The sequence below is a fragment of the Mercenaria mercenaria genome, chromosome 10 (assembly GCF_021730395.1).
Source record: "Mercenaria mercenaria strain notata chromosome 10, MADL_Memer_1, whole genome shotgun sequence".
NCBI classification, from domain to species: Eukaryota; Metazoa; Mollusca; class Bivalvia; order Venerida; family Veneridae; genus Mercenaria; species Mercenaria mercenaria.
This window is the reverse complement of record NC_069370.1, coordinates 74341231-74413319: the sequence shown is the minus strand read 5'-3', so window position 1 is coordinate 74413319 and position 72089 is coordinate 74341231. Positions and strand designations below refer to the sequence as shown.

Here is a 72089-nt window from a genome sequence, read left to right as displayed (position 1 = left end):
GCTTGACCTTACGGTTCAACAAGTTGCGCGATGAGATTTTTAGTAACGTTAACTAAATTTAAAACTTTTAAATCCCCTTTGGCATTCAAACGTTGTTAAAATTTTATATGTTTGTTTTATTATTGTATGTTTGTTATTTTTATTCAATTCTTTTCTTCTTTTCTAAAAGTTTATTTTATTTATATTTCGTTATTTTTTGTATCTTTTAATTTTATTCAATATCGTGTCTTCAATTCGGGTTTACCCTTGTTTTTTTAAAGTCGTTATTCTTATTGTAGTTCGATATTTTTATGGAAAAGCCATTGGTGTTATTTTATTTGTTATTTTATTGTATTTTATATTTTTATTCAATGTCGTGTCATTATTTTAAAAATTCATTTTTATTGTATATTCTTATTCTTTTTGTTGTTCGATTTATTTTGACAAAAATCTCATTGTTGTTCAATATTGACGTTTCTATTTACAAAAGTTATTCTTATTTTTGTTTGTGTGATTTGTATAGGTCGCTGTGCTATTTATATCGCGGGAAATCGCCAACAAAAAAAGAAAATAAACTTTTAAAAACAAAAATGATATACAAAAACAATAAGTCTTTTACAATAAAAAGTAAAAGTTGTTAGTAATTTAATGTTTTCATGTTTTTTGCCTTTTGGCATAATGTTTGCTTCTTTTTTAGTTTTAGTCCCGTTTTTCCCAAGTACAGTGTTTTTTTAAATTTTTCATTACCCTTCCCTTTTTCCAAAATTTTGTATTTTATTTAATTACCCCCTTTTTAAATTTCTAGGATTTGGGAAAGAAGGGGTAAATTTAGGAGTCTGGCGGAACGCCCAAAAGTTACGCACGCAAAGTCGCGACATTTCGCTCTTTTAAAGTGTTGGAAAGAGCATGCGGAGGGCCCGGGAACGGACATTTTGTTTTTTATTCTCGGTGGATATTTTTGGTGTTAAACATTTTAGGTTTTGTATGTCAAGCTTTTTTTTATGACAAAGGGTACTTTAGAATTTTTTAAAGGCATTTTAAAATTTTTATATAAATTTGAAGGGCAGTGATGTGTATAAATTTTATTTTCATTTAGATTTTTTAAAATTTTCTGGTAACATACAACCTTGAAGTTTCAAGGCATTGTCATAAAAAAATGAAAATTATGAAAAATTTGTGTTTTTGTTTGTTTTTTATTGTAGGTAGTAATTATATATGCAATTTTTAATGTTATTTTTTCCCAAGTTCGGAACCCTACCGGGATAAACCCGCTCAAATTTGTTAGGCAAATCTCCAAGTAACAAAGCGGGTACTTCCCGTTGTCCCATGTTCAAAAACAAAAAAACTTTTGTCGGGGGTTGAATCTTTTGTAATCGTTGTTTGTTTGATGCAGTGTTTTTAAAATAAATTATAGCAACAAAATCTTGAAGCTTAAAGAGATCATGTGACACAAAATTTTTTGTATATTTCGACTACGTCAAGGGCCTAAAGGTTGCTGTGTGAGATCAAATTAAACATTTTTTTTACCTTCTTTTGTTACAAATGCTAAAATCCATTACCCCCGGGAAAAAATTTTTGACTACAAAACTTTTACCCCTTCCTTTTTGTATACAATGATAAATCCCATTTTCCCCGGAAAAAAATATTTTGATATCAAAAAAATTTTTAACCTTTTTGATACGTGACCAAGCGAAAGGACTCCAGGTCATTGGACCCCGCTGATATTAACCCCAGGGCAGAAAATATCCGAGGCGAAATTATAATATATCAAATGGAAGTGCTGATAAAAATCTGGGGGTTTGAGATCTTGGTCAATATTTTGGATTGCCGACACTAATTCAAATGACGGCAGACGGAGGGTGGGGTAGGGAACACTAATTGCCCCACCCCAAAAAACTGGATGGAAGGGGGGGGGGGGGGGGTGCACAAAAAAGAAAACATTTCAATTGTAAATTCTTTTTGCAAAAAAATCAGTTACCGCCGTTGACCTTAAATTATATTAATAAACATTTTTTTAAAAAGTCCTAACATTTTATGCGAGAGAAAAAAAATTACGGCTTTCTATTTACGCGGAATAGCCCCAAATTCAAGAAGTAACTTGAAAATTCCAATATATTCCGTGTAAAAACAACTATGAAAAATAAAGATTTGTAAAAACAAGTGAAGTATGTTTCAGAAAGTATTAGATTTTTTAAACGGTTGCTAAAAATCTATTTGCAAAAAGCATTCGCGTTTTATAATAAGACGTTTGCGAAAGTAGAAAAAAGCGGGAAAAAGCGAACGCCAAACGCCCTCCATATCGCCATTTGGCTTTATCATTTTTTTTTTTTTGAGATTGTAGTGCAATAAAATCAGTAGTCAAGGACTTTATTCGTTTTTGCTGAAAAAAAAGCCTTTTAAGTATTGGTATTTTTTTTTAACTTATGGACCTTCAATGATGCTCCCAATTTTAAAAAAGAACTCACTTCCGTCGAGTTAGATTTGGGAAAAAAATGCTAAGATTTTGGTCAACTTTTTTAATCAAAAGGGTCAGACCAAATTATCAGTTAACAAACGTGTGCAATCAAGCCGGGGTATGGGCTAAAATATTTCTGGTAAAAAAGGGATTTTATTGATTTGTCAAAAAGATTTTCTTTGTTTTTTATGTCAGAAAAATGCAAGAAAAAAAGGGGGTAGGGGAAATTTTTTGCAAAATGCAAAAACGAATCGGTGACCCCTATTTTTTGTTTGCTCATTTTACGTAAAAAAATTTGTAGATATTATTTTGTTTTCGACGTCATTTTCGTAAAAAGTGGCTTTGACCTTTTCAATAATATTGTACATCGGGTGAAGACAATTTTGTTTATTTAGTTGTTATCGAACAGATTTTTATTTTTAAACACAGATTACAAAACATACATTTTGTAATAACATGTGAAAAATATACATATATATATACACATAGGTGGATACAGATCAACGTGGATGTGGGGATGGTGATCACACATTTTAAATCAACAGAATGATTTATCTATGTTAATTCAATTTAGAAGTCCTTTAGTAATACATAATTTTCTTAAGATATTAATGGGTCAGTGCACTTACTTTTCAGCTACTATTTATAATTTTTGTTACAGGTAGGCAAAAAGCGAACTTTCCTTGAAACAGATCAGATCAAAATAAATTTCAATTTGTTATTCCTCATCGTCATTAATCAACTAAAAAAACTTTTTGTTTCTTAAGACTATGTACAATATTTTAAATGAGATATGATCTTGGACTGAATAAGTAAATGAATAGTGAATGAAGTACTAGTGTTACATCATAACACTAGGCTACTACTAGAGGACAGCATAATATCTATAGCAAAAAGTAAATACAACAACAAAAAAAGAAATCAACAACAATAACAGCTGTGTTTCGTATTTCAAAATGTTAGTAACATACATTGTCAATTTACCGTATTTGCATAATATTGGTAGCCCGCCTTTCTGATTGATTGACACATCACGTGACCAATTTCGCGGTTTCAGTTGACTGGCTACTCTGACCTAGAGTAACCCGTCAATGAATTTACAAACAAAATACGCGTGGCTTGTTGGAATGAGGTTAATCCGGTTAATTGCAAGGTTAGTTAATACTTTTGCATAATAATATCTAATAATGAATGAGAGAATTTTAATACTTCGAGAACAATAATTGTTAATTCACATTATATTTAGTCTATTTAACTGGACTTCGCCGAATTATTGTAAATCTAATTATTATGTTTGATATGTCAAAATGGTGACGTATTTGTGTAAAGTATCTTGTACTTGCTAGAGTGGTCATTTACATTATATTTTATGTACAGTATTTTATACGTTTATGTAAAATGATTCATCTAATGGATGTGACTCAAATGAAATACAATGTATTAATAATATTACATCCGCCACTTGTGTTTTTCATGGCCATATTTAACCAATTAACTCATTATTTTACATATAAAGTAGAAGCTTACATGACAATAACAGTAAAAACGATTCTGTAAAAATATCAAGTCATAAATAAAATTTAGGTTCTTGAGAACCGGCGAATAATTTTTTTCACAAAAATACTCAATCTGGTCAGGAGCTGCGTTGTCGGTAGTTGACAGTAGTTCTCTAAATTTAATAATATTTGGCCTACGGTAATATTTCAGTGGTATATATTTTTTCTTTCTTCATTAAAGGACGGACATATCAGGAGATAATGCAGCTCATCACCCAGGTCATTCGAGGGGCAGAGCGGGCACTTCTTTCGTTGTGTGGACATGACTTTGCGACATCTTCCAACCTCAATAGGGAACCTATGATTGCCAGTTCGGAAATGGAATAATGATAAGCGCTGGGTAGGTATTAGGATCTTGAGGTAGCTTTCCAGCTAATATTGTCCTTGAAGAGGCTATACATTTGACCTTTAGAGGGAGGAGTCTAGATTTGACCTCCAGTTTTGTATGAATGGTCAATGGGCGTCTGCCTTACAAGTTTATGAACGTTTACATTAAAATATGGCTGGTTTACCATACATACGAATAACCGGTGGAATCCAGTATTGCTTTAATATGTTTTAACCATTTAAAATTTTGATTTGGGACTGATACATGTTTTGATAGCAGAGAAAGGATATTTTTGATGCGTTTGGCGTAAGGGTTAGTTTACTCCAAAATTTGACCATACGTGACTTTATAATGATTTCAAAAGGGGTAGCGACCAGTTCGGCGTATAGCATATAACGTGGGGTACTTTTCTAGATTTTGTTATTATCCTTAAAAAGTCACAGTGTACCTGTTCTATGATATCAGATTTTCATAACCAAATACCTCGGAACCATATGTTAGATGGGTAAGACAGTATTATCAAACAGCTTTAGCTGTAGGTCAATTGGGAGAGCTAGATTACTAATTTTTACCAGGAGCTGGTGCATTGCTTTTCTGGCTTGAGTAACTAAATGCTTTCTACATGAAAGGAAGCTACCTGAAGAAGAGAAATACACTCCAAGGTACTTGTAGGTTTTAACTGTTTCAATTAGTTGGCCGTGTATACTAAACGAATATTTATCTGGTCGATTTGTACAAAAACTATAAACCTTTGTTTTGGAGTAATTAATTTTCAACTTCCAAGTTTCACAGTAGGTATAAAATCATCAAGGCAATTCTGAAAATTGACTTCACTATCTGAAAAAATTAACCGTATCATCAGCATATAGTAACACTAACAATTTTAAATAGATTAAGGTATCTTGATTACTTATATTTAAATGAATACCATTATTGTTTGTCAAGAGGAACTGTTCTAAGTCATTTAAGTACATGGAAAATAAATCGGTGACAAGTTTTCTCTTGTCTAACACCACACCCACTAGAAAAAATGCAGAAGTTTCTCCATTGAGAGAAACACATGACTTTATGTCAGCATACATATTTTTAATAACAGTCAAAATTCTACTTGTATTCCTAAATTAAAAATTTTGCTCCAGAGACCTGCCCGCCATATTGAGTCAAATGCTGCAGAAAAATCTATAATGAGCAAAACACTTTCTTTTTTTCTTTCTTAATTTCTCAATCAAAAATTTAAACTAAAAATATGATCAGTAGTGGAATAATTTGCCTAAAACCGGCCTGATTCTCCTTAAAAAGGGTATTTTCACATAAAAATACATTTATCGATCATTCCAATATAGATGTAAATATTTTACCCAGACAACTTTATATGGTTATTGGTCTGTAATTAGCCGGATCTGTAAGGGAACCTTTGTTTTTGTAAATTGGTTTAATTGTACCTATTAACCAGGCTTCCGGTATCACCCCGTACTCGAGAATATAGTTAAAAAGTGACATATATAGCGGTGACATAACCTGTTTAGTACACTTAAGGTATTCATTTATAATATCATCTGTTCTGAGGGCGCTTTTCCACTGTTCGAGTTGGAAATTGCCTTTTCAATTTCTTGCAGGGCGATTGGCCTATTTAGAGTATCGGTTGTATGTACATGGGGAACAGAATCATTATATTCTGGGGCAATGTTCTCATGGGATTCAGCATTAATTTTTTAAAGTATTCAAAAAAATCGGATAAAGTGGGGGTGACCTTGTTCTTTTTACTACTAGGTGTTTAGATAACGCCAATAATCTTTTGGCCTTTGCGAACTCATGGACCGTAACTTCCTTCAGTATTGAATTTATGCTTATTTAACCAGGTGTTATTGTTGTTTATAGAAGCGACTTGCTCTATTTAACGCTAATCTATTTTGGTCAGTTTTGTGTAATTGATAATTTTTACGAGCGACATTTATATAAGTTTCTTGCTTTTTTACATTGAGGCCCGAACCAGGGTTTTAGAGTTAGTTTGACGTATATTATTAAAGTTTTTTGATAGGTCTAGAGAAAGGTAGTTTCGGCACAAGTAGAAAAGAGAAGGGCAATTTTGCTCGTTATGTCGTTAATATACAGGCTGTTGACTTGATCGGGTGGGTTATGAAGACAAGCTCTAATTTCATTAATCATTTGTGGGTCTAGGTTAGCTACGAATTCAGATTTTCTGTTATCTTTCCACCTAGGGGTACCTTTAGGTGCATTATTACCTGAAAGAATTTGTTCACTATCAGTATATGCAAAATTAATGGAAGTGACAGCAGGCAGTGGCCATCTGAAAAAGCGGATCCAACTCAATTACTTCAAAATTTTCAATTCGTCTTAAACAATTTACAGACGCCAGAGAATAGTCTATAACAGATAGGTTTCGAAATGTCAGTTTTCCTAAAAGCTTATCATCACCAAGTCTGCCATTAACAATAAATAGATTATTAAACTTACATAGCTCTAACAATTTTCGCCCATGGTTATTGACTTTAGTACATTGTGATTTTCTGACAACTGGTATGTTTAGGTGGGGTTACATATTAAAAGAGTTAAGTGAACGTAAAGTATCATCATCCAGATTGAACTCTTTTGACAAAAAGTCATCAAATTCAGCGTAATCAGGTAAACTTGAGGTGTGCCCATTTGCATCACCTGTAATATACACATTTTCAAATTGGTTACATTTAACAGGGTACTTCATTTACAAATTGAAAATATTATCTTCGTTGTAAAAAACGAGATGTTCAGGTGGGATGTACATCCCTCCGATAACAATAATTCTCTGATGACAGTCAACAATTTTTAGCCAATATATGTATTCACAATTTGATTCCAGTATAGAGGTGCTGTCAATTAGCGATTTATGGACAAAAACCCAATGCCTCCCGACTTCCGCTTGAATTTATCACTTCTCGGTTTAGAGAAAAACGTATAGTCCGGTACATTAAGAACGTCGTATTTATCAACTTTGCTTTCAACCACACAAATATGAATACTGTTGAATTAGTGAAGTAAACTCTGGGATATTTAGTCGCGACTTAAGGCCACACACGTTTAAAGCTCCTACTGTTATTTGTTTATTATTACCATCATTTTTATGTAAATTTTTCATAATCGGTATAGATGGTGTTTCATTAACGTTTCTGTCCAAGCTACTTGTAGATAATTCAGATTCCGAACACACAGGTTGAGGAGAATGATCTTTACTGTTAGCATATGTAGGTTGTACGTTTATGACGTCATTTTTAATAGTTTTATTTATATTTTCAGGAACATGAATACAGCGAGTTGTTTTAGATGTACTAGGCAACAGGAAACATTTATCACACAGGAACACTATCCCCGGCTGCTCCTAGCACGAGGATACGTCTGGGGAGATTGGACAGCCAGTTGAGTGCGGGGTACCAGAATTACCTGCGGAGCCAGCGATGCAACTTGTTTTTGAAAATCCCGCTCATTACACCTTCTTCATCTTAATTGAGTCTTTTTGGCAGTATCCAGAATTGATTTTCAAAATCTTAGTAAATGCTTTCAAGTATCCAAATTTTATTTCTTTTATATGTCGAGCAAAACAATATTATCTCCCGCTTTTAAATGGCACGGTATCTGTTTCTGCCTGCTCCAGTTATGTGCGTGTACACAGGGATATTCTTGGGAGGCATTTTACGCGTTCATGTGTTTGCTGCGACGTCTTTTTACGACATTTCCGTATTTTGTTGTTTTGACGTTACATCATTGTATTATTTAAGAAATGGAATGATTTTTTTCGGTGTTCATGCGATATGAACGGCATAATAGGATCGGCAAATCCATGTTTAATTTGCCGATCTTATTCTGTCGTTCATTTCGTATGAACACCGAAAAAAGTAGTTTCATTTCTTATATTTACATTATATTTCATTTCCATTTGTAGACAAGATAATATTATAAATTGCACATATTTTGTGGCATTTAACATTAAAATCAGCTTCCCGGCCATTCTGTTCACCAGACGGAACAACCGCGACGTCATCTATGGAACGTTCTCCCTGACTATACGCGGACTACGATAACGAAAACACGATGATGATAACGCGATACTACGATAACGAAAATGGTGAAAACGCGACGGTACGATGGTGAAAACGCGATATCACCATCGTAGTATCGTATTATCGCGTTATCATCATCGTGTTGTCGCGTTTTCGTTTATCGTAGTTTGGTGATTTCGCGTTTTCAACATCGTTCTACCAAGTATCGCATTTTCAGATCAACAAATTCAAAGGCGATGGCCCTAACGGAATTCCATATTTATTAAGTAAGCGATTCGCGTGGCTTATTGTACGATTTACTAAGGTTCAGAATTCAAATTGCTTGAGCGCTAGGCTTTAAAAGTTTTATTCATTCATACCGATTTGAACATTAATACTGCATTAAACATCGGATATGGCGATTCATTCGATGACAGATTGAGCAACGCTGTGCGATAAACAGCCGTGCAGTCTGATTTAAGTCTATGTTTGCTTATATATCTCTGACGTGCTAATGACTTCAATAAGTGTACAAAATAATGTATAGGCTGCTAGGCCGCCAACTTCACGCTGCTATGCCGCCGGGCTGCTAGACCGCCAACTTCACTAGCAGCTGCTAACTTATTTCCTGTGACCTCATTTTGTGTTATGTTCTTATTTTGTGGCTACGACATTTATCCACATTATGTTGTAATTATAATGATATGTCTGCAGCACTGGACTTAAAAAATATAAAACCCGACCAGAATTTGATTTTTCCCATTGATTTTTGTATATATTCATCAGGTCAAGGTCACTTCGTTGAGGGTCCAAATTTATTCATCACTCATTTGTTTTAAAGTGTGTGCCTACCCATCACTAATAATATTTTTTATTAAAACCAAACATTATTTTTTTCGCATTTTTTCAAAGGTTTTTTTTAAATACCCACCCCAAAAAACATTACCATCCCCCCCACCTCCCCAGAATATTAGTTTAGGGTAAGATATTTTATTTTTGAAGGCAGTTCCGTCGATGAAATAGATTAAACTCGTTTTCTTGCAAGAAAAAAAAGAACAACAACAAAAATCGGAGACAAAAATATTTTTTTCGACAATATTCAACAAGGTACACTTAATATAAAAAAAATTGTCTCCGATTTTTTTGCCAGGAAATCAAGTTTAATCCATTGATTGAGACCATGTTAAAGTACTTGGGTGAGCCATATGTGTCAGGGGAGGTAGTACATGGAGGTACGGTATTGTTATAATGACACTAAGTTAGACTTTGACCGCTGTTCGAGACTCTTAATCCCGGGTATCTACCTATACCTTATATGAATATGTTGGTAGGTATCTAAGCTTTACATTTAAGCTACTTACAAGTCCATATAATGCCATCAGAGCTCAGGACAGGTATCAGTAAATGACCAAACTTGTTATATGCGGTAGGGTGCTGACAAAGACTAAGCTGGTCCAACCGGGAGGCCGTGAGAATTGCTCCAATGCTGTCGTTGGACTCAGAGAAGATAGTGCCTGCCTTGACTGCTCTAAAAAGTTCATATTTTGAGAATATTACCGAACTTTAACCTACGACCTTGACACCTAGCCGACCGGATTTGAACCAAACTTGGTCTGTTTTCTCTAGGTACTGGCTTGCCCTTTGCATTAAGGTATCATTTATTTATTAAAATAGGACAACAGGTTATGAAGATATGACTCCTCTGACAAGGCCAATCCCTATATTTAATATATGAAGAAGTATGCATATTTTCACGAAAAATGGTACATGTTTAGACTGTCCCACGACGAAACCGTAGTTTGTCAAAATATACAAATTACATGTCTGTTTAAACAATATTTACATTTAATTTATAGAAGTTATTTCATAAAAATATCTCGTGTTTGGACTTTTTTAGAATTATTTGAAGTTAACACTTTCCCTGCTAAATTTTATAATGAACTTGTCCATCCTTCAAATTGGACAGTACCATAATGTTACAAAGGGTGCTATTCAAAAAGATACTTACTGAATGGCGAACAGTGCAGATCATGATCAAACTGCACGGATATGCAGGCTGATCATGATCTACACTGATCGTAATGGCAGAATCAATCTTGTTCAGCAGATTAAAGGTTATTGAAAAACACGGACTTTTTCCGCACGGAAAAGTACGGAAATACAGCTGATATCCTAAATTACGTACAGACGAAGGAACAGATAATATTGTCTTTTTGACACAGACTTTCAGATAGTGTCATTTTCTATAAAAAAAGTTTTATTTGCAGTTACTTACCCCAAATAAATATTTCATAAGCACTTTTTCCTTATTGTACGGCTAATATTTTAAGCAAAAATTGCAAAGTTCAGCAAATTTTTCCGATGGCGTATAGAAAATTGTTTTCATACTCGTTTTTAGTCAATATTTCGTCGGCATTCAATGGGACACTAACCGGATTCCGTAGTTTCCCTTTGTCAACGGTGTAGCAGAAAATTTCACCAACGGTGCTGTAGTAAGAAATAATCCCTATCACCGGGCGACAAAGCGACAATGCGACAATGCGAGATTTTACTAATTCTCGCAACTATGTCTGTTGGATTTCAATTTCACGATGCGAGGTTTAAAAAAGACAAGCGACAATTAAGACGATAATTGTCGCCCTCTTAACCTCGCGAGGATTGTTAAATCTCGCATGTAAGTATGTTTTCGGACAAGGCGACAACGCGATAATTATCGCGTTGTCGCGTGTTGGCGAGGCGACAATTTAAGTGGCACGAACAGGATTCCGTACATAATGTATGGCAAATCACGCTACAAGTACAGAGTATAAACATCTCAGCGTTATCCAAAGCAAAACTCGTAAAACACCCACTAGCGTAGACAATGTACGCCAAGTCGCTAGAGGTACTTTTAATTGTATACATACATACGGGGTCAATCCAATCACATCTGCGCGACTGTACACGTCAACAGTTCTTCCGAAAGACCAGCAGAAACTGAATTTCCTCGGATCACTTTGTAGAATGAAATCCACAGGCATTGTATCAAAATTGTTAATAAACAGATTATTTCAATATCGTAATAACTGTTCGTTGAAACATACTGGTTTTGTGCCAGATATCATTCGTATCCTGTCCAAATACAACTTAGAACACTATTTGATTGAATTTGAACATTCAATGTGCTTCCCGTCGAAATTATCTTGGAAAAAAACCTGCTAACATTCACTGATTTCGTATGAACAATCGAAATGGATGGAGCGTATGAGAATATGTTCAGATTTCAGCAGATTCCGAGAAGTGCATTCTGAACTGACACCTTCAAACATTTGGCGGGTCGCGCTTATAAAAACCAGACAGTATCGAACTCATGACATTCCTGGCAAAATTATGTTGTACACCGGTTACAAATATAGAAACTACTTGTTTTGTTTGTGATACAGCATATAAGGACTATATCTCTCATATAGTGTTTCATTGTCAAAGTTCTGGTCTTATAGCAATACGTGATTCATTTTTAAGACAAATTTCAGTTCTTTCTGAAGAATTTCATAAATAGTTCGCAGATAATATAACCAGATCGTTTCAATTACAGCATCTACTTGGATATATCGACAATAGACTGACAAATGTTGTTACTCCTGAGAAATACGCAGATATCATGTGTGCTGTAGCATCATTTTTAACACATTTATTTAATACGTATACTGTTCTACAGTCATGAATCTGTATGACTGACAATATAAGCAAAATAGCTAAAACATGTGAGGTAATAATCCTGTATCATAGCTTCGCTTTCGTCCCTATTTCGCTCTCTTTGAAGCTAATGTCAATGGGTTTATTGCTTTACTGTAGTTAACGAAGAATGTGCAATAGTATTTAGCCTTAAAATGTGTGTATTTTAAGGAGATGCTATGAAACATATATATTTTGGTGTATGATATGATAACCACGTTAAATAATTTTGTAAATAACACAGAGGCTCTTTACTCTGTCTTTATAAATTGATTTGCTCTCCCTTTATACATGCAATAACAGTTCCTCTGTATTTATACTGATATTTGTATATTTGTATTATTATATGTGATTCTTCATTGATTTGGAGGAAATAAAGTTGTATGGCATACAAACAGCCATGGTTTGCAATTGTTAGATCTATGTAAATCAACTGAACTGAGAATTTGTAACTCTCGTCTAGAACCCACGGGAACTTATACCTTTTGTGGGATCAACGGATCATCCGTTATAGTTATTTGTTAGCAGGAGAATGTGATTTTGACTATATATCGTCTTTTGAAATTTTACCGTTAACAGAATTTTTGATCATACTCCTTTATTGTTCATGTTGAAAACTCACACTTTGAATAATAATGTTAATACATATGTTACAGAAAGTGTCTTTGTCCGATAGCATGATGAAAGATGTTACCAGTTTAGAACAAAAATTATCTCATTGTTACCTGATTTAAATGCATTGCTTGTCAAAAAGACAACTTGAGTATAAAGAAAATGTTAAAGGCCTGCTCCAGTCCTACCTTTTAACCTTAAATTGTCACTGAAAAGGCATGAAAATCCTGACTATGAACAGTTACGCCTGTCAAAATAGAGTCTAATTCATATAAAATTCTATATAAAATATCTGTGGTTTTGCGTGCGAAAGTGTGGCACGTGGCCGTTAACTGTTACCTATTTTAACCATGGGTTGCATACACACAATAGAATTTGAATAGCCGCGGAGCAGGGCTTTAACAGGTGTATTGATAATTTTGTATATTTAGTGAATAGCGCTGCAAATAATTTATTTACTAAATCATACAAACAGTATTCAAAAACTTCTTTCAATGTTAAATCTGTTATCAAGAATGCAGAATGGTTTGATCATGATTGCTATAATATGAAAACGTCGTATTTAGATGCATTAGACTCTTACAACAATGTAAAAAAAAAACGCTGCTAATTGGCAGTTTTTGTTTGAAAAGAGAAACTGTGTAAAAAAATTATTCGCAAGAAGAAGCGAAAGTACTATGTTAAGAAAATGAACGATATTGAGAATCTTAAAAAGAAACGACCAAAAGACTTTAGGAAGTTCTTTTCAAGTGCAAAGAGTAAAAAGGGAGACAATGTTAGTGTAGAGCAGTTTTATAATTATTTCAAAAGTCTGTCTGAGGAAATAGGTGCCACAACTAATGATGACGCTGAATCGTTCTGTGAAAGGGATGTTGAATCAGATGATCCTATTTTCCAAGAACTAAACTCTGATATTACTTTGGAAGAAGTCCAGAAGTGCATAAGATCATTAAAGCGAAACAAAGCATGTGGTGCAGATAGTTTATTAAACGAATACTTGATGCACACAAGCGACACATTGACTTATTCAATATGATCTTTAGAAGTGGCTATTTCCCGAATGAATGGGGGGAAGGTATAATTATACCTCGAGACCAGAACGATGAGAACAATTATCGCGGGATAACGCTGATAAGCTGTCTTGCAAAACTTTTTACATCTGTAATAAATGCAAGGTTGTCGAGCTGGAGTGAAAAGTACAATATTATTTCTGTGCTCAGTTTGGATTTCGCAAATGCCTGTCTACAGTGGACGCGATATTTGTGCTGCATTCCTTGATTGAGCATTGTCGTAATAATGGCAAACGATTATACTGTGGTCTAATTGATATGAAAAAATGTTTTGATTCAGTGTATAGAAACGCTATTTGGTACAAAATGTACAATCTTGGTATAAAGGGTAGAATGTTAAAAATAATTCGAGCGATGTATGAACAGGTCAAATGCAAAGTGAGACATTGTCAAAACTATTCAGACTTTATAGAGATCTCGGTCGGTTTGAAGCAAGGTGAGATTTGCTCGCCTCTTCTATACTCCCTGTTCGTCGAGGACCTTGAGCTGTACTTAGAGAACCGTCCGGACAGTGGCTTAACACTCTTATCTTGCTGTTGTATGCCGATGGCATTGCATTATTGGCAGAAACACCAGCCGACTTGCAACGAAGTTTTCACACGCTTAAGTTGTACTGTGATAAACGGGACTTAAGTGTTAACACTGATAAGACAAAAATTATAGTGTTCAAAAAAAGGGGTCAGTTAAAGAGAGATGAACAATGGACTTACGACGGAAAATCTTTTGAAATAGTGACAGAATTCAATTACCTATAGCTGTAGTATTCAGTGCATCAGGGTCATTCAATTATAATCAAATAATGTTGTCTGGTAAAGCATTAAAGGCAATGAATGTGTTGTTAAATAAAATTAAGAATTTTAGTTTCTCACTGAAAAGATATTGTCAATTATTTGATGCTTTTGTGTCGTCGATTTTATCGCATGCAAGCGAAGTTTGGGGGAATAGTAAATCTAAAGAACTAGAACGAATTCACTTAAGGTTTGTAAAAGAATTTTAGGTGTAAAACTGTCTACTAGTAACGCAGGTGTTTATGGTGAACTTGGGCGTTACCCATTGTATATAAACAGATATGTTAAAGTGTTGAACTTTTGGTTTCATGTTTGCATATAACAGTGTATGATGTATCCTTAGATGATTGTACAAATGATAGAACAAATTTGGCACGTGGTGTAAAACTCTTACTGCACAGATATGGTTTGGATATGTGTGGGAAAATCCCAAAAGTGTTAATGACAAGAATGGCATGAAAACCTTCAAATAAATAATTGTTTGACAGTGTACAAAGTTTTGTTCTGTTCTATGTTCATATTTTAACACTTAAGAAGAAACCGACACTTTGAAACCAAGGAAGTTAGCCTTTTCATCTGATATGAAAAGCGTACGATATGAATGGGTCCTTTCAGTGTATATGATTAGCAAACTTGACAAACTGCCATGTAAATATGCGTAAAAATGGATCTTTTCGAAAAAAAGTACGCAGTAATGATCATGTCCAAAATCAGAGGCGATACGAAATGTTCAAATATAGCATATAGAAATTCATTACTTTAAGATTTTATACTGTAAAATCATGCAATTTCGTGGGTACAATACTTTGTGATGTTCCCCATAGCGGCTATTTTCTTTGATCATCAATTAATGGGTTTCCGCTTATCAAGATAAAGGAATTGGAATTCTGCTTTTTTGTGGTGATTTACAAAACTTGAGAAAATTCTTTTATTTTTTTATTTTTTTTATGATATATGAAATATTTATGATTTCATAGTAGAAAGAAAATACTTAGAATATATACTTATGTTCATCTCTAGCATACATTGTATTCATGAATTCATTAAACGTTTTCATGAACTTTTTTTCGTGAGAAAAATTTAGGGATCTGTTTTAAAAATGCTGTCTTAACACTCTTCATAATTTTCTTGTTGTGCAGGAGATTCAAAGAAAAGCATTACAGAACAGAACAGAACAGAACAGAACAGAATTTTATTTCACTTGAACTAAAAGTTCCTCGTGATAAATACATTTACAAGCATATTTGCATGGCATGAAAATACAGATGACATTCAAACAATTATAACGGATTTTGACATTAATCATATACATATATTTATGAATTATTTGTAAGATATTTCAGGATTTGGATGGACGGATTAACATTTAAATAGCATACAAGTACTATACAGTTAATTATATAATATTCAATGTCGCACCTATGCGCCGCAGGTCAATTAATTACGCTACACAAAAAGTAGTTCGGAACTGTTTAACATCAGTTTCTTAACTAAAAAACAACAACAAGAGCTTACAGTGCAGATGAGTAAACGAATTACACTACACAAAAAAGTAGTTCGGGACTGTTTAACATCAGTATTTAACTAAAAACAACAACAACTAGAGTTTACAATGAAATTAGTAAGATACAAGCCGAGTGGCGCATAGGTTCAACAAAACCATACATGTCGGTAAAATGTCCATGTTATGCAACGTTGTAGATAGATGTGACCTCTATGCTTACATAGCATTTATCTCATTTTTGGAATCTTTATGTCTGATTCATGTATAGTTAACTAAGGTACTGACTTTTATAATGTAGCGATACGTAAAATGGACACATTACAAAAACATGTTGCGTTACAATATTACGCAGTTTTGAAACACGATATAATGACGTTTATGCTTTAATAACAACAATAAACGGCTAAAGTCTATAGAACACAAAAAGTAGTTCGGAACAGTTTAACTTCAGTTTGTATGAACATAATTCCACATATACATGTATTACATTTATTGGACTAACTATTCATGATCTGGTATCGCAGTTCCACTGCTTCATAAATAAATTTGCATAACATTTCATTAGAGTTCGACAATCTGTCGGAGAAAAAGTCTGACGGCAGTGCAGTTAAAGAATCTTCTCATGTGACAAACACTTTCGCCAACCAGCCGTTTACATTCAAGTAAGACAACTTTAGATATATATATCCTGTAATCCTTTGCCAATGCTATCCTTTGCCAATGCTAGTTTTTAAATTATTTACAGAAGGAAAGAAACTGAGTCGTTCTATGAATTTCAAAAACAAAATCTCAGAAACAGTTTGACACATCTGATATAATTATGTAGCTTTTGTTTCTACTGTAGAACCTTGGTCAGCGAGTTCCCTGAAAGAGAAACATTGTTTACAATAAAAACTTCGACAATATCTATGTAATAAGAATTTATTGACTTTCGTATTTTTTTGTTTCCAAAATTATGGGACGCCCTGGCAGTACAAAGCGTAAAGCCCCTTCCTCATGTTGAAATTGATGATGAACGCTTCTACTGTGTATTATTTCTTGAACCAAAGAAAAATGTAATATTTTCGATTTAAAGCGATGTAATTAAAGCGATGTAATTCCATGATGAACGGAAATGATACTATCTAAAAAAAGTCATTTCATGTTTTACAGGCCTATAGTAGACGAGGAGTATCCGGGTACCAGCATCGGATTTCAGCGTTTGACATTCGAGTCAGCCTTAAAGAACGGAGCTTCTCTTAAAGTCCACATGTATATATTCAAAGAAAGCGGAGATATTGTACAGGAGAATGAAACAGTTTCTGTGAAAGCTGGTATGTCATTGTATCACTGCACTCAGTACTTTTGTTAAAGCTAGTTTGCTATTAGAATTAAAAGTAACGGTAAGTTAAAAGTGTGAATTAAAAAAGGTAGAAAAAAAGAAGAAAAGCGAAGCTATCAAAATTATCGGTTTAAAAATCTCAGGGTGTCAATAGTCATCGTTTAACTTGATACAAAATAAAGCCCCTTTACCTGACATTTGTTAGACGTCTACGATTTGCACAACAAGTAATAAACAAGCATTCTGTTCTTGCCTAGTTTCGAACTACCTAGTTTCGAATTGCCTAGTCCTCTTTGATATATATAATGATTAATTACATACTCGTTTCTATTCCCCGTTAAGTTACACTGGTACCGGAAACGTCAATATTTTTCCATACACTGACGCCTGAATTTCATATCGGGTGCGTGACGTAATTCAGTGTGTGCTGTTTCACTATTTTTTTCTATTTAGTTTAGTATTGTCAATCCTATTCAGGCTATTGAACAAATTTATGATATTAACATTATATTTATACGTGTAGATGAGTATGTAATAAAAAGGTTATTATCTTTGCATCGGGAAATATGCACTCGTTCTTCAGCGGAAGAATATTGCGCTCCTAAAGTCGCGCAATATTTTCCGATACAAAGCTAATAACCTATAAATGTACCTCAGGACGGTGTGTTTCGAGCGTCACAGTGTTATTTAAATTCTTTTAAACTAATAGTTTTGAGTTAAATCAGCAATGAATTATTAAAACCAAAATACCTGTAATGGCACAGAAACAAAGCTTGATAAAATGATTTATCAGCAAGCACACAGCAACAAGCCTTCTTGGCGCTAACCATAAGAAGTGTATTTCAAGTGCGCATGCGTGCCGGTAAAGCCGGGTAATTTAGAAGGAAAGGGGCCCGTCTTCCAATTATTAGTTGTTAGAAAAAATGAAAATGATATTTATAGGCGAGTTGATTAAATAGGTCTCACCGATATTCAGTATATTGAAATTTCGCCGTGTTGAATGTATTTTTTCTGTTTTTCGTCAAACCATAATATATATGTATGCGTATCTATGTGGTGTTTGTACTAGGAAACAATTATATGGAGGTACCTGCGAACTTATAATAAGGTATACGACATTTATAGATATTTATATACCAAGTGTTGTACCTCAACAATGTTACGTCAGTCATTTCAATTAATTATTGATTTAATCATTTAATGTCAAATGTTACAAGTTATTTGGCAGCCATCCGAAGACTGACCGTGATATCGAAGAAGTTTGAGAGCTGCATAGGAATGTAATCTGTCGGCCGAATTGAATCTCGCACGGGATGATTTAAGACGGTGCAAATAAACTGTTCTGTATATTCTTTAGGAGGGAAGAGGCAAATTGCCGTTTGATTACTTAAGGTTCATTTTATTTAATGGGTAGGCCTATGCTCTTTAGGACATAATGCTAGATTGTTTAGAACAAGAAGGAGAGACTATTTAGAAAGGCTGCTGTGTTTTGGACTATATTTGCCTGACTTATCGTGTACGAAGTATAACATTGCAAAATGAAACGGATTAAACTTCAATGGAAGCAATATAAATAACATCTTGGATTTTGAAGTAGGTGAACGACATGAAATACATGTAGATCAATAACATCCTGTTTTCAAGTTCGTGATAACATTATTGACACAACTTGTTTATTTAAAATTGTTTGAGTTTACATCAATAATAGCACTCTAAAGCCGATGTCATGTTGTATAGAAAAACTCATCATTCTATTATTTGTATCATTATACTATAGATAGATCCATGACCTCCATTTTCTGTATCATCCAGTCCAGATCATCACTCTGTTATCTATACCATCCAGTATAGATAGCCATGGCTCATTGCCTAATTGTTTGCGTCGTCTAGTATATATATATCGTCTTTATCATCAAGTATACATGATATAGATAGATTCGTCGTTCTATATTGTCTGTAAAATGTAATTATCATAGACGTAGCCCCTATTGCTTGTATCATCCAGAATAGATAGAATGATTGTGCTACAGAGTCTGTTTATATACTCATTACTCTATTCTCCCTATCATCCAGTATAGACAGGCACATCTCTCTATTATCTATATCATACAGTATAGGCATACAGACACTAAATAGAAAAATGGCGCGAAAAAAATGGTAGTCGCATAATGGCGGACACAAATAGTCCTCAGTTTTTTTGCTCTGTAGAGCTATTTTCCTTATTTTCTTAGCAACTTTTTTGCTAAAATCACATGACAGATCTATGCTTGACATGTAGGTAGCATTTTCATAATGAAATAACAACATGACAAAATTTTTCATGGAAACTTAGATCATACACCACCAGTATAATTTGGGGTCTCATTTTTTAGCTGATTTTGCAGTTTGTGTGTTTGACTGAAATTATTTTTCTTGCATCAAACATGAGCCCCACTTTTCTTTTGATTTTCAGTTAGCACTGACAATATTCTCGAAGAAAATGTAAGTTACAGAAATTTAAAATGGGTCCTGATGTGTGCTGCGGTCATTGGAAATAGGTCAATTTTATATAGAATAAAGAACAACAACTATTTAGTGTGTTATAACCTATAGACAGACTCATCACTCTATTGTCTATACCATACAGTAGATAGACTCATCATCCTATTGTCTGTACCATACAGAAGTTAGACTCATCACTCTATTGTCTATACCATACAGTAGATAGGCTCATTACTCTATTGTCTATACCATACCATTGCTTTATTGTCAGTATCATCCAGTATAGATAGACCCATCACTCTTTTGTCTATATCATACAGTAGATAGTCTCATCACTCTATTGTCTATACCATACAGTAGATAGACTCATCACTCTATTGTCTATACCATACAGTAGATAGACTCATCACTCTGTTGTCTATACCATACAGCAGATAGACTCTTCACTCTATTATCTAGATCATACAGTAGATAGGCTCATCACTCTATTATCTATACCATACAGCAGATAGGCTCATCACTCTATTATCTATACCGTACAGTAGATAGACGCATCACTCTATTGTCTATACTATACAGTAGATAGACTCATCACTCTATTGTCTATATCATACAGTAGATAGACTCATCACTTTATTATCTATACCATACAGTATAGATAGGTTCATAGCTATTTTGTCGTCGATTTCTGTTTGTTTGTATCAGACTCGTCTCCCTATTGTCTGTATCATCAAGTATATAGACACATTCGTGGCTCATTAATTGCATTATCGGGTATAGATGAACTCGTCGCTGTAATATCCGTTTCATCTAGTAAAGGTTGACTCGTCGCCCTATTGTCTGTATTATACTGTATAGACAGACGCATTGCCCTATTGTCTGTATTATACTGTATAGACAGACGCAATGCCCTATTGTCTGTGTGTCTGTATCATACTGTATAGACAGACGCATTGCCCTATTGTCTGTATTATACTGTATAGACAGACGCAATGCCCTATTGTCTGTGTGTCTGTATCATACTGTATAGACGTGTACTAGTTCAATAGTATGATATAGATATGAACTTTCATACATCCTTTCAAAACTCGACACCATTTTATTGATACATATTGCGTTTCAAAGGAACAATTCCCAATTACATGCAAAATATGTAGCCCATAAAAGATTTAATGTGACGTATGTATGCAGGTGCCTTTCACATTTCATCTTGCCTCCGCTTCATTTTGTGAATTCTTTTTCTGATACAAATAATCCCTCTTGAAGTTGTTATATATGTAGTTTTAATAAACAACATTTCCTCATTAATTAGTGGATCGCCATGGCCGAGTGGTTAAGGTCGCTGACTTTGAATGATTTGCCACCATCTGAAAACCATCTGTTAACAACCTACTTATCCGTAGGTCGTTTCTAACTACATTTTGTACTTAATTTGCTTCAATTCGTCTGCTTCTATACAGATAATAAGACCCAGATTCAATGACTAAAGCTGAAATTCCAGATCTGCACACCAGTACATTTCTAGCTATACTGCAAAATCTTTTGAAAAGAAAAAAAAATCTATATAAGTGAATATCAAGGTGGTTGGTCCTGTCAATTTTATTTCACTTTTTTAATTTTTAAGCTTTTTGGAATTTTTACTACACGAAACCTGGCTTTGACTTGCACTCATTCAGTAAACAATGATAAAATTTACATTAAGGAAAATAAACAAGTTTAAAGTCACAATGCAGCAAAATCCTTAGTCAGCTTTCAACATTATCAGAAAAGAGACACGACTACGACAGGCTGGGTTTTGTTAAATTCCAAAGATGTTAGACATCTATATTTATGAGCCTCACCGTGTAGAACTGGTGTCACAAGGGTCCGGTTATATACACCACTTGGTATATTGCACCGCCACGATAAAAAATCTTTCTATAGTGGACAATGGTTTTTATTAAAGTTCAATAACCTCCGGACCTCATCGTCAGCAGTGCTGAAGACAATTACTGTATTCGAGGTTGACGTAGCCTTAAATAGTAGACATTTTAGCTCGTCTGGATATTGAAAAAAACTTTGCACACTTGTTATTATCATTAGATGAGTAAGTAGACCAAGAACCATAACTCTAAACTGCATTTTGTTAGAATTATGGCCCTTTTTGTACTTAGAAAATCAGTATTTCTTAGTTGTTTTTTTTTTTAGTTCACTTTCCTTGAATACTTACTATAGCTTTGAGTAGGAAGGCCAATAACGAAAACTCTTTTATTACATATTGTCCAGCACTTGCAGACAAGCGATGGCACCCGCAGACGGTGCTCTTGTTTAAGTTTATTGCTACATTTAGGACAGATGTTAGGGTTGAAACATTTACCAATCTTTAATCGTAGTATTCACTTTTGCCATTCGCTGTTAGTTACGACTAAACATTTACGGCAAGAATGTAACTAATACCATTTTGTTGTTAAGGTTTGGATTAAATGTGTAGCATTTACGGAAAGGCTTCAATTATTGTCCGGTAATTCTGTAACTTTTACCAGTTACTGTTACATCTTAAACTGTAACATTTACAGTCAGCTGATAAAAATAGTTGCGGTGTAACAGATAGCGTTGTCACAAACGTTTACCTTGTGAGATCATACAGAACTGTTGCTACGATCAAATGAACACATCCACATCACTTTAAGTTCTTGAAGTCAAAATGGAAACAGAAATAATACTTTGAGAATCCATTGTCTGATATTATTACATAAACTCTTATACATTATGTATATATTGTGCAAGGGGACGCGGGAAAATCCTGTTAAGTATTTCATAGTTAGGTAGATTTTTCTGAAACTGCTGCCAGGAAAAAAGTAAAAAAGACACTGTAAATTAAATAACTTAATCGTATTGTTAGAACGCATTAAAGAAAAGAAATATTTATAAATGGTACAGTTGATTTTCAGAAGAAAATGCAACCGCTGCTAACTTACCGGGTATGGTCTGCGAAAGACGACAATGACCACAAACATAATCCACATGATATCTGTCTTCGAATACTGACACAAAAGCTACTGACACAAAAGCTAAAAACATGACAGTGGATTCTGAAGAACCTATTCGATGAACAGAAGAGAACTCGCGTTCGTGCCGTGAAACACTTGAGCAATTTGGATCCAAAGGTAACCGCTTCAAACGAAACCGAGTCTTCTACAGTGTAAAAAAATGACATCACCATCCTCTCCACAAAGGACAGAGATGTGCCGATCACATAAAAGTAGATGTTTATCGTGTTTTATGACATAGAGAAACAACAAGAAATGGCGTCGCATAGTGAAATCTGGTGTTACTCACCTTGTTACTACGGTTAAACAAATATCCTTATTTTTATAATGCATTTATATTAACTTTAAATTTAACATTAGGTAATTACATATGCCAATGTAGGTATAACGCATGTTTTTCGTGCTATAGCATCTTCAGACTCCCGGAGGATTGGTTGGTGCCCGAGCTCTGTAGGGCGAGGGTACCTATGTATTCCGAGGGATTCTGCTGATGTAACAAAATGAAACAAACGTTTGCTAATCCGTACATCTGCGCTCACCCTAATTGAGGTTATCGAGCAGGTTAGAGGTGGGGAGAGGGAGAGGATATATACTAAGCATAAAAGGTGTGAAAAGCTAAAAAAGGAATAAAGTGTCCATCAATTTCATAAAATGTTCTTGTATTTCTTTTTGAATAATTCGTTATATGGCTGTAATACGTTTACCCATGGCCACGAAACGCGCATACGTAAAAAGGTGTGTTAACAGCACGTGAGCGCGAGATTATCACTGTTATACATGTTTACTCAATTGTTAAAACACTCTCTTAATACGAGCGTTTTCCACGTAACTTTGGATCACCTCTCGTATATGCATACGTCCTCAATACAGCTGACAATCATTAAAATGAAACAAACAGAATTAGCCATTTTTTGTTGTTGTTTTTTCCGAACTGATCTTAAAAAATTGGACCTCGAAGAATTTCGCCTTAGGAGTCTAAGGGGAAATCACAGATGACACATTCGCGTACAAAAATACTACAGGATTCCTTATTAAGATTCACGTTTTCACATAACTAATACGTTATCAGTTATTATTTATTAAGCTATTTAATGATCGGAATACTCTGTTAAATAACTTGCAATATATCATTTATTGGACAATGACATATAAGCTTTTTAGGTCCAACACGCCTATATTTTCTGTATAAAATGGACAATATTCACAGACCTGCCACACATAGCTAGACCCATTGCAGAGTACAAATCATTACCTCCTTGTGAAGAATTATCCTAAAACTGACATAAAATGAACAGAAGAGTACGGATCATATATCTTCTAAGGGATATTTTTCCCTGTCACATTATCAAAACCAAAAACCTTGTATTACTATTCGCACTAAAACTGAGTTTTACTTCACCCGATTCAACCTTCTCTCTCATTTTTTCTACTTAAATGTCGAAAATACATCCACAATTAAATTTAAGCAAAGCAAGCCTTAATTATACCGTTGGGGCCAGCCCAAGTGAAAATTTAGTGTTACAATAAACTGTCCATCATTATGCCAGACCAGACTCAGTTGACATTTGGATACCGTACACACGGAAAAAACGTCCCGATTAGGTAAAAAATTGCCTGTATTTTCCTTCTAGCTTGACGGATTTGCATAAGATAAGGTGAGTCGAGGACAGCAGATTGTGTGCTTTCTTCCGCACAAAGCGTCTGCCATCAGTTCTCAGTATTTTTCTCAAACATTTCGCCAAATCTGGTGTACGGCAGACCCTGGCCACCCTGCAGATGGCTCATGCGCTTGTTCCCTTAGTGTAGTTAGGCCTTTTAAAAATGAATGGTTTTCGCGCGCAGCGTTTGACTGAGTGCACTTATATTACAACGAGTGAGGATCAGTGGAAAGTCAATACTTCTAAACATCTTCAAAGTCAATGTAGTTCAACTTGAAATGCACCTTGACTTAAAGCTATCGGATGTTTGTTTATCTCAAACTGAACGCTTTATTTATGTCACGATTTCGTTTATCCTATCCCACACAGTGAAAAGGTGACCTTGCACAGGTTAGATAACAGTAGCAGTATTACAGTATAAATACACCTGAAACCAAAACTTAACAATAATTTACCCGAGGAAATTTAGTTTACAATAATTGAAAACAAAAATGTTGAAATTAGCGGCGTTTTTGGCGTTTGTTGTCTGCAGCCGGGCAATGATTCAGTGCCCACACAACGCCTGTGATGCCATAGACTGTGCCCCTATGGACGACTGTAATGGAAGAGTAAATGAAAAAGGAGGTTGGTGCGGTTGCTGCGATATTTGTCTGACACAACTAGGTAAGAATTCAAACTGTACCAATAATTTTTCATCACTAATAACTACGTCTTTTAATTATCATATCCATTTTGTTTTTTTCTTGACCTCCCGTGTGTATGTGTGGTCGATGTAAATAAATATATGACAAATATTAAATACATAATGGTGTTTATCTCATTCTTGTTAAAACATGGTACAATTGAAATACTTAATTCTGCGTATCCGCATTACTTTTATTTCTAAAATCCCTGTCAGTTTTTTTTTTCTTTTATGACTATAAGCCCAATTATCATATTGGATCAGGAGACAATACTGCTGAGTTGTAATTTTCTGTTCCCCTTGGTTAATATCGTCCCGCTAATTCTTATCATCCTCACCAACAGGACCATCATTATCATTATCTGTATCCATACTAATGTCATCTTCCTCAACAGCAACAATTACAGCATCAACAGCAATAATAAAATCCTCTGAACCATAAACATTTATTTTCATTAACATTGTATCAACACCGCTCAAATCAAAATGTCATAACATTTGTTTCATCGTCATCGTCATCATCATCATCATCATCATCATCAACAACAACAACAACATCATCATCCTTGTCAATCAACCGACCAATCGATGTATATTACAGCTGAGGGTGACAACTGCATGGGAACGATGCTGCTTGGCGTTCCCTCGACGGTAGAATGTGCCGGCGGACTGGAATGTAACGTACATACAATGACGTGTACCAAAGTTGGTGAGTTGTCGAATCTACGAATCTTTCAGAATTCAGAGAAAAATGAGTGAATGAAATAACTAATATGTGTTTATGTAAAATTACATGTATACACTTCGCGTACATCCAAGCTTTAAGCGAATGTTAGTAAGGCAAACACATTGCCTCATTTTGAAAATGATGATGTCAAATTAAAAACGGGCTACGAAACATTAATGCTATGTCTTGTTTGGATCTTTTTAACAGTAGTTTATTCAAAAATGATAGTGTGTATCCCACTTTCTTTACATAAAAACTTTAAAGTTTGCGAAATTGCAAAAAAAAAGGAATAGTGAAGCATTAAATGTTTATTGAAGTTGTATTGATTATTGCAGGTGTCCAGCAAGCAGCGGATACCGCAGGTAAAACATGTTATATTTCTACATCAGTTTTGTCGGACCAAAAATAATTTTTAGTGAAGCAGAACTGCAAAATGATGTACTTAATTTGGCGCCAAAATATGCGTCGTAATTATTCAATGAGGAATTTCCACCCCACTCCCATCTCGCACACCCATACGAAAAAGTGTGTCTACACATTGATTAAGACGAAGCTGTTCCCCAGGTTCCGAGTCTCTAGAGTCTGTTCAAAACTACCAATTACTGTATGTAGTTTTTACCTAGTTAGTTGGTTTTTGTTTCTTTGGTAATGTTAATTCCTCGGTTTCATTGAGTATTTTTATTAGAGTAGCCATAAAAACAATGCAGTCTGTTTAATTTTATTTTCAGCCAATACTCCTTGCTTGAGGAAAAAAGAAGAGATTAGAAAATCACAAGAAAATGGGCTTCCCCTGATCGGTGTTACCGAGCCTCAATGTGATGAGAACGGAGAGTACGCCCCTGTTCAGTGCGAGGGATCCGTGTAAGTGCCTTACTGTATGATTGCTCTGTTTTATAACACAATATGGTACATTACCGAAAGCATCTTAACAGTGTTTAGTTAGTTCAGTTTCTTGCTTTAATTTAACCTGTAACTTGAACATTACAGCTGCTTCTGTGTGGATGATATGGGAACTGCCATTGAGGGTTACAAAGCTGGCATTGGTGAACTAGCCAATATGAATTGTCGTAAGTGAAAATAGTTTCTGTTAAAAAATATAATGGTTTTCTGATGCCTTTACTGGACACAGTTATTTACTTGCAAACCTTTTTTGTTGTTGTGTCAATTAGAGCAGTAAATGACTCAACATTCCTTTTTATCATAGCTGTAAACTTGTTGATGAATTAATTTCTTAATTTATGTGAAAGAAGCACATCGGTAGGCATCCATTGAAATATCTGAAATGTTCTGCACAAGACAAAAGTTTACATCCAAATATTTACATGCAATACGAGACTGTTGTTATGGTGCACTTACACATATTTTATGGACAGAATGTGCGAGGGATTTGGCTGCTTACATGAAAACTGGATTGATTGGCAAACTGTTCTTCTGTGACGATAATGGCAACTACAAGGCTGGCCAGGGCCCAGCTGCTACTACAACACAAAAGCCAATGATGTCCGGGGCTCAGACCGGAAGCGGAAGTGGAAGTCTACTAGCCGGTGTATTGTCAGGAACTAACGTTACAATGCCATCAGGTAAGTCTCAAAGAGTACGCAGATTTGCAAAAAATACAAGCACCTGTTACATGAATATGAAAAAGACAAAACCTCAAAGCGAGCTCCAGTTTACTATAAATAAGCTTCTGTTTTTCTTTCGAATTTAAGTTAGAGCAATCACATTTCACTTCCGCATAAAGCATAACGTGAAACGAACGAAATAACTATACTTCGCCAAGATTACGAATGTTCATCATATCTTGAAATACACATGTTACCGTAAAGCTCGCCTCTCGGCCTAGCTAATATCATATATTTTTAAAAAGTTTGACAATTTTCAAAGTTGTATATCTGAATAGTCACGATGCGCACAAAGACTGAAAGGCCGATATCACAAGAAACTGTTGATCTAACTGTGCTTGAAACCCTATTTAGACCAGATACCGGTATTTATTTTGCAGGCCAATGAAAATGCATTTGGATGTAAAATCTACACCCGCGTATAACCTTACATAAACGAAGAACGACAAGCAACGACTCTTTAGAGCAAGACCCTCCTTATTTCAACTTGATGACTTAGTTTTATGAAAATAAAAGATGTAAAATTTTATCTTAGAAACCAGAAGAAGGACCAGAAGCAGACGATTTGTTTGTTATTTATTGTCGGAAACGTAATCAGAATTTTTATGACTAAATACAAAAGTACAACCGTATAAACAACAATGTACATCAAAGTGAACATTTCCTATGGTTAACAAAACTGAGTTAGTTTGTAGATCCATGTCAAAACTCTAGCTACTGATTTGCTGACAAGGCCGACCAGTATCTATTTCAATAACGTTATATATTGTTTGTAGGCGCATGCTCAAAGGAATTGTTGTCAGCCCAGGGCAGTAACTTGTTAGGCACATTTGTACCAGAATGTGACGCAGACGGCAAATATATTCCAAGACAGTGTCAGGGTTCAGAGTAAGTAATTTGTCTACATTGATCTGCCAGTGTAGTGAAGTTTATTTTCCCAAGTTCAATTCAAGGTTACAAAACTGAGTTTGGAGAAAAGTATGATAATGCATATTTGCCATCGGTCTAATTCATTCAAGATTATTCAAGAGAGATGACTAATAAAATCCTCCAATTCTAGACTGGTCTCCAAATTTAATCTTATAAATATAAAACTCAGTACTCGAGACCAGTTTAGAATCGAATTTTGGTGAATTTCAAAAATTGTGCTCAGAAAGTCCTTAGAACAAATCAGATCCTTATAAAAATTGTGCTCAGAAAGAACAAATCAGATCCTCGTATTTTGACTGGTGTTCAAACAAAGCTTTATAGTCTCCTGTCTATGGTATGCCATGTTGTGAAATGTAACTTGACTGCCAAGCTGTGTACAAAACCTCGGCTTCTTTTGAAGATGTCGTGCGTAGTTGTAGGTTGTAAGATAATATATTAAGTGGTAATGAAGGGCAATGTAAGGGAATGCTGGACACTATGAAGAGCAATTTACGATAATTTATCATTTTATTCTTTCTCGTTCAAATGTACATGTAAATGTGTTATCGAATTTCGTTTTGATAGCGTTCAATGTTAGGTAATGGACACGTAAAGGCAATCGGCAAAGACCGTTTTCTTCATATGCGATTTCGGCTTTCTCCGTTCTTTTACGGAAAGTCATGTGATCTACGTCCAAAGAATGCCGAACTGCCGAACAAGAATACGTAAATATCGTGCACGTAATCACAGTCATTGCCCTACATTATTATATCTTTAATCGTTTGCTTACAGATGTTACTGTGTCAGAAAGGATGGTACCAAAATTGAAGGTTACTCCTCACCTATTGCCATGAAGGATCACGTGACATGTCGTAAGTTTATTTAGTTAAATAAATATTTCCGATATCTTCGAGCAAAGGAATTTTATATGCAGTATTTATGTATTATAAAAACACTTTCTCAACTGGCGCAACTGTTTGGAGATGTGTTTCATATACGGTCAACTTAATGTCGTTGCCCACAAAAGTGGGGCTGAACATTTCTATAATGGTTTCTCTTGTCACAGTGTTGAATAATAGAAATCCAATTTTACATACGCATATGGTCATTTTATGTTATTCAATGCAAATTCAATTTATTAGACGTCGATGAAATATCTTTTATAATATTCAAACAAGGAAGCTCTTTGGTATCAATACCTTATCAAATTGCTTCAAGATCAGTCTATGTGGAAACATTTGTGGAAACGTAGACTGATATATTTAACAAACGTGTATATATTTTATAGAATGCGCACGTGATAAGGATATGTATGCGACTATGGGAATTTTGGGTCGTATTCACACTTGCAGAGCAAATGGCAACTACCAGCAATACCAGTGTCTGGGCTCAGTCTGCTACTGCACTGATGATACAGGAACCAGACTAGGGGACCAGTCCGTATCCATTGGAAACATAAATGATCTGAAGTGTTAGGTAGGGACTAGTCCAGCCCGTATCCACTGGAATCAAGTTATTTAAAATGTTAGGCAAGGACAAGTCCAAATGCATTGAAAAGAAATGATCTGAAATGTTAAGTTGGGGCCAGTCCAGCCCGTGTCCATAGGAAACATAAATTATTTGAAATGTTAGATAGGGACCAGTCCAGCCCGTATCCATCGGAAACATAAGTTATTTGAATTGTTAGGTGGGGACCATGGAAACATACGTTATTTGAAATGTTAGGTGGGGACCGGTCCAGCCCGTATCCATCGGAAACATAAGTTATCTGAATTGTTAGGTAGGGACCAGTCCAGCCCGTATCCATCGGAAACATAAATTATTTGAAATGTTAGGTAGGGACCAGTCTAGCGAGTATCCATCGGAGGCATAAGTTATTTGAATTGTTAGGTAGGGACCAGTCCAGTCCGTATACACCTGAAACATAAATTATTTGAAATGTCAGATAGGGATCAGTCCAGCAAGTATCCATCGGAAACATAAATTATTTGAAATGTTAGGTAGGGACCAGTCCAGTCCGTATCCATCTGAAACATGAATTATTTGAAATGTCAGGTAGGGACCAGTCCAGCCCGTATCCTTTTGAAACAAAGTTTTTGAAATGTCAGGTAGGGACCATTCCGTGTCTTCGAAACAAATGATCTGAATTGGAAACATAAATATGCTTACATAAATGATGTGCTTTGTTAAACAGGGACAAAGCCTTATCTATTGGAAGCATATGTGATCTAAATTTTTGAATGACCTCAAAATGTCAACGTTAGGACAGTTCACTATCTTGTCGTCGCTTGATCAAGAACCATTTCAAGTGACAGCAGAAACAAGTTTTTAAAATATAGAAGATTAAACAACTATCAATTAAGCTACATGTTCATGTATACTAATGACTTTGAAATTCACATTATTTCCTCTTTTGAAGCTCGCGTTTAATTTTGTTGAACAGCTACACTAATTTTTTCTTGGGTAGTATGGTACGAGAAGAAAATCAATAAGTACTTTTTGTCAACAACATAAAAGAAAACATGTGAAATATACATGATATTTGTAATCATTCGAAACTTATGTTGTATAATTGTTTCCATTCCAGTCACTACTAAAGGGACGGCAACCATACAACAACGTTCAGATCTCCAGTTCATTGTTATCTGTTTTTGTACCTATTTTATACTAGACGTTTTTGTATTGTAATATATAGATTAAACAACTTACGGGTTATACAGTTTTTTCTTCTGTAATAAATGCCAGCCAGTTACATGCGGAGAGCTCTATGTTTATACAACGGTAGAAGATCAAACATCAATTCATTGATCGATCCGGGCTTGCAGAATACATAAAACAATCAGGGCAACGATATAAACTTCAAAGACCCGTTAAAAGGTTTGTCTAAGTGCATTCACACAAAATGCAAATGTATCAAGTATTGTCTTCAGTTTACGATGCTGGTATCCTTATCTTACACTATGTTCGTTGGAAGCTTCCTAAGTGGTTAGGGCCGCTGATTAGGAATAACTTGCCTCTACAACATCGTAGGTTCTAGTTTTACTATTTTCTTAGAGCATCAAGGTAATAAGCCATCCAGTTGACTAACGGAAGATCGATTGTTTTATCCGGTCCTTGGGCAAACATCCTTTTTTTCGATGTTATAAAACGTCCTGGTTCCGATGTTATAAAACGTTGTGGTTCTCAGGTAATAAAACTGAGATTTGAAGCCAGTTTCATGTTGGTTGTTTATGAGGGCAATTTCGAAATCGACTGGTCACATGACTGCATACTGAGACAGGTCTCCCAACCTAACCGTTGTTAGTTTGAAATTTAAACTTCTTTTTGAATGCTTGAAATATTTATATCTAATTGTATAAAAGCAAATCGGCAAAATTACATCAGTCTAGACGCATTATAAACTCAATTACAGCAAACTGATAAATTTCTCATTTGGATCAGGACGCCGCCATTCAGTACTGTAGACTGGTAGTTTTTGCTCAGACTTTGTCTGTTTAACGACTCATGGTTAACAGCCTTATTTACGGTACGTGTTATTTCCAAAACGTGAGTGTTTTAGTTTTACATGGTGTGGATTAATATGATCAAATATTTCTGAAGTCATGAGAGGTATTATTCACGAATATCAACATAAATAAAACCAACGCCAATATTACCATGTCTACAGTGGTGTATCAATAGTAAGGTTGTGCCTTACTTTCACCATGACCGTTATAGCCGGTTTCTTTACGAAATATAACTACTGGTCATCAAATTATCTTGTTGAACAACCTCTAAGAAATTCTGTCAAGATCTTGAATAAACAATAAAAAGCTTTATTTTTTATTATAATTGCAAACAATGAATTGCATGTATCCCTGTAGAAAACAAAGTATCGCTCACCCGACTCTGTCCTTACCCTAGATAACCTTGTTTCTACCTTGGCTAATTTCCACTGAAACAAACATTCTGACTACGTTTTTTTGAAATCAGGTATATCGAATTTCAATGATCTGACCAAGTAACCTAGTTTTTACCCAAGTGACCCAGTTACAAATTTAAACAAACACATATTCTGACCAAGTGTCACGAAAATAAGATAGAAAATGTGTCATCTCGAGTGTTAACAGCAGTTTTCTGTTATTTGACCTAGTGACTTAGCTTTTGACCTTGGATAATCTAGTTTCACTGATTTGGATTTCACAGAGGCAAACATTTTGACAAAGTTTTACGAAGATCAGTTATAAAATTAGGTCTCTATGGTATTAACAAGAATTTTCAATGATTTGACACAGTGGCCTAGTTTAAGGTATCCGATACACAAATAGGTAAAATTTCGATGTCTGGTAACCCCAAGTTTTTTTTGTGGGGGAGGGGGGTGGGGTTTGGTATCATTTGAAAGAGCTGTGTCTGCTGAACAAGAATTGATAAATAAGATGACCATATATAATATGCAAGAATCATTAAAGTCATGTTTTTGACTTCGAAATGATAAATTTTACACTGTTTTTACACTGTAATAACTGGATTTCTATTGAAGTATCATTGGAGACTGTAAAGTAAAAAATAATTCTATATCATATTTTATCATGTAATTTATATTTTCTTTTTCAGCAGACAATACACATTCTTATGATACCAAAATTATATGAGCTTACCAGGCAGCAGAATTTTATATATTTCAATAGTACTGTTATACAGAACTTGCCTATTTGTGGATCGGATACGTGAAGTCTCGGGTAACCCAGTCTTAAACCTTACGTAGATTTCATTTGAGAAAAACAGTTTGGTAAAGCTTATAAAGATCGAACAGATATTATGGACACGAATTTGTAGACACACATCCTGATGCAGTTTTATAAATATCGGATAGAAAGTCTAGCACCTAGAGTGTTATCTACAGTTTTTTCTATCATAAAACCTTGTGACCTAACTTTTGACCTTAGATGACCCACTTTCATCATACCTGATGTAGATTTCACATAGATACCTATTCTGACAAAGTTTTATAAATGTCAGACAGAAAATGTGGCATTTATTGTGTTACCAAGGCTTTTCTATTAATTGACCTATTAACCTAGATTTTGACCAGGTTAAAGTCAGACGGCATAGATTTCACAGAGGCACACCTTCTGACAAAGTTTTATAAAGATCGAGAAGGAAATCCGGCCTCTACTGTGTTCCTATGGTTTTTCTATTAATATGACCTAGTAACCAAGATTTTGACATTCGTTTCAAGCTTGAACTCGTATTCAAAGAGAAAAACATTCTGACAAAGTCTTATAAACATCAGGTAGAAAATGTGGTCTCTACAGTGTTATCAAGGATTTTCTATGACTTGAACTAATGACCTAGTTTTGACCCCAGATAACGCAACAATGACCTCACCCGGAACTGTATTGAGGGTAACATTCTGACAATAACTCTAGAGTGTTAATTGTCAAATCGCTGACGACGGCGACGGACGACGGTGGATCACAAAAGCATACATAGAGCATTTTGTGCTAAGGTGTGCTAAACATCCGTCTAAAATGCATTACCTACAACAGAAACAACAAATACAGTTTGTTTGTTTTTTAACATAAATACCGGCACTTTAAAACGAAAAGGTACGTATGTATATATCACAGCTATCTTTAAGTGAACACATTTTTCATATATTAATTTCCCCCTCTTATTATTCACTGTAATTAACTTCCATATCCTAAACTTAAACGCCGCTCGTGTCGAATTTAATCTTCCGTTCCTCTGGCATGACCCAAAGTGTTTCGATTCCTTTATCACACATGCTTCGAATAGCCGACAGTGTTTATCTACTTCTACATCTAAATAGAAAGCACTAGCAGTTTCTATATGAAACTGTCGTAATCTTGTATCTGTTTAATTTGGAACCATTGATGAGAATTTTACTTTTTCTTCTTTTTGCCGGACTTCTTTCCAGATTTTGCTCGTGAACTTTTTGCACTCTTTGATCTGCTAGATTTAGCGGATGACTTTGCACTGCGCGTTCTAGATGACGACGATCCGCGTGTCTTAGCAGCCTTTGGATCCACCTCATCCTTTGGTCGAGGAACATACTCTACTCGGTTTCCTTGACACTTTTTCTGAAGAAAAAAACACCTTAGTAATTAGAATGCCACAAGATAGTGGTGAACCTCACAGAACTTGAAAATATTTTGTGGATGTCGTCAAGGATGTAATCCTTTATAACGTGTTAGGATTGAATTAATGATTTTCTCTTGAATAAAATCATTTTCTTTTATCTTTCAGGCGCGTGTTAATATAACGCAAGGACCGCATTTGAATGCCAAACAACGACTTCATTCAACGGTTAAATCAGTTTGGGATATTTTGCATGAATAAGTTCGGAAACAGCATTCTAATATGCTTTTCTCTGTTAAAACAATCTTATGTTAGAATGACGTCACGTTAACGTGCGGTGACGTCAATGTTTTTGTTGCGACCAAGAAAGAGCGCTAAGCCTACTATATTCTGTCTACTGTTTTAGATTAAGGGCATATTAGAATCGAGATAATTTATACCAAAACCGTATTTTAACACTATTTATACACTCGGACGGTAATACGTCGTACAAATGATTTCACTCGGGCTGCGCCCTCGTGAAATTATTACGCCCGACGTATAACCGCCCATCGTGCATAAACAGTGTTAAAACACCCTTCTGTTATAAATTATTTCTTAAATTAATCTATTTGCTGACGACTCTCGTTTGTCGCGGCCTGAGAATTTAACATGTTTATAAAAGCTAGTACATATTTTGTATAGGTTGTCCGTGTAATGCACATGCATTTAAACGAATGTCATTAAATTATGTGAAATCTATAATGGTTATGTTTTCCAACTATTCTTCCGTGTCAGAAAAAGTAATTTTCCCAAACAAAGGGACAAGTACCGCTGAATCAACAAACAAATCGGAAACAGAAAATCAAGTTATTTTGAAGTACTGTGAAGAATACCAACTTATTTTGAACGTTTTGCTGATCATTGATTTTAGCAGGTTTATGACATCTGATTTTATCTTTGAAAGGACCTAGTTCGTCCATATACTAGATAACCTTCTCATTATTGTACGATTAAGCAAAGAGAATTGTTAACAGTCTGAAAACAATACACACACTATCGTCTGATTTGGGTTAGCGGGTTATCATCGATATGTTCAAGTAATTCTGCCAGTTCGGATAATTTTTTTCTACAATGTAGAATTTGATTAAACCTGTTGGGGTTTTTTTGTTTGTTTTTCTTTCGAAACCTAAAAGTCAAAAAGATATGGTCGCTTAATTGCTTGATGTTTTGTAAGACTGATTTGAAGAATTTGAATTTTTCCACAATGCAGATTTTACTGAAACCTTTTACAGTTTTAAATCAACATGGTTGTCTATTAGAGCTATATGGTGAAATAAAATGTAAAAGTACGTTTGCTTATAAATTATTTTTGAGATATTTGTCCATGACGTCAGAGATCCGCGCTGGTTTTAAGGCATCATTTGGAATACATTGTTGTTATCGTTTTTTGATACCTAGAAAGAAATACAGATGCCGTATTTATTTATGTACTCCTGGGATGACATTAAAGAGTTTGAGATTTCAACCTTCGACTTCCCCTTCAACGTCTCTTGCGAAGTTAACGTATGAAGTTGAAGTTCGATTAAAATTCCTTGAGATTTCAAACATTAGAATGAACCTTACTTCTTTTAATCCGCCCATTCAATTCATCCGTAATTATGATCGTTTTTTTCGTGCATTTTGATACTAATTGTCCGAAAGGGCAGGAATTTTACAAGAGGTTTTAAAAATGAAAAGAATGAAAATTAAATGAAAAAAAAAACATTTCAATTAATATAATCATCGCATGGATATTAGAGCGATTACCTAAAAAAAAAAAAAAAAAAAAAAAAAAAAAAAAAAAAAAAAAAAAAAAAAAAACAAAAAAAAAAAACACACGATAAAACAATGTGAACAATGTAAAAACTCGTTAGTGTTGCTCCAAACATTTAGGTTTTATATAAAATTATGTCAGTATAGTCAGTATACAATGCACGATTGTAAATCATACACGAGAGGAAATAAAAATGATTATTACATACCTAAAATTATTTTCCATTGGGTTTCAATGGACCGCGATCGTGCAATATTTTTCCATATCATGACGTTGAACGCTTTCATATCGGACTAGTCCCAATCCGTGACTCTAGTTACCTCCCCTGACGGTCCGTCCATTGCGAATCTCGTTTCTTTAGATTTTTGTTGCTATTGTGTATTTGTTTAATTTGTAATTTATGCAACATTTTGTTTACTTTTACACTTTGATAGGGTAGGGGTAGGGTAGCGTCACACCGAGTTTCAAGACTGACGTTCTTTGTAAAATGTAAGAATCAAAGGGGGAATTAACCCACAATGTCTCTCTGCCAGGCTCTGGTTCCATGCATTTAAAAAATGGAGTTATCCCATACGGCTAACAGGAAAAGTCTCTCATCATGATATCATAAATCTGAAATTGTCTGATACTTCAAAAGAATTTTCCGTCTTACTAGTACCATTTTATGTTTATAATTAAAACGCAATTGTCGTATTAAGTGTCCGACAGAAACAGATTGATTTTATTTGGATGTGAAAATAAAATGTTCCACCAAATGATAATCGCGCGTAATTATTTATTTTTCAAGTAAAATGACTGTCATGCCATGTGCCTCCATCCAGATTTCAGTCTTTGATGCCGAGTATGTGGATAGAGTAGATGTAAAAAGAATGAAGTTTCGACTTTCGTGATATCACATCTTCGGACGTTCAAAACTTCACTTCATACGACAAAAAGGCCCATCTGGTATAATCGATACCGCCTGGGGACACAAATATGCCGTAGAAGTTAAAGTTTGAACAAAATCTCAAAGTTTCTCAAAATCAGTTGATAACTTTATACTTCCAGGTTCAATTCAATGTGTTTAGTTAAAATCATTAGCCATACAAAACTTCATTATTCTTATACCTATTGATAGTGTTTCGCATCAAATTTAGTCTAATTATAAATATGGATAATCAAATAACTTAATAAGCAGAAATCCTGAAACTAAGCTTTTTATTTCGCATAGTAATAAAGCGAAGTCTTAGGCTTACGTGATATTACATGGAAAACTTTAGTAGCAACGTGTGATTTAAATAAAATACACGCATATCGGTGACGTTTTACCCAAAATATATATGAGAGACGTTGAAGGGGAAGGCGAAGTTTGAAATCTCAAACTCTCTATTCATAAGCAACACGTTTCTTCCGTATGCCATCTTTATTTTATGTTATCCGGATAAATTACGTAACGTAAGGAAATGTGCACAATTACGTTAAACATGCGTCAAATAAAACATTTCATTGAAACATGGTTAGTGTTGTGTTATTTCAATAATGACTTACATAAAATTGTATGTCGCAATTACCTGTAGTTGTATGGGTACGCGTACGACTATGAATTTTATTAAATATTTCAATAAACGCATACGATGTCTAAATCCAGAACCAAACGTGCACTTGCACAAAAAAAAACTAATTTTAATCTATTTGTGAGACAAATTTTAAAAATGCATCAAAAGTAACGTTACTCGTGCTCTGTTGATGAAAACAGATACTAGTTGCTACTGCTAAAATGCTTTTGCAAATGACTCAATATTTATAATACCTGATTGCAGATCCGACACTGTGTTGCTTCGGTCATTAATCCGACAAAGTCTCCGTGCAAACACTCCCGACAATATCGTGTCCCACACCATTTACACATGTATGTCTGAAACGAGAGTATAAGAGTATGTATAATAAGCAGTTGTTTGAAATATACTAGAGAGAAACCGAATTCAATTATTATCTGAACGTTATTTTTTCAGTTTACTTTCGTTTCTTTAGAGGATGGGTTGCGGGGTGGGAATGGTTATAGTAACTGTACATCTATTTGTAAGTTACTAGGGTCTTACTCTGACCATGTCAGACAATGAATTTTTGCATTATACCCCAGCTGTATATAATACTGTAACAGTACTTGATTCATTGTGCCATGCTGTGTTTCCCATTATAGCATATTCACCAGAAAACAGTTTATATACAGTGCTACATTGACATTACCAGGCTTTAACTTATAATAATTCATTTTATGAAAGATTGAAGCTTATCGAGTTCGCTCCTGGCAAAACCAGCACTGGTGTGATAGAAGGCATGGTCGCGAGTCCAGGGGGACTAGTACCCACGACCTACGGGTTGAGTGGCTAACACTTTAATCAGGCTTTAATGATGCTAGAAGATACCATGTACGTTCCTCTATAAATTATTTCATGCAAGAGCCAGGACCTGTGTAGAACATCCGGCATTCCGCCTCTGAGGATTATCACACCTACAGCAACGTTTTATTATACCCAGAGGGCATTTGGTACATGGGCCATGCCCTACACAAGGGTAATATCAAAACTTCTTATATGGAAAAGAACTTGAGAAGCAGATCACATTCAGACAGTCGCCTGTTTTCTCTTATAAGTATATATTACGGTTTAATTAAATACCGAGTGGAAGATTTAATTGAATGACATTGCGCAGTTTTACCTTGGTTTATTTAGTAACGCCGCATTAATTAACAATAAGGCTAGTTTCGTTCACAAAAGTATCATGTAGCTTAAAACAAAAGAAAATTTAAATCACTAACCGTATTAGTTGTAGTACAGCCCCACCTACACATCTTGTTTCAATCCGTTTCAGTACGATACACATAAATCACAAGTTGTTAAACTTTCATATAAACCATTTAATTTATTGAATTCATTCATATTCCAAAAGTTTATTTGCATTCATATTTAATATTATGTACACAATATTTGTCAAACAAATACTAATGCAATACGGTCGATCTTATTGTTAAAGGTTTAAGATCGACGAGAGCTGACATATTTCACTTAACAACGACATGTAAACAATCGTTTCCAACTAACTTCAACTGACGAGCGTATTACTGTCTTCTGTTACATTGATTTTCGATTTTTCAAGTGTAGAGTGTCATCAACGTTCTTTAATAAAACCGAAAATAAGATAAACGACTTAACAAGTGAAGTGAAATTCAATGGATTTTTAATAATAAATAATTTAACAGATATACAGCAACAATAGGAAGATGAGAAATACAATCATTGTCGATCGGATAGAAAGCTTAAACGTGTGCGCGGATTATTGATTTTAATAGAATTTAATAATATTTTGGGTTTGAAAGTCTTATCAAAATGGTAATCATGTATACATTTCAAATATATTCTTAATTTCATCAAATATATTAAGGTTTGTTAACTGGGTACATGTAAAAAAGTAATTCGAATATAAAATTTGTTAATTTCATTTAGAACACAAAAGCTGCTTATTCCGACATAAATCAAACTTGTACTAAAGACCAAAGCTGAAAACACTACTGTGAATAGTAATTTATATTAAGTAAAAAAAGACTCAACTTTCGTCTTGTCAGTATTTCACTACATAAAAAAACTTTCAAAACATGTTGGATAACAAACAGTGCAGCGAAAATTCCTTTGTATAAATCTGTTGAAAGCAACGGATTGACTTTTTGCTAATTGTATTGCATCCATTAAAACTTATGTTAATCCCTAATGTAGAAAAATGTTTGACATGTGAGCTTAACTTCGACACGTTTAACTTGCATAAGCCAGCGAACCTCAATTTAAAAGATTTAGTTTTAAGGCACAACGACAAAATAAAGGTCGTGTCTTTTCAAAGGCCGTAACACATTAAAGAAATATAAAGATGTTGATACTTCCGTGCTACCGTATATAATACAGTTAGATATTAGACTTAGTCTAAGGCACTAACGCACATACACAGAACAGCCATTTTGACGCCCGCAAGCGGGCTCGACAAAGTAGCTTTAGCACGAAACTAAACGTAAATGACAGTTTAGCGTAATTGCCCGACGGTCCACCAGTATCTGCACTTTGATGATCTTTCAGTCCTGTTATGTTGGTCATTAGCGTAATGAACGGGCCGCTGGCTTTTACAAAAAGCTAACCTTGTGATATATATACGGCTACAAGACCTCCGCAATATATGCCTGAAGTTCTAGATCAGAGGAGGAAGTAAACTTTAAAATTTGTTTGGAGTATGTGTGTTGCAGTTGGGAGTGTAATGTGGCGGTGTGTGGGATTGAGGGTGCTTTTTGCGGCGATGGTGACGGAACACTAAGGCCCAAGAAACTAACTGAAATGAGGGTAATGTGGATTGTTTCACTGCTAAAAATGTCTAATCACCACGCTCCTGTATTCAAAGTTAGAAGTCATATTTATTCGAGAGTAGGTGTCGGAGGTGGGGTTCAATGTGGCAGTGCGTGGGGATTGGGGTGATGATAATGTGGCCGCGGTGCTGGAATACTAAGGCATAATAAACCATTGGGGGTGGGGGGAGCAGTTTATGTGGTTGTTTGGGAAGGTTAAACTGTCATCCTACCATCACAATTCTACTACCCTACAATATCGTCATACGACTATCGCCGTTCTAATATCCAACCATCCTACTGCTGTGCTACATAATCGGGCGATTGGCGATGGTAGGAGAATCCGAAGATAGCAGATAATATTATGTATATGCACATTCTTTATTTACTAAGGTTATCATCAGGTGCGCGAGACAAGTTACTTTTTAACTGAAATTTATATCTGTGTCCTGTATTTTCTTATTTTAAAAACTTTCCTTCATTTGAAATATTTTATTTGGTAAAACAATTATGCATATCCCTATATTTCATTCTACAGCTCCACAAGTGCAATTCATTGCCGTTCTCGACCACAGTCTAATCAACGTCGGCATTGGACAGACAATCATTTACAACAAAGTACTGCATAACGATGGCAATGCCTACAGACTTCATACAGGTGTGTTCACTGTTCCGTACAATGGGGTTTACATATTTACAAATTTTGTTAGTGAAAGTTTACTTCAAAGTTGTGGTAAACGGGCAAAATGAAGAGGACACAGAAGGAGAATCCCTAGCGATAATGATCAAGGCATTAATTCAAAAAGCAGGCAATGCTGAGTTATGGTTCTTGTACACCTGCCCTTTTTCAACTGTTTTGGAGCTATGACGCGGGAAAATATGTTAAGAGCTCACGGACGGACAAATTAACACACAGAGGCACGCACGAACGGAGACCATTACTACATCCGCTTCGCCTTTCGGCAGGGGAAAGTTAGCATAATGTTAGGAATATTAAACACAACTGATATAACATAAATAAATTTTCACAACAAGGCCCAGTTGGTGCAGGTGAAAACTGGAAACTAATGAACAGGTACGATAACTACTTAATATAAATCTCACATATTCTTTTATGTATCATCGTCAAGATTTATGTTACTCTTGAAACTAACAGAAAAGTTATGTGAATAATACAGTTTAAAAGAAAAAGCGAGTTCCTACAAGCAAATGTACGAATATTGAACTTTCAACCTCTCCAAACAGCAAATCTAAGTTCACTTAGTAGAAGTACTAGTATTAACCGTTAACACTACTTATAAAGATAGCAAGAGTCCGGTATTAGTCTAAGTAGCTCATTCGCATACTAAAAATAGCATTCGTATAAATTCCTTTTCTCGCAAACTTTTTTTTAAAGTAATGTTATCTTCTAACAACTTATGTACCAATGACAGTCCAAAGTCTGGCCGCAACGTGACACTGGTGTGAACAGCTTGACACAGAAGCTCAGGAAACAATATGATTGTGTAGAATATTTTGTGTCGTAGTCTTTCACGTGTTAAGCAGCATTTTTCAAAACTATCAAAATAAGACCTGATTTATAAGCACCTTGGGTGGCGATGACAGAATTTTAGATCTAGCGTTTTATTAAGATATTTCATGTAAAATATGATGATTTTCAGGGACGTCATCTGAATCTTAAATCTGAGGAAGGATGGACGACGGGTACACCTTGTCCACACTTTAGCTCAAGTGAAAAGCGCCAATACAAAGCCTACACAAGATGCATCTCCCATTTTTACCGAATTTCTAAGCATAATATTACTACCATTGGTTTTGATAGAACAAGTATGTTGTCAAAACTCTCGGGAGTGCAACAGGTGATACAAACCGAACAATTACAAGTACGATTGTCGAAACAAAAACTTCTCTTCTTGCTGAAAAAACTCACAGTCTATAATGATAAAATGACTAACCATCGCTTACTTAAAATAATCAGATTTACAAGATTTCAAATAAAAGATTGATATTTTAAATGCTTATTTACCCTTGACAATGTCTACAGAAAGAATTCCAGACAGTCGAATTAAAGAAGCTAAGGAGACTTTTTAAGGCGACATAATTGTACGCAGTTAAATACAACAATGTGTTTACAGGTTTGGGTCTTTAGTCATCCAAAATTAAATGTAATTAATCTGAAAATAGCGAACACTATGGTATTCTTATTGAATGCTTTTCGGTTAATAGTCAAAATTATTGACCGAGACCATGCAACGTTTCTTTACGTGACAGAACAAAAGAAAATTTTAACATTTTGCAGTTTAAGTCTAGATTGCATAATTATGTGGACTGTATGTATATAGACTGTATGTATACAGTATAGTAACAAAAAACAAAGTCCCATAACTATGCAGAATATTTATCTAAAAGAATGCAACATGCACCATGCACAACTAGGGTTGGTACTGATCACTTGTGTGAAGTTTCATTAAATTGTGTGTAAGGGTTTGGTAGATTAGGCACGCACAAGATTGCATATGCAGACTGTATGTACATAGTATGTTAACAAGAAACAAAGTCCCATAACTCTGCAATTTTTGTCGCTGAAAGAACCTAACATGCCCCATGCACAACTACTGTTGTTACTGATCACTTGTGTGAAGTTTCATTAAACTGTGTCAAGGGGATGAGGAGAGATGGTGCGCACAAGATTGTGTCTATGTATACAGTATAGTAACAAAAAAACAAAGTCCCATAACTCTGCAAATTTTTTTCTGAAAGAACCTAACATGCCCCATGCACAACTACTGTTGTTACTGATCACTTGTGTGAAGTTCCATTAAATTGTGTCAAGGGGATGAGGAGAGATGGTGCGCACAAGATTGTGTCTATGTATATAGTATAGTAACGAAATAACAAAGTCCCATAACTCTGCAAAAAAAATTTCTAAAAGAACCTAGCATGCCCCATGCACAACTACTGTTGCTACTGATCACTTGTGTGAAGTTTCATTAAATTGTGTCAAGGGGATGAGGAGAGATGGTGCGCACAAGATTGTGTCTATGTATATAGTATAGTAACAAAAAACAAAGTCCCATAACTCTGCAAATTTTCTTTCTAAAAGAACCTAACATGCCCCATGCACAACTACTGTTGGTACTGATCACTTGTGTGAAGTTTCATTAAATTCTGTCAAGAGGATAAGGAGAGATGGTGCGCACAAGATTGCGTCTACGGACAGACGGCCAGACGGACAGACAGACAACCTGAAACCAGTATACCCACCCTTACAACTTTGTTGTCGGTGGTACAATAACATTCAAATCATCGTATATGATAGAAGAATTATCTTGTTAAAACATACTCGAGTTGGTACAAGAGGTGATAACAAGCGAACAGCTATAAGCACGACTGTCGCAGCAGAAACAAATACATTTGTCGTTTTCGGGTTTACATGACAACTTACAACACTTCGAATGACAAATGTATGTTTGCCCTTTGTGGTGTCTGCACAACTGTCGCTACTGAACATTGAAGTACACTTTTTCAGGCATCATAATTGTACGCTGTGATATAGAACATTATTACGTGTTTTTCAATGAATTATCTAACTGTTTGAGAGAAATATATCTGATATTTTCACAGTGAAAAATATCAAATATATTTTTCACTGGTGAGAAACTACGAAATGGGTAAATTTAGTCAAAATGTGAGATAAAAAGAAAATAAGTTTGCTTAATATGTAACATCAAAATCTCCTTCACTCATGAACATCATATCTTACATTACTCGTGGCTATGCCACTCGTGAAAATATTGCATCTAATGTTCACTCGTGTACTGACACATATTGCACATGCAACTTGCCCTATGTAAAATAGGCGTCATGTTTGAATCAGTACAAGCCTGAATTTTCGAAACAAGTTTGATCACAAACGCGTGTGAGTAAATCTGTTTGTTAACCACAATATGGCGAGTATTGAATACTCTCACAACGTAAAAATGCAAAGTTTATATATTAAGACACCAAAACAAAAAAGAAATAATTGAAACATACACAATTTGCTTTCACTGCATACACTTCTTTGTCCACGCCAATAAATCCTCTTTGTCCAAGTCGATTAATCAAGTTAACCCTCCCTTGCCCACGGCAATTACTCAAGTGACCTTTCCTTGCCTTGGCCTATAAATCGAGCATTTTTAGAGATTTAAGGCGATAAAATGAAAGAAAATCGAAAATTATGTTCGATTTCTTTCAACAGTTATATGTTTTTATGGACTAGGGGTATTTTATGACAAAGTGCTAAGGAATATAATCACTGCTGGCAGTTTGCCCTTGTTCGCACCCCGCTGTCCATGCTAATTAATCAAGTTACACCGGTAAATGAAGTAGCATTCCCTTATCCACGCTGATTAATACAGTAATCCTTCCTTGTTCACGACAATTAATCAAGTACCCATCTCTTCTCATCGCTGATTAACTTCAAGTTTACCCTCCCTTGTCAAACTTAACATCGCTTAAAACAAATATCTTGACAACAACTTAATTGCATGCTATGCTCGTGCATTATATAAATTAAATGTATATGTTTGATTCTACAAAAAAAAAACCGATGGAGACGAAAGCTTTAATAGTAACTAACATGCGTCTTTGTTGTCGCTTCATCACATCACATCTGTGAAGGTTACTCGAAGCCTAAAATCAAACAAGACAGAAGAACATGCATTTTCGAAAGTTTTGTGTAGTTTTTGTGTCTGTGATTTACTGTGTGTCTGCGAAACCACCGAGGAATCTTAGCCAGCAACTTGAGGCGTTCGAAAAGCGGCTTTCAAGACTTGAAAATAAGTGGGAACAACTGAAAAAGTTCCAAAGTAGTTTTGAAGTTTCAAGAGCGAAGCGTTTGGCAATGGGTATGATTTTTTCTCGTTTTTTAAAATTATATTCGAACCTACAAACTATTAGCTTATAGTATTTAATTATCTATTTATTTCTCAATGATTCCTTTTTGAAAATAAACAAAATTAGAGCTACCAAATACCCCTAGACGCTATTTCTATACAGAGAAAGTAAATTGGTAAAATCAAGATCAAACTTCAATCTTCAAATGAGACTAAGTTCCAAGGCAGGTCAGAAGTTTGGAAAGCAAAAAGTTAAGAAGTTTGTATGTGCTTTAATTACAAATGAATATCAAAGTAAACTACAACTGGAATATTTGTCTACTTAGAGAAACTCATGTATTTTATCAAAATCGTGAACTGATTGGTTTTATCAGAAATGATGCACTACTATTAACAACATTGTGAAAGTACTTAAAGATATCGTTAGACACTCACAAATACGTAAATATTTCTTGCTACTTTAGAATCTTCCATACTTCAGCTTTGAAAATACTGATCTAAAAGACTCAAACGTTTCTTTCGTATATTTCTTTCATATGTAAAAGGGAAAATGTATCATTCCTTCTTTACAACATACAAATGGGACAAATCATCATTTATAACAAAGTACTTCATAACGATGGCAACGCCTACAACAATCATACCGGTGTGTTCACTGTTCCGTACAATGGAGTCTATATATTTACAAATTTTGTTGGCGAACTTCACGAAAAGGAAGTTTATCTCAAACTGGTGGTAAACGGACAAAATGAAGTGGATTCAGTTGCAGAAGGAGTAACTCCCAGCCATAATGATCAAGGCGGTAATGCGGTCATTCTGAAATTAATAGCATGGATGTCAGTTTGGATTAAAACCTACGATGTTGGCAATACAGAAATAGATGGTGGAGCTAATTTTCTCTATAATTCTTTTTCAGGAGCTTTACTTTACGGCGAGTAAGACTGGACCTTGCAGAAACTAACATTTACAAATTTAGCAGTTATCTTTAGGACAACTAAATAAACAAATTTATCGGTGACAACTTTATGCATGCACAAGACTTTATGTAACTTTACCGCCTTCGAAATAGCTGATAAAGGTGTATTTATGTTCATTATGTTGCTTGTCTTTGCTATCATTTTAATGCAGCTTTGCTTACTGAATGACACTCTGTGTACGTTACCGAGCGAGCAAACAGAGCGAACCGAGCGCAGAAAATGAACTGTTAGGATATGCCATTCTTTAGCGTGGGTAACTTTCATCACAAAAAAAAATGTCTTTGGCAACTATACATGCAACAAAATATACACCTGGCATAGGGCAAATTTACTACTGGGTTTTTAAGTTAAACACAGCAATTTCTACAAACGGTTTATGCAACTATTAGTAGCCTCTATGACTTTTACATTTTGTCCATCAAATTATGACAGTGTGCTATATGCACAAGGAAGGCTAGTATCTAAAAGGTCATCAGCACACTCAGCCGTCAAGTTGTCAACATTACCTGCATATACTTCAAATAATTAATCTGAATAACTTTACACTTGCTTAATTTAGGTTATCAGTAGTGGAAAGTTTTACGATCATGCAAGAGTAAGACAGTGGTTTCCAAAAGATGTCGTCCAAGGAATTAGTATAATTAATATTTTAAAAGACCCTTGACAGACGGCAGTATTATAGGGACTAGATCCTTTAAAACTTTAATCACACAGACCTTGAAGCAAGGAAGCTAGCGCGAGTCACATGGTATTGTGTTATGGTGACCTTTACCCGACCTTCCTGCCCCTCGAGTAATTCAAAAATCTTTCGATGAAAAGGCAGTCTTATTCTACAAGCTAAGCATAGCTGGACCCCTATGAACCACTGATGCCCGCGGTTCCACACTGACACTTGAGCTAATGGGTCAGGATCTTACGTGCGACATATCGTCTTCTTATGATGAACAGTAATGCCATTTTGCTTCAAATTCGCTTAAGGAGCAACCGTGGTTAAAGTCACAGACTTCAAATTAATTGATCCTCATCGCCGTCGGTTCGAACTTCCTCACGGGATATAAAAATCTTTCACGTGAGAAAGCAATCTAGTTCAGGTTTACGGAAGGCCGATGGTTCTATCCAGGTGCCGACCAATGCCTGGAATAAAAGACGTTTTTAACTTAAAAGATCTATATCACAAGCGGGTTTTCGGACCCAGGTGATGGAGGGCAAGTAATTCGAAATCAGCGACCTAAACCACTCAGCCACAGAGGCTCCTTCAACCGGTTTTGTTTTTGTTTGGTTTAACGTCACACCGACACAGGTATAGGTCATATGGCGGCTTACCAGCTGATGGTAGAGGAAGACCTCAGGTGCCCCTCCATGCATTATTCAATCAAAAGCGGGCACCTGGGTAGAACCACCAACCTTCCATAAGCCAGCTGCATGGCTTCCTCACATGAAGAATTCAACGCCCCGATTAAGACTCAAACTTACATTGGTGAGGGGCAAGTGATTCTAAGTCAGCGGCCATAACCACTTGGCCACGGAAGCCCCCACACTTCAACCAGTAGGGGACTAGAAAATGACAAGAAACAGTCAGAATAAGCTTGAGAGTCTGTGTATCATCTACAGTTGGTAGCAGAATTCCTGTTTCCGTGATACAATATCGTAGGTTTAGCATTATCAAATGTAACTATCAACCTATGCCATGTAGAGTTTTTTATTACTTTTAATTATGTCCTGCAGAAACTTAGATTTATCTAACTTATCTTGCTCAACTCAACTCAAATAGTTTATTGCATTAAACATACAATTATATGCTTATAGCAAAAACATATATATAGACTGAATTGAATTCAGTTCACCTCATAAATTTTACTACCTTGTGATCAAATCATCAAAATGGCATGAATTATCCACAACTGTTTAGTTGAAAAATCAATACCAGGGAAAATATTTTAACATATTTGGTGAAATAAATATATAACGAACGATTCTATATTAGCAAAATCTATGTTAATCTCAAAACCAGGTGTGTAGTGAACTGGATCCATTGTGCAAAACTGTACATTTTGTTATTAAAACAGCAGTATGTCGAGGTAAAACAATGAAACAAACTTTGTATGCAAATATTATTTTGTATTAATTTTTATCAATACAAATGTACTTTATTGTTGGAAATATACTGCTAAACCAAGCTTCAAGTATTCTATCACTGTGTTTGAGATACTGACAATACAAACTCTGAAAATATTACAATTATATTCTCCAAAATAAATGCATACCATTAAGGAGTTCTAAATAAACGTGTTGTGCTTTTACGTGTACTTATCATACATTTAGCAAACTTTTCAAGACCTTCATAAATACTATTAAATATCTTACATTATAATGTGCTTCCCTCCTATTTTCTCTTTTTAATAAAGACAATAAACATCATATAAGAAAGTATACTTCTATTACGTACCAAAATAGTTTAAAGGTATGTTAGAACATTTAAAAATCACAGTATCTATAGCAGAACCGTCCATTTAATACTGCAATATGCTGACCACTGGTGTACTAAAGTCCATAAAGTAACGCCCCGGAGAACGAGGTATACCAATAACTTGCTCCACCATCAATGTGAACGTTTGACGTGTCATATGCCTCAATCAAAACCCTATCCCCTGCAGTAAGTTTCAATATAACTACATTTCCACCTTGATCATTGTGTCGGTCCTGCAAACCTTCAGCCACAGCATCCACTTTGTTTTGGCCATTAACTACAAGTCGTAATACAATTTGATCGTTATTTATTTCCGCGACGAAGTATGAAAACAGGTAAACGCCATCCACTGGTACAGTAAAAACCCCAGTGTTTTCGTTGTATGCACTTCCGTCATTTAGGAACACTTTATTGAAAAGAATGGTTTGTCCAATAACAATGTTATATAATGCGTCATCAAGAACTGCAGAAAACGATAAAGCTGGATCAACAGATGCTGAAAAGAACAAAATGCATTACAATATGACACATTTGGTTCGAGGAATATTAGAAAACAAGTACAAATTTTTGATGCAGAGCATCATGTCGCCGGAGAACTTAAGTGTTTTGATGGATCCCATAATTTGCCCTCCTTTCTTCACAGCTACCCTTCATTTGTCTTTTAATGTCTTGTCCTTTGGAAAATGGAATCCTCCAAACCCATTACAAAGTGGTACACAACATTAATTAACCATATTGTTTCTTGGAAATAAATGTAAAAATGTTACTGATACTTGATCTATAAACTGTTAACCTAATTACTTCTAAACAAAGATAAGGTCAGTTTATTCAATACACACTTCACATAATCTTCCATTGAAAGTGCACTGTAAATGATTTCTCAGGGGCAGTGAAGAGATAACTCTATCTGGATTAAGTTGAAACTGACCCATTTAATGATAATCATACAGAGAAACGTTCTTTATACAGTTTTCCTATTTTCCTAAAAAGTTATCTTTTGAAATAATAAAAATCGTATGCAATTTTCAGCCCCTTATTACTTTATGTACGCCTTCATTAACTGCCATATTTTTCTTTTATTTACAATATCATTTTTGATTGTCACATATTAATAACTTCTCCTACCAGCTGAAGAATCCTAAAGTGTATCAAATATAGTCGCCGGTTTCTACCGGCGACTAATCATTCGAAAGCATAACGCATAACAAAGCAAAACAACAGGACACTCAAACACATTCTATTACACATGAACAAAGAATGAGGAAACGTTTAACAAAACCTGAAAACCTCAGATCCCTTTTCTAAATTCCAGTTTGTTTATTTCTGCTTACGCCGCTTTTCATGGAATTATAAATTAGTGTAATTCAATGAATGTTCCTTGTGCTCCGTCATCCGTTCAACACGACAAAAAAGAAAATGTTGCAGGCTCGGTTTGATTGAGCCTGTTCATGGACAGTAGTGGAAATGCATGCTGGAGCCTGCATATCACAGGAACTTTCAAAAGACAAAATTAAAAAGCAGGCACCATTTCCAAGGGGTGATTATACAATACCCAAGGCTGTGAAAGCGGGAGTATTGGAACCACCCAGGCCGAAACAGTCGTGCCGAGAAACTAAACAGTACCAATAACACGACATAAAAGTCGTGCTGAACGATCTGAGAAGATCGAAATATAACAGCCCTTATTGAACACCTCAGCGGAAGTCTCTTAATTGTTTTTGGTACTTGTAACATGTGATAATGTTGTCTGCTAAACAACCTTTTAGATTTAATGTATGAGAAACATAAATGTTTGTGTAACTTGAAAGATGTTGCCAAAAATATCGAGGAGCATTACAAGTTTAGTTTAGTTTCATAAAAACACTGAATTCGAAGCAATTCATCCATACCTCGCTTACTTTTTGCCACTAAAGTAATTTCCTGTACTGTTTTCGTCAGCTTTTCTACTGTTAATTCAAGTTCCTTCAAACGTTCAGACTGTAGTTTAGGTGAATTTTGAATTGGAATCGAATATACAGCACAAACAGCTACTATCGAAAGTACCACAATGCGGTTCATAATGAATATTCTATAATATGTACTTGCAGTCCAAAATAATACACGTAAATGTGACTTCACTTTAATGTATCATTATATCATAAGCCAAATTTATGTGTAATCAAGCAACATTATTTATCTTTCATTTGATTTATGACGTCATGCATTTTTCTGATGCCCCAGTTCTTAGCTACTCAAAACCGTAACTTCTTTAAATAGAATACAGATAAGTTATGTTAATTTTCATCAACATTTAATTAAGTTCAGTTTTACAATGGCATGTATTGCATTTATATCATGATAGATTACAGTATGCATCCGAGGTGCAAGGATGATAAAAAATATATAAAATATTAAGCTCGAATCCTGGCTTTATTGAATTAGTCAGCTAGTCCAAAGAAGAGTGCTAAAATAAGCAGGCACTATGGTATACAATGTATCTATCTTTTACTGTGTTACTGTACTTTGCAAAATCACGGTAGCAATCATTGGTATTTAATCATGTTTTCACACTCAAGTAACCTGGAATATATGGCTATTGCTAGATTTCAGTCATAAAAAGTCAAAAGAAAACTAACATTTCTTGTACAAAAGTTTTTTAACAAGAGCTATCTCATGACAGCATGCTTGACAATTCGAAAGTTTGTCAGTAAAATAGATTTTCTATCGAAGAGTAGGTATAGTGTCCAAATTCATATGGATTATGGGCCTTGATGAAATCATCTTACACCAAACATCTGTGTGAGGGTTTAGCCAAATAGTTGCATTAGTTTTTGAGAGAGTAATGTCCATGCAAAACTTAAATCTGCATTTCCCCAAGTCCAAAATGGGGCATAATATGCAAAAATACAATTCACACTCATGGGACATGCACCTTTCATTATTATCCATCTCAATAACTTGTATAAATTATTTTCAATATCAGCATTGACTCCGGGGAAAGCAATCTGCATGCAAAACTTCAACCTATTTTCCAAGTCAAAGAACCTAGTGATAACAAACATATGAACAAGTTTTAAAACTATAGCTCTTCTATTCCAATTTTCTAAGTACATAGTAGGTCATACTTCTAAACAAATGCATGTCAGAGTTATGGTTCTTTTTCCACTGCTCTAAGTACTGGCCTAATGATGATTCACACTTGTACAAAGTTTTAAAGGTAACACACTAATTATTGCAATTATAAGGAGAAAATATTGCCTCTACCAGTTTGCAAAATCTTTTTATTATATGATATTTAGCGACCTAGTTTCTAGTATTTTCAGATAACCAAATTTGAAGTTGTCCTAAATGTCACTGTGATAAATATTCTGACAATTTGTTTTACCAAGATCGAGTAGAAAATGTGGTGTGTAGAGAATTAACAAGGTGTTTCTTTGGTTTGAACTAATGACCTTGTTTTTTAACTTTATCTTCCAGTTTCAAACTTGATCTACCATAGATAGATTACACTAAAATAAAAACATTGTAGCAAAGTTTTGTGTCGATCAAACAGAAAATGTGGCCTAGTTCCCTACTTTTTTACCAAAGGTTATCAAGTTTCAGAATCCCCCTGCATTTAATTCAGGAACACATTCTGCATGCTGAACAGGTACAAAACGTGTCCTCTAAGTGTTTATAAAGTTTTTCTATGATCTGACTTAATGACCTAGCTTTTGACCTCAGAAAATCTACTCTAGACCCTCACCATAATTTGCTACATATAAACAATCTAACAAATTATGATAATCAAGCAGAAAATGGGGTATACGGTATGTGAACATTGTTTTTTTCCATGATCTGGCCTAGTGCTATAGCTTTTTAATCTTACAAATCAGAATTTGGAACCTTTCCTAAATTTCATATAAACAAACATTACCGCAACTATTACGAAGATCAATGTGAAAATGTGACCACCATTGTTACATTTAAAATTAAATGACCTAGTGACCTAATCAGTAATATTTAACCCCCAGTGACCCAGTTTCGAAGGGTATCATCCTCAAGATTCTTAAGGATTTAGCTAAAATTATGACCTCTAGAATATTAACCGTATGCATTGTATCTGCTGAAGACAGACAACAACCAACAATAACAACAGAAAGAGAAAGATCACAATAGCATATAGTCATATACTGAGGTAAGCTAAAAGCTTAACCAAAATTTTCTAAGTTGAAAAAGGGGCATAACTCTGTAAAAAAGACAAGTATAGTTATGTAATCTGTGCAATGCACTTAAGTTAACAGGTGTGTGAAGTTTCAATCCATTTCCACCATGTGTAATGTAGATACAAGCTTACATATAGAAATCTTGCAAGTGTTATTTTGCAAGTTTGTATCAAATCAAACCATAAATGAAGTCTCTATATGGCTGCAAAAGCCAAAATAGCAAATTTTGGCCCTTTAAGGGGCCATAACTCTGCAACCCATGATGGGATCTGGCCAGTTTTCGAAAGGAACTGAGATATTATGCCAATACAAATTGTGTGCAAGCTTGATTAAAGTTTATTGCAAAATGTTGTCTCTATCTTGTTCACAAGCCAAAAATAGCAAATTTGGCCCTTTAAGGAGCCATAACTCTGCAACCCATGATGGGATCTGGCCAGTTTTGGAAAAGAACTGAGATATTATGCCAATACAAGTTGTGTGCAAGTTTGATTAAAGTTGATTGCAAAATGTAGTCTCTTTCGTGTTCACAATCAAAAATAGCAAATTTTGGCCCTTTAAGGGGCCATAACTCTGCAACCCATGATGGGATCTGGCCAGTTTTCGAAAGGAACCGAGATATTGTGCCCATACAAGTTGTGTGCATGTTTGATTAAAGTTGATTGCAAAATGTGGTCTCTATCGTGTTCACAAGCCAAAAATGGCAAATTTTGACCCTTTAAGGGGCCATAACCCTGGACTCATGATGGGATCTGGCCAGTTTTCGAAAGGAACTGAAATATTATGCCCATAGAAGTTGTGTGCAAGTTTGATTGAAATCAAATACCAAAATGTGGTCTATATCATGTTCACAAGGAAATTATGGAAGGACGGACGATGGACGAAGGGCGATCACAAAAGCTCACCGTGTCACTATGTGACAGGTGAGATAAAAATGCAAAACAGAGTTATTGAACCTGTGCACTGCATATAAGATCATCAAAGTAAACAAGTGTGGAAAGTTTCAACCATTCCCATTGGTGGGTACTGAGATATTAGCTTACATAAATTTGAGTGACTGTTTAACCACTCAGGAAAATAGCATTTGATGTCCACTCTGTGAAAGGCATTACTATAAACATTTTCTATATTACCCACTACAGCTTTGTAGATATTCTTCTCAGTCCTCTTCATACAATTCCTCCACAGAAGCAATCAAATTAATCAAAACTGTTGGGTTATACTTCATCAGGTGAGAGTCTGTCAATTTTTCCAGTTTCATCCTTGTCCTTATCAGCATACCCATAACTGTGTCAAGTACACTTTCACCTGCAACACTATCGGCTGCATCCATGTCTAGATCTCCTACTTTTTTATCATCAATTGTATGTCTTTCCTTAAAATGACACAGGATTTTATCATTGTTTTCTGAAGACCCTGTGTTATACTCTCTGCTCCTTTTGGTATTATCAGAAATGTTATCATTCTCTTCACAAGAAATATCTATATCCTGTTCAATTAATGCTCTTTTTCCTAGGTCTGATTCAATAACTGGTTTACTTTTGCCAGAATATGGTTTTATGTTATCTGCATTAATTTCATTGCCAATAACTGTATTCATCTCCATCTTCAATCCTCCTTCTTCAACAGTTTCATAATCATTGTCATCATCATCCTCATCATATGCATCAGATATCAACATTAAACTTGAAGAAGCCAGTAATTGCTTTCTGTAGACATTATCGCTGACTAAATTCCCTTTACCTAAACGACTGCATGACATCCCATTTGTAACTGTTACATTTTGGTATTCACTTTCACAAGATTTAGCACTGGTAATATTTTCTTGTATTACATCTGACTTCTCATTTAAACTGCTTTTTTGAGAGGAATCTTTATCACTAACTTGTATGTCTTTTGTCCTATCAGTTACAGTATCTTTATCAGCTGTTGCAACATCTGTACAGTCACCAAGTACAAGATTTTGTTTCAAATATTTGCTGGCTATAGTTTTAAAATATTCCCAGGTTGCAAGTAAATACTTGAAGTATTTTAGCAGGTACATCAAACAGTTGGTTTCAGGTGATGTTAAAAGGTCAATAAGCACAAGATGATCATATCCCAACATTTCCACAAACTGCAGGAAGTGCAAGTGATGCTGGCTCCACACATCCTCTCTGAGCATACTAAATGGAAAGAACAATAATTAATATAGAAGTTATTGCAAGAAAAAGATATATGGATTGGAAAAGGGAAATCTATATGCCTGATCCCTTTATGAGGCACTTATAGAGGATAATTTGGAGAACAGTAAAATGATACTAATAATACATGTACTTTTAACATAATGATAATACTTGAATATATTAACGAACACTTCAACATAATAATGAGAAAAAAAGTTTGCTTTTTTATTCCAACAGTTTTTAAGCATGGGAAACAAAAGGGCTATGGTGGCCACTAGACCACTCATCTGAGTTTCACAGCTGGACAGAACATTTGTGTGAAATTATTTCTAACTCAGGCCAGAAGTTTGAAATTTTCCATAACTAGGCAGCCAAATTTTAAGACAAATCACTATAACTTGAGAGAACATTCAAGGACCATTGCTGCAAAAACATTGTGAAATCAAGCCAGTGGTTTCAGAATAGAATATTTTCAGTTTTCAATATAGCCATATAGGGAGAAGAAGTGAATGAAGTATCGCCATGCAATAAAACGTCCCCTATTTGAAGGCGACTAGTCTAAATATCTCAACTGCAGTATAAACTACTGATCTGATATCTGTCAAAGATGTATATACAGCATGTTATAACACACAACATTTGGATTAAACTTTAGTATATATAAAAATCTAGTTGTTTATTAGTTACAACATCTTTAAAAGTTAGTTAATTTTAATAGCATTTTATTTTTGAATTGCAGGGAAAATGTGAGAAAGAAGATAATACGCCAACAAGATAATACACCAACATTTTTTTTGAATTGGTCAATATGACACATGAGCTTTATCTTAAATTAGTTTACTGACTGGACAGGTAAAGATCAATGTTGCCCTCCCACTTTGCTGCAGGTTAGTTTTCATGGCTCCCTTTATTTTGACTGCCAGAATCCTAAGCGGTACATGATTGTGTTTTCCTGCTTATAGGGGTGCGTTTGTGACCTTGTGAGTCTAAAGTGGTGCCCTACTGTGTTCTTTATCTTACATGTTTGTTTTTCTATGTTAGTCAGTTGGGTGTGTTTGTGTATTTACGTTGTAGTGTAACTGTGATTAAGGAACGTAGCATTCCCTTTGTATATTCATCCTTGTTCTACTTTCCCCTTCAACTTCCTCCCCCACCCCCACTCCTGCATTTTACCCCTTACCACTCCCCAACCCTCTCTATCTATATTTGGCATAAATTTATATATACTTGTAAGATTTTTGAAGCAACTCGTCTGTAACGTTTTTCCATTACAGCTTCTTTTTGTTGTGGGCCTACTTTGCAAATGCGTGGCTCAGAGGCTGTGTTTTTGGTGCTCTGTGCTTCCGAGAAATCTACCCTTATCTTCTGATCTTCAACTGAGACCTTGACCTTTAAACTATTGCGCACAAGTTACCGTATAAGTACTTTTTTCTGCAGGAACTTTTTTTCTGCATTTTCTGCGGAAGACAATAAGACCGCAGATTTAAAATCCGCATAAAATTTTGTCCTGACATGCCGAGATATGACAATATAAGCTGCCATTATAGTCGGGTTATGTATAAGACAATGTCCGATAGCGTTATAGGCATGCTGCCAAAGGCTGACGAAGCAAGTTGAAAATTTAGTTGTAACGGTTATATAATAGAACCATTTTATTATTGTTTTGCTGCTGAATAAACCATAATAAAAAACATTGAATTTGTTTTGATTTTTGTTCACCATTGAGCAGTCAGCTGTCAGTTTTCCTACATTATGTGTACAATCCATTGTATTCTTTGTGTCAATTGTTAAACGATCCGTCTGGCAATGGTCATATTTACTGTTATTTGTATAGGGCTTTAAAAAGGCGTGATTAACAAAAATTATCATACCATTACAATGCACAGATGAGCATTTTTCGTGTCTGTTTGGAATGACCGTATTAATAAAACAAGAGCTGTCCGTAAGACAGCCAAGCTCGACTATTCAAAATATTGTCCCAGAAGCAGGAAAATATTACCCAAAATGTTAAAATATCAACAAGAGTTTTTTAAGTTCAAAAGAGGACATAATTTGACCAAAATGCATATCAGAGTTATGGGACTTGATGCTATCAACTAGTTTTATAACCCCAAAGACACACGTGAAGTTTCAATTCAATATCTGCATTAATTCTGAAGATAGTAACTTGCATGTAAAACTTTAACCAGAATTTTCTAAGTCCAAAAGAGGGCATAATTTGCCCAAAATACATGTCAGAGTTATGGGACTTGACCCAGTGAGGTTGGTAATTGATCTAGAAAAAGAAAAAATAAGTTTCAAATCTATACGCCTTTTAGTAATAGGTGTATGTACTTGCACTCAAAACTTTAACCAGGATTTTCTAAGTCCAGAAGGGGGCATAATTTGGCTAAAATGCAGGTCAGAGTTATGGGACTTGATGCTATCAACTAGTTTTATAACCCCGAAGACACGTGTGAAGTTTCAATTCAATATCTGCATTAGTTTTGGAGATAGTATCTTGCATGTAAAACTTTAACCAGGATTTTCTAAGTCCAAAAAGGGGCATAATTTGCTAAAAATACATGTCAGAGTTATAGAACTTGACCCAGTGAAGTTGGTAATTGACCTAAAAAAAGAAAAAATAAGTTTCAAAGCTATATGCCTTTAAATGATAGCTGTATGTACTTGTATGCAAAACTTTAACCAAGGTGTGACGCCGACGCCAGGGTGAGTAGAAAAGCTAGACTATTCTTCGAATAGTCGAGCTAATGACTGCTTCACCTTGCTTTTAACACTCAATATTATGTGGTGATGACGATGTTACATCAGCATTCGTCAACTTCTATTTTCAAACTGGAAGCCAATATAACTGTCAAAATAACAACAAAATATGTACCTGTATATTTGAAATTAATGAAACAACCAGTGATTACAGACCCGCAGAAATAAATCCCATCAATGTGAGAAGGAAGTCACCGCAGAAATAAGGTACGCAGAAATTTAATACCACCTTAGTTTTGAAAAACTTGCAGAACATTAAGCCCGCAGAAATAAGTAATTATACGGTATCTAATTATGGAGGAATGCTTTGTCAAGCTATATTAAAATCCCTTGATGGATGACAGAGTTATAGACTGGACAGGAAAAAAATCTCTATTGACCTTTGACTTCACCTTTGAGCTAGGGATCTAAGTCACAGTTGTGTATGACATATTGTCTCATTATGGAGAACTTCTGTGTCAAGTAATATGAAAAGAACCTATTGTCCTTTTACCTCCAAGTGGTGACAATGACCTATGAGCTAGGGGTACGGTTTTTCATGTGATATGTCATCTGATTATGGGTAACATTGTGCCAAGTATATTGTAATCCCTTAATGGATGGCAGAGTTGTGGACTGGACTCCAAGTCGCAGAAAGACAAACTGAATGACTGTATGACAGGTCTAAAGGCGTAATCTTTTAGTGCCAAAAAAACAGTTTTCAACCAGTACAGGACTAACAAGCAAATTCGATGAATTGGAATCCCCCGCCGAAAGGGTCAGAGTTGAGGAACGGCAAAAAAATATATCCAGCAAAAAGTTAAGAATGTTACCAAGAAGCAAATAATTTCATTAGTCAAAATCAAATTAAAAGAAAATGAATGGTTTGTTTGGGTGGGGTGAGGATACAACAGTTTACATGTTGATTACAAATATTGATAGAAAACGAAAAATGAAAAAAAAAAAAAAAAAAAAATTGGAGGGGGGGGGGGGGGGGGGGGGGGGGGGGGGAGGGTGAGGGGTAACCAAGGTAAGGTGGTGATCAGGTGTAGGTACACAACATCACATGTTTATAATAAATGTTCATGGAAAAGAATGAAAGAAGTTTAATGAAATTCTTCCAATTGGTTGGTTTGTTATGTACAGATCTGTGGATTTTTAAACAATTAAAGGGCAATAACTCTATGGAAAATTGACCAATCGACAAAAAACTTGAAGGGCATCGTCGCAATATCTTGGTTCATGTCTATTTCAAGTTTGATGAAATTCTACCTGCTAGTTACTGAGAAATGGCTGCAGATGGACATTTTTCATTAAATCAAGGGCAATAACTCTGAGGGAAATTGACCAATCAAAAAAAAAACTTGACGGGCATCATCGCAGTATGTTGGTTCATGTTTATTTCAAGTTTCATGAAATTCTACCAAGTAGTTACTGAGAAATGGCTGCGGACGGACGGATGGACGGATGGACTGACAACGCCATTTCAATACCCACCTCCCGATTTCATCGGCGGGGGATAACTAGCACATTCATGAAGTAACTTGTATAACTATAAACTGATCAATCATTAAAATATCTTTTATACCTTTCTTTTATAAGTTGTTCTTTCCTTAGGGGAAATATTTCCATTAACAGTATCATAGCGTCAATCCACATATCATCTTGGTCTCCAAATATATCTGGTAACCATAGAAACAGTGACGATGTCTGTTTGTCTAATAACTCCTTCGCACAATCATCCAACCTCAATAGAAATACCACTGCTTTGTCTCTGTAATCTAAATGATAATTAAATGAATACCTAAATAACACCTATGGTACATTACAAAACCAAACAACGGTCAGAATAAATAATATTTCTAATTGAAATTGTTAATACAACTCAATCATTCTTATCCCTCAGAGACTTGCCATAGTTCCAGAGACTAAAATAAATATTATTTTTTAACTAGAGATTGTTTTTCATGAAAAAGTATGTCTCCCACCACTTACCACACAGACACTGTAAAATTCTACAAATTAAGGGCCGGAACTTCAATGAAAACCACTAAACCATAACATTCCAATGATACACAACAAGGCTTGGTACTGATCACTCCTGTAAAGTTTGGTGTAATTCCAACCAGTGGTATAGAAGAAGTAGCACAGACATCATAGAATTTGACAAATCATTATTCATAACTCTGCTGAAAATCATTGAACTGTTACATGTTGATGATATGCACAACTACACTTCACACTGATCAATTAGTGATGGCAAGTAGTGTAAACACTGTAAAATATGAAAAATCCAGGGCCATAACTCCACTGAAAATCACTGAGCTGGAACATGCTGAAGACATGCATAACTACATGTAGGCTTGGCACTGATAATCTGTAAGTTTTGGGGTAAGAGAAGTAATCAAAACAACATAAAATTTGACAAATAAAGGGCCATAACTCCACTGAAATTCAATGAACCACAATATGCCCATAATATGCTCATGACATTAATAACTAAACTTGGCAATGATTACTTTTGTGAAGTTTGATGTAATTCCTCCAGGTGGTATTGGAGCAGTTGCGCCAACAAGGTAAACTACGACAAATCAAGGGCCATAACTCCACTGAAAATCATCGAACTGGAGCATGCCAATTATATGCACTATTAGACTAGGCAATGACCACTTTTGTAAAGTTTGGTGTGTACCTGCGCTATGGTGTCAGAGAAATTGCGTGGACAAACTTTGTGACATACAGACTGACAGCACTGAATCAGTATGTCTCCCCCACCACATGTCGGAGACATAATTATTTTTTATTTAATTCCCTATTTAAATCACAATATTTTATGTTCTTTAGGGGTTGTATCTCACACCAACATAATTATCATATGGAAACTTTGCAGCTTTTTGTGGTGGAGGAAGCCCCAAAGTGAATATCTGGCCATTATTTTAGGTACAGGCAGGCATGTGGCTAGAACCACCAATCTTCAGTAAGCCAGCTTCGTACAGGCAGGCACGTGGCTAGAACCACCAACCTTCAGTAAGCCAGCTTGGTACAGGCAGATACGTGGCTGGAACTGCCAACCTTCAGTAAGCCAGCTTGGTACAGGCAGGCACGTGGCTAGAACCGCCAACCTGCAGTAAGCCAACTTGGTACAGGCAGCATGTGGCTAGAACCGCCAACCTGCAGTAAGCCAGCTTGGTACAGGCAGGCACATGGCTGGAACCACCAACCTTCAGTAAGCCAACTTGGTACAGGCAGGCACGTGGCTAGAACCGCCAACCTGCAGTAAGCCAACTTGGTACAGGCAGGCACGTGGCTAGAACCGCCAACCTTCAGTAAGCCAACTTGGTACAGGCAGCACATGGCTAGAACCACCAACCATCAGTAAGCCAGCTTGGTACAGACAGGCATGTGGCTAGAACCACCAACCTTCAGTAAGCCAGCTTGGTACAGGCAGACACGTGGCTAGAACCACCGACCTTCAGTAAGCCATCTTGGTACAGGCAGGCACGTGGCTAGAACCACCAACCTTCAGTAAGCCATCTTGGTACAGGCAGGCACTTGTCTAGAACCATCAACCTTCAGTAAGCCAACTTGGTAACTACCTTACACAAAGGAATTCTATATCCCAAGCGGTTTCGAACCCACAGTGGTGATGGTTAATGTTGCATGTGATTCAAATTCTTTAACCACTTGACTACCAAGAACTCTAATTTAATACTGTTTGTGATTGTAACCTTTACCATCAGTGGATTGTAGCTTTCCAAAGGAGACAGTTTTTTTCCAAAAATAGATAAAAGTTGTTACATAAAATTTGATGACACATACCTTGCTGCAAAACCAAACAGGAGGATATACAAAGACACAGGAAGGTCCAGCCTCTCATGTGGATAGTATCATAGGATAAACTGTCATCTGATACACCTAAATCACTTGAAGAATTCCCTATAAATGTGGTCTTTCCATTCCTTCTCAAGATACTTATAATATCACTTGACCAAAGTCTGTTAAATATAGAAACTGAAACTCCGAAAATTTCGGAATGTAACACTTTAATATCTGACAAATTACACGGTCTAAGAATAAAACACAAGAAGAATTTTAATTTCTTTTTCACATATTGCTTAATAGAACTGTCAAATAAAATTTTGTTAAGATTTTCACCATGGTTCAGTATCTGTTGTAAAATGATCACAGATTCTCCAGCCTCAGCATTAGACCAAACAATTTTAGCAAGTTTGATACATACAGAAAAATATTCCAACAGGCACTGATTATAAGTCACACTGGTTCTACTCTCTTTAGACAGTATTTGCCAAGCTTTGGTAACAGAACTCCCTAGTTGCGAAACCATAAACTCATGATCCAAATTTTTTCTTGAGAATAATTCCTTACATATTTGTAGTCCAGTACATATCAATTCTAAATGGTCATCCCAATTAAGAATATTCTGCAGTAATGTAATTCCATCCTGAAAAAGAATGGAAACAAGTACTGCAATGCATTTACAAACTATCAATGTAAAGAGCAGAAACAAGACTTCTATGCTAATTATATCAAGATATTACAAATAAAATTTAAAAAATAGGCCAAACAGTCAATTCACATTTCCTGAAAACTCTGGAGTGAAAAATATGAATATTTATCTAAGATCATGCCATATGTTACATTTGGTTTTGGTTTAGCGCCATTTTCAACATTTTTTCAGTAATGTAACAGTGGGCTGTTAACCGAACCAGTGTAAATATCAGTACTAACCTATTCCCCACAAACGACTGTCAACTTCTCCACATCAATCAGAGGAGTAGTAAACAATTTCAGACAAAATGTCTTATCAAATTGTCACAGACAACATACACTTTGTCCAAGTGCCGAACTCACAACCATGTGATTCCTAGATCTATGTTCAACCTGTTGAATTAAGCAGACGGGCTTGCTCATAAGTGGGTTTAAAATAACTTAAAATGCTATTCTGCCCAATAAGCTCCAGTTAACAGTTTAGAATCTAAATGTATAAATTAACAAGAGCTGTGTCATGACAGCATTCCCAACTGTTTGAAGGCTTGTCAGTACAATGAATTTCTAGATCTAAAAATAGGTTTACTTTCCAAATTCATCTAAGAGTTATGGGACTTGATGCTGTGACCTTGCTTAATTGCACCCAGCATCTGTGTGAAGTTTCAACCAAGTATCTGCATTAGTTTTGGGTATAACATCAACTTAGATTTTCAAAGTCCAAGAACAGGGATAATTTTGTTAAAATTCTTGTAAGACTACTGAGACTTGATGCAGTAACTTGTATCTGCAATGGTTAAAAACATGACATCGTACTCTGACAAACTTTAACCACAATTTCTAAGTTACAAAGGGGCATAACTCTATAAAGAGTGCCAGTAGAGATACACATCTTGTCACACTAGTGTACACTGTCATTATAAGCACGTATAGCAAGTTTAAATTGACTGTCTTACGTCATGAAGAAGATAATGGACTTAATATTAAAAACATTAAACAAAATGGGGCATAATTCTTGAAATATTGCAGGTAGAGTTACACAACCTTTCACAATAATGAGCAATTTGTCACAATGAGCAAATTCAGCATAAATGACAAATTTCCTTGACAGATTTTTTCTTTTTGTTGGTTTTCATCAGATTTGCATATTTGTGAAATTCTCTTTAAAAATTTCAAAGAATTGGAAAGTTAATTTCAAAAACTACTGATACCCTATCAATTTTCAAGGTTGTTCTGTTTTAGGCTGAACATTTTGGGATGTATGTTTGCTTTTTAGCATGACCAGGGATTTTTTTACCGTTTCAAACCTGGGGCCCGGGGCCCATTCAATTGGGAATCAAAGTACTGAAAGTACAGAAAGGCTGGCTACCACAAAACACTGGTACATTATTACGGGTACGTCAATTCTCCTAACCATCGTATAGGGAAGGAACGTGACTAAACAATACTCATTAACAGTCCGGTTTATAGCCGGGTTCGAGCCCAAAATTTCCCTCATACCAACAAGAAAATCGCCGCATCTGATCAGTGTTCATACATTCATACATAATGTGTGTGTGTGTGTGTGGGATTGCCTATCGAAATATAGATGCGGAGTTTGTTACCTTTATATTTGATCTGATATAATGTCCCTCAATGTTTATTATCGCTTCTTTAGAAACATATATAAACGGTTATGGCACGCCAATTGTTCAATAATAACGTGAACCCAGGTTCACGGTCAAAAAACTAGGATTAACAATAGATAAACTAGGGTTTTCGAATGTAAAACCAGGTTTTTCTAACACATACCAATATTTTCGAGCAAAAACACGCCCGTGAACCCATGTTTCAACTAGGTTTTTCAATTGAACTTTGAATTTCGGCCGTTATTCTAAGTTCACGAGCGTTGACCTATGTTTACGGGAGTAAACCAGGGTTCACGAGTGTAAACCATAGTTTACGAACGTGAACATATGTTAACGATCGAGAACTTACGTTTACGACCGTGAACATGGGTTTACAACTGTAAACATAGGTTTACGCTCGTGAACATAGAATAATGACCAAAAATCATAGTTTTGTTCGAGAAACCAAGTTTTTCGAACGTAAACCTAGGTTCAAGTTCGTAACCTATGGTTCACGCTCGTAAACCCAAGTTCATGGCCGTAAACATAGGTTCACATCCGTAAACAATGGTTCTCGGCAATCAAATTATCAAATAATTACATTCTTGGTCGAAAAACTAGAATTATCGAATACTAACATAAATTTTCGAGCGAACACACAGGATAACGGGCGTAAACTATAGTTTACTCTCTTGAACCCATGTTTACGTCTGATAAACTAGGTTTCTCGATTGAACTTCTACTTTGATGCACAAGTTAATCAAGATGGTTCATCACAACAATACTCTATGCTCGCCTTAGTTTGATATGGAAAACCTATAATATCTAAGATTTTGCAAACATCTTTCCCGCACAATTTTCATTCAGTGTTTTGTGGTAGCCAGCCTTGCTGTACTTTCAGTACAAAGATTCGATCATGAATCTGGGTTCACGTTATAATTGGGCAATTGGCGTGCCATAACCGTTTATATATGTTTATAAAGAAGCAATAATAAACATTGAGGGACATAATATCAGATAAAGTATAAAGGTAGCAAACACAACATCTATACTTCGATATACAACCCCCTCCCCACCCACACACATACACAAACACATTTATGAAAGTATGAGCATTGATCAGATGGGGTGATTTTCTTGTCGGTATGAGGGAATACCACTATAAACCGGACTTTTAATGATTATGGTCTAGTCCTGTTCCTTCCCTAATACGATAATTGGGAAAATTGCCGGACCCGTAATAGTGTACCTCCTTTTTGGTTGCGGGTTTATCCCGCTACCAAAGTTAAGTGTATTTCTGGCAATCATGTAGCATCTTTATTTGATTCCAAATCACATCCAAAGGAATTTGTTCATGTGCTACACAAAGTAGTCCCATTCATGAACAATGCAGATGAATTATCAATGATCAAGCAGTTCTTATTCATCCTCTGTCCATTCACACTGGCCATTTAGATTATATAAGATCTGTCAATGATTAGGTATTCCAGCCCATGGTTACATCACTGACTTCCAGCTGTTCATGTAAGGTCAGGCAGAGTTTATCTTAGATATGAGGCACATTAGTATTTTTTTGAAAAGTATTCCATTCCTACCATAGGCTGCTTTGACTAATTTTTCAGGAAGGCATAGGTTCAAGCCCCACTAGGACCAATCTTTGTTCATTATATTTCTTCTTTCTAGTAAGAAAAAATGTTGTTTTTTTACAATACTTATTATCATTGATTTGTCGTACAAAAGCAGACATTTTTCATTTGATTAGCCATTTCTTGCTGTTTAAATTGAATTTAACCTGAAGGGTGAATGTTTAGACATCTTTGAAAATACATTGTTACATTTTGCATAAGTTCTTGATTTTGCATCTATTCTTTAGTTTACAAAGTTTGGAAGAAATGTAGGTAGGTCTTACTTCTGCCCTATGGTTCTTTTTGAATGCAGAAAGCAAGGCTATAATTCTTAAGAGTTGCAGCTTAATTTCTGTCAGATTAAATTCTCTTACTCGAGGCTCCCAAGAAAAATTGTTATCGACAATTTTATTTTGTGTTTTATAATTGTAACGCAATACTTTGAGGTTTCATTTAGAAAAATATGAGGTAAAATGACGTCTCTGCGATCGTTTTGCGCAATGCCTATCACTCTGAAACTTGTCTCTGTTTCAGCTGGAGGAAAAAACATAATTTATACAAGATTTACAAATAAAAAAAAAACAATCAAACAACAACGACACAGTAAAAGTCGTTTAAAGATGCAACACAGTGCGAAACAGTGTTAACTTCAGGACTGTATCAATTAATTCATTTGTTACACATTACCGTTACGGGTCCACTATCTTAAAATAACCTGAAATACAGCTGAAAACGTGTGTTTAAACAAAAATCGCTTACATCTACGCCCTTTAAACAAAATGGTGACGAGGCACTTTTTGCAATATATCTTTCAGCATTCGCCAGAATGTTTCTAAAATGAATTTAGTATAGAAATAGCAAAAAAGAAAAAAAGAAAGAAAGAAAAAAAGAATATATAGCATGGTCACTCTTTAGACATACAACTCGTAGAAAGTGGTCATTTGTTTCTTCTCACGTTACTGTGGCGATTCCACGCAGCGATTACGTCCCTTAGTACCTATAGCAAATGATCTGAAAGAATAGATTCTTACAACTTTAGCCCTAAATATAAGACCTGACATAACTCGTATCACTATAAGTTCGTTTTAATTGATATTTCATATTTCTCATTTTCCATGTTATGTCAGGTCGTCGAATAATGCGCAGTGTAACTCAAATCGACAATTGTTTCTCGGAACCAGCGTTTATTTAATTAGCTATTTACAGACCGGGGTCATAATCTATAACGAAACGGTCAACAGTGTTGAGTTATGAAAAAGTTCCATTCATACAGACATTTCATTCATAGGGGCGAATTAATTTACCATCATTATGTAATATTTTCTAATACTATCTTCCTAGTATTTACCGTTAGAAAAATAAAACATTAATATAACATGTTAAAGCAAATAGATTTACTGAAACAGGTAAGTTTAACAATCTTTATACAACTCTGTGGCAAAACTGATAAACGTGGCGAACTATTTGAATTGCGCATGAAATGGTTTTGTGTTGTCAGTCTCAGCACCTTTGAACTTTTGTTGAACTTTGCAGAATTTCGATTTATGGTTATAATAGTCTGGCGAATAAATTCGCCAGCCTAAAAATGACGCGTAAAACCTGAAAATTGGGAAATTCAAAAAATAACATTTAGCATCATACAACCTTTATTTCAGCATTGTTATGGTTATATGTCACATTACAAATTTTTGTTTGAGTTTTTTTGTCTTTTGAAAGTGTCTACTAAATTTTCTAGTATCTCTTCAGTCAGAGACTCTCAGACACTCAACGGTCAGTAAAACCTTCACTTATGTACAGTGTTTTATCAAAAGTTTTATCACAGGTATGATCCGAGGATGTGTTTAATTCGTCATCAGCGTTCGCTGATCTTACCAAATCCTGAGACGCTATCGTGGTAGCCTGTTTCTCTGCACTTGTTTTATTGAAAAGCCAAAGCTAGACAGCTTTTGGTTGTCAGCAGCATACTTTTCAGTGATTTTCTTTGTATAATATTTATTTATAATTTTTCAGCATATTTTAATTTCCGAAGAAAATTGGCGAGCTTGATTAAATGTGATCTATACAGGCATGGTTATTCAATTAACACAGGAACAGCGTTAACTCGTTTAAATATAAGGAATAAGAATCAAAACAGAAACTTATCAAGCTAGTATTGGAAACCTGAAAATTGAGACTATCACAAAATTGTTATTTTTTGGCAGATTGTTCGGAAATTTAAACCTCAGAATTGGGAAAATAAGCAAATTTTTGCAATTGGGATGTGGCCCAAATTCGGCCCTAAAATCAGCCTTAAAAAATCCATGATGACTGTTTGTAAAAATATTAAAGATGTTACAGCTGTTTGTGATATAAAGTTTGTACAAGGGGCAGTTATTTAAATTCAATTCCCAGACTCTTGTCTTTCAAACAAAACTATTAAGCATATGTTAAAGAACCTTTGCATGTATACTTAGCTTCATCTGCATACTGTAAAAGCACATATTTTCGCTGGGTCAAATTTTAGCAAATTTTAGCTATTGAGTATGTTTGTGAGGATTTATATTCACGAGATCTCAAAACAAGAGGGCCTAGATGGCCCTAGTTCGCTCACCTGAGAAACAAACCATAACAGTGTAAACATGTTTTACCTAGTGATTTCATGGAAACAAATATTCTGACCAATTTTCATTAAGATTGGACCAAAAATGTGGTCTCTTAAGTGTAAACAAGTATTTTCTTCAACTTGACCTAGTGACCTAGTTTTTGAGCCAAGATGACCTACATTCGAACCTGACCTAGATTTGATCAAGGCAATCATTCTGACCAAATTTCATCAACCTCAATTGAAAAATACAGCCTCTATCGTGTATAAAACGTTTTTTCTTTGATTTGTCCTAGCGACCTAGTTTTTGACCCCAGATGATCCATATTCAAACTTGACCTTAATTTCATCAACGCTATCATTCTGACCAAATTTCATGAAGATCAATTGAAAAATACAGCCTCTATGACATACACAAGGTTTCTCTTTGATTTGACCTAGTGGCCCCAGATCACCCATTTTCAAACTCGACCTATACTTCATCAAGGTAATCATTCTGACCAAATTTCATGAAATCAGCTAAAAAATACAGCCTCTATCGCATACACAAGGTTTTTCTTTGATTTGACCTTGTGACCTAGTTTTTGCCCCAGATGACCCAGTTTCAAACTCGGCTTAGATTTCATCAAGGTAATCATTCTGACCAAAATTCATGAAGATCAATTGAAAAATACAGCCTCTATCGCATACACAAGGTTTTTCTTTGATTTGACCTAGTGACCTAGTTTTTTACCCCAGATGACCCATTTTCGAACTCTGCCTAGATTTTATCAAGGTGAAATTTCATGAAGATCAGTTAAAAAATACAGCCTCTATCGCATACACAAGCTAAATGTTGACAGACAGACAGACAGACGCCGGACAAGATTATCCTGCTTGTTTGGACTGAATCCGTAAAGGATACACATCATAAAGCATTACTTATAGTCTTATAGACAGGTATGTTTTAAATGTGTACCATAAAGATTGATGGCTATGTTTTAACACCTCTAATAGCCTGTAAACCTTGGCAACTTTATACCTGTGATAAACACGGCTTTACCTGTAAATTACATCCAGCGGCAGAGATCTAATTTAAAATATTTGTTTAACTGAACAAACTGGTAACATAAAAGTTATTGTATCAGTTCTAACTTTAAATTAAACATTAATGTGGTTTGTTCTATTTATCTTAAAGTTATACTATCCTATAGTAGTCAAGAAAACACAGAACATACTCTATTTTTGTCAATGTGGCCATTTTGATTAGATATGCTGAGGAAGGTTTGTGTAAGAAAGAGATTTTGTTGATTTGCATTATACTAATGGTTAAATTTACACAAGAATCAAAATTTGCGAGGTGACATCCCATCATATGTTGAAGCGTAAAGTTCTTGAACTTACTGACTGCCCCTGGTATGAAGATAAAAGATGTAAATATATCACTAACCTCAGACTTGTACACCTTGATAAGAGATGTGATCACTTTTCTGGCTGTATATATTACATATCTATTCTGGTCAACTGTTAAGCAGGATTTCTGCAAAATATATAAAACAAGCGAAAATTTAAAGATACACAGTACCACCTCTGTTTAGTAACACCACTAAAAGGACTCAAAATTGTTTTTTAAACTTAGGTTATTGTTCTGGAGAGGTTAATTTACTTTGAGGTTAAATTTACTTTGAAACATTCCAAATGGTTTACTTTTCAAACTAAAATAAAAATCACTCAGAAAGTGACTAAAATTATTCCCAATAATTTGATTCTCAAGAGTCCTGTTACAGAGTTATCTTTATAGATGCATCATGAAAATTCTAGATCTACAGGCAATGTCTAATATCCACGTCCAGTTACATTTTTATGCTAGGACATGCGCCATGAAAAGTTGTTGGGAATAGATTATTACAATGTACCAGTTTAATGGGAGATAGCGCAAACTGTCATGTACTGATGTTAAGTCTGTCACTTTTTTAAAGTCGTTTTAGCACAAGAAAATCCACAAAAACTGGCTGTTTTACAAGCAGTTAACTTTATGAATTTATTCATTTGAAATGTTTTATGATGAGGTTCTTCAAATTTACTTCAGAAAAAAAGAAGAAAATGTCAACAATGTATTTTACACAGCGAGTACTGAGATACCAGCTTACATATAAAACCTTAACCCAAAATTTCTAAGTCCAAAAAGGGGCATAATTTTGTAAAAAAAGCAAAATATAGCTATGGAACCTCATGTGCAATGTAAGTCACTTTATCACAGTAAATGAGTGTATGAAGTTTGAATCAATTCCCACAAGTGGTTACTGAGATACCAGCTTACTAGTCTAAATAATGATACCTCGGGTAGACCGATTTTACATTCTAATATTTCACGTTGCCTACCTAGGGGGGTGGGGGGGGGTAGGGGGATATCAACCAGTCAAAAAATATAACGATATTTAACTCTTGAGTACAATTATTTTGACTACCAGCTTACATAAACAAGAGGGCCATGAAGGCCCTGTATCGCTCACCTGACCTATTGACCTAAAGATCATCAAGATTAGCATTCTGACCAAGTTTCATTAAGATATGGTCATAAATGTGGCCTCTAGAGTGTTAACTAGTTTTTCCTTTAATTTATAATTTACTGATGAAATTCTAGAGCAAATAGCATCTAACTCAGTGGATAAGTTCTTTTGTTCATAGGTGGAGCACCTGAAGGACATATTCAAAGATATGAGGGTATAAATTATTTTCAGTTTGGATACATATCTTTTCCGCAAAATGCGCACAAAAATTGACTAGTTTTCATGGTGAGTTTCAGAATATTTGATTTTATAATTAAATGCATTTTTACAATTGTTTATGTGTGTTTTAAATGATTAAAATGCATTTTTAGACCTCTGTAGCAGCAAATCGTCAATACGAGTAAATAATGTGACCAACCCTAATTTCGTGACGCCATTTTGGTTGTCCCCGAGTCCCTGTCAAGTTACCTTAATCTAAAAATAAAGTTACCCCTTCTAACTTTCAATTTTGAAGACATTTTTAAACTACTCTTGTTATACGGACCGCTAAAGCGCTAGTGCTCCTACCATTCTCACCAGAAAGTTGAACACACAGCTCCTCCAAGTTTCCTTTTTCAATACTCCAAAAGAACTTGCACAGGAATCAAACGCAGACATCCATCCAGACAGGACTTTTAATTTAGCATCGGATTCGGTAGACTCACTGAGTGACATTAATTGTTCATTCGACAAACTAATACAAAAATTATCTAAAAGTGATTTCGACTCCTGTAAATCATTCATCACTTTGATATTGCAGATTTACTGCACAAATTGCCAAAATCTTGTCTCCTGTTTGTTTTTGTTGCAAGAGTGATTTCCCTTGGAATATACTTGATTCTTTATTAAAATAAATCTACAGAAACTCAATCGAATATTTTTACACAAGGACAAAAGTTGGACAATTATTTTACAAACTTGTGAATAAACAAAGAAAAACAGTTAATGACAATGTGCAAATGCTAAATGTGGATGGTAAAGAAATCATTGGAACTGAAAATATCCTGGAAGAGTGGAAAAATCATTTTGAAAAGTTGGCGACCCCAGATTCAGAACAATATAACAAAAATGACAAAGTACGACTAGCAGAAGAACAAAACATTATTATTGAAAGAAATATTAGAGACAATT

General features: G+C 35.1%; 4 protein-coding genes across 8 annotated transcripts; 1 reads left to right on the top strand and 3 right to left on the bottom strand.

Annotated features, from left to right (window-relative positions):
- The first annotated feature begins 24934 nt into the window (after nucleotides 1-24934).
- Nucleotides 24935-32284, top strand: LOC123561273 (thyroglobulin-like). The gene is made up of 10 exons (XM_045353522.2): nucleotides 24935-25189; nucleotides 25810-25917; nucleotides 26271-26297; nucleotides 26664-26796; nucleotides 26923-27002; nucleotides 27309-27515; nucleotides 28334-28445; nucleotides 29259-29338; nucleotides 29755-29942; nucleotides 31054-32284. Exons 1-9 carry the CDS (start codon nucleotides 25018-25020, stop codon nucleotides 29940-29942), a joined length of 1107 nt encoding a protein of 368 aa, XP_045209457.2. The 5' UTR covers nucleotides 24935-25017; the 3' UTR covers nucleotides 31054-32284.
- On the bottom strand, nucleotides 32266-39471 carry LOC128546246 (uncharacterized). The gene is made up of 3 exons (XM_053516505.1): nucleotides 39140-39471; nucleotides 38132-38236; nucleotides 32266-34549 (listed from the first exon to the last, which is right to left on the bottom strand). Exons 1-3 carry the CDS (start codon nucleotides 39170-39172, stop codon nucleotides 34352-34354), a joined length of 336 nt encoding a protein of 111 aa, XP_053372480.1. The 5' UTR covers nucleotides 39173-39471; the 3' UTR covers nucleotides 32266-34351.
- Nucleotides 39472-49097: 9626 nt separating this feature from the next.
- On the bottom strand, nucleotides 49098-51081 carry LOC123561274 (complement C1q tumor necrosis factor-related protein 7-like). Its single transcript, XM_045353524.2, has 2 exons — nucleotides 50922-51081; nucleotides 49098-49519 (listed from the first exon to the last, which is right to left on the bottom strand). Exons 1-2 carry the CDS (start codon nucleotides 51079-51081, stop codon nucleotides 49098-49100), a joined length of 582 nt encoding a protein of 193 aa, XP_045209459.2.
- LOC123561272 (uncharacterized) lies at nucleotides 49314-71771 on the bottom strand. Of its 5 annotated transcripts, none has more exons than XM_053553373.1 (6): nucleotides 71487-71771; nucleotides 69860-69949; nucleotides 61931-62573; nucleotides 59700-59892; nucleotides 54338-55369; nucleotides 49314-49519 (listed from the first exon to the last, which is right to left on the bottom strand). In XM_053553373.1, exons 1-5 carry the CDS (start codon nucleotides 71700-71702, stop codon nucleotides 54364-54366), a joined length of 2148 nt encoding a protein of 715 aa, XP_053409348.1. In that variant the 5' UTR covers nucleotides 71703-71771; the 3' UTR covers nucleotides 49314-49519; nucleotides 54338-54363. The 5 variants fall into 5 exon arrangements, with proteins under 5 accessions (XP_053409348.1, XP_053409349.1, XP_053409350.1 ...); XM_053553374.1 differs by having other exon boundaries at nucleotides 54342-55369; XM_053553375.1 differs by having other exon boundaries at nucleotides 71496-71771.
- Between the last annotated feature and the right edge of the window lie 318 nt (nucleotides 71772-72089).

What these genes read in the sequence shown, in the direction of transcription:
- LOC123561273 (XM_045353522.2), top strand. Translation starts at nt 25,018, where the DNA reads ATGTTGAAATTAGCGGCGTTTTTGGCGTTTGTTGTCTGCAGCCGGGCA. An exon ending in TATTTGTCTGACACAACTAG is followed by an intron (nt 25,190 to 25,809) that starts GTAAGAATTCAA and finishes TGTATATTACAG; the next exon opens with CTGAGGGTGACAACTGCATG. An exon ending in GTTCAGTGCGAGGGATCCGT is followed by an intron (nt 26,797 to 26,922) that starts GTAAGTGCCTTA and finishes TGAACATTACAG; the next exon opens with CTGCTTCTGTGTGGATGATA.
- LOC128546246 (XM_053516505.1), bottom strand. Translation starts at nt 39,172, where the DNA reads ATGTGTAGGTGGGGCTGTACTACAACTAATACG. An exon ending in GCTGTACTACAACTAATACG is followed by an intron (nt 38,237 to 39,139) that starts GTTAGTGATTTA and finishes CTCTCGTTTCAG; the next exon opens with ACATACATGTGTAAATGGTG. An exon ending in AGTGTCGGATCTGCAATCAG is followed by an intron (nt 34,550 to 38,131) that starts GTATTATAAATA and finishes TTTTTTCTTCAG; the next exon opens with AAAAAGTGTCAAGGAAACCG.
- LOC123561274 (XM_045353524.2), bottom strand. Translation starts at nt 51,081, where the DNA reads ATGAACCGCATTGTGGTACTTTCGATAGTAGCTGTTTGTGCTGTATAT. An exon ending in AATTACTTTAGTGGCAAAAA is followed by an intron (nt 49,520 to 50,921) that starts GTAAGCGAGGTA and finishes TGTTCTTTTCAG; the next exon opens with CATCTGTTGATCCAGCTTTA.
- LOC123561272 (XM_053553373.1), bottom strand. Translation starts at nt 71,702, where the DNA reads ATGAATGATTTACAGGAGTCGAAATCACTTTTAGATAATTTTTGTATT. An exon ending in CTGTTTGGTTTTGCAGCAAG is followed by an intron (nt 59,893 to 61,930) that starts GTATGTGTCATC and finishes ATTATCATTTAG; the next exon opens with ATTACAGAGACAAAGCAGTG. An exon ending in GAACAACTTATAAAAGAAAG is followed by an intron (nt 55,370 to 59,699) that starts GTATAAAAGATA and finishes CTTTCCATTTAG; the next exon opens with TATGCTCAGAGAGGATGTGT.